This window comes from Rana temporaria, chromosome 1 (assembly GCF_905171775.1).
Source record: "Rana temporaria chromosome 1, aRanTem1.1, whole genome shotgun sequence".
In the NCBI taxonomy this organism is placed as follows: domain Eukaryota; kingdom Metazoa; phylum Chordata; class Amphibia; order Anura; family Ranidae; genus Rana; species Rana temporaria.
In genome coordinates, this window is record NC_053489.1 from 98141685 (window position 1) to 98213773 (window position 72089).

Sequence of the window (72089 nt, forward strand, 5' to 3'; positions counted from 1 at the left end):
CTTCCCCGCCCCCTAGTGTTAACCCCTTCACTGCCAGTGGCATTTTTATAGTAATCCAATGCATTTTTATAGCACTGATCGCTATAAAAATGCCAATGGTCCCAAAAATGTGTCAAAAGTGTCCGAAGTGTCCGCCATAATGTCGCAGTACCGAAAAATATCGCTGATCGCCGCCATTACTAGTAAAAAAAAATATTAATAAAAATGCCACGAAAAATATGTAGAAGAATACGTATCGGCCTAAACTGAGGGAAAAAAACTTTTTTTTTATATATTTTTGGGAGATATTTATTATAGCAAAAAGTTAAAAATATTCAATATTCATTATATTGTCGCTCTATTTTTGTTTATAGCGCAAAAACTAAAGACCGCAAATACCACCAAAAGAAAGCTCTATTTGTGGGAAAAAAAGGACGCCAATTTTGTTTGGGAGCCACGTCGTACGACCGCGCAATTGTCAGTTAAAGCGACGCAGTGCCGAATCGCAAAAAGTGCTCTGGTCTTTGACCAGCAATATGGTCGGGGGTTAAATGGTTAATGCATTCTCTGCATTAAGGTAAAAAAAACACCCTGCTACCTGTCTTACACTCTGTCTCTAAACATTAACCTGGCTCAATATCACCGCTTCAGTGCTGTCTGCTTTCAGAGGAGAAGCTGAGGGCAGTGGAGCGTTGGCTCCCATCAGTCAAACTTCTGTTAGAAGGGAGCAACAGTATAGCTTACCAGCAATGTGTGTTTACAGGTGCAGATAGCTCAGCTTGGGACCTGACAGGAGCATGCATGCATGGGTGCCTCCTAACACCCAGCTAGATACAGGAGGCACCAAGAGAAGGGAGGAGCCAACAGCATATCTTTGCAGGTAAGTATACAGTGTCTTGAAAAAGTATTCATACCCCTTGAAATTTTCCACATTTTGACATGTTACAACTAAAACCATAAATTTATTTTATTGGGATTTTATGTGATAGACAAACACAAAGCAGCACATATTTGTGAAATAAAGAAAATGATAAATGGTTTTCATTTTTTTTTTTTTATAAATATCTGAAAAGTGTGGCGTGTATTTGTATTCAGCCCCCCAATACTTTGTAGAACTACCTTCCACTGCAATTGCAGCTGCAAATCTTTTTGGGGATGTCTCTACCAGCTTTACACATCTAGAAAGTGACATTTTTGCCCATTCTTCTTGCAAAATAGCTCAAGCTGTGTCAGATTGGATGGAGAGCATCTGAACTGCAATTTTCAAGTCTTGCCACAGATTCTTAATTGGATTTAGGTCTGGACTTTGACTGGGCCATTCTAATGCCGCGTACACACCATCGCTTTCTGCGATGGAAAAATGCGACGCTTTATGTGCTTTAAAAAAACGTCATTTTTCAAACTTCAATTTGAACAACGACGTAGCATACACACCATCGCTTTTTCACAACGCTCTAGCACAGCGCAGTTCCGTCAATCACGCACGACGTCACTATAAAGGGTCGTTTCCATGCGGAAGACGGCCTCTTTTGCTGATATCGTGTTGCTGCGTGTTAGTAAAAGTTTGGTGAGATACGATTCGTGATTTTCAGTGACTGTGCTTTAAATTTCGTTTTCTGTCGTACAGTTTGTCTATTTGTTGTCGGATCTGTGATACAGTGCTTGTACTAAGGACGTATTTGTTTAGGCATTACGTTTGGTGTGCACGGTGCTGTTTAGCAGGTCGTTCTTCAAAGGTCATTCTTTACTTCAGGGCGTAATTTTTAGTCTGATCTGATTTGACGACCGTTTTCTAGCCATGTTGCGGGTACGAACTCGTCGCCGAGATCGTGCTGTGCTTGTTGTTAGGATGTGTGCTGCATCCCAGCGACGGTCCATGAACAGGGTGAGGAGGAGGTTGTGGACCAAGAACTGGTTGCTACGCAGGGACCAGTTCTCTCATATGCCTCTGCTGCGGGAGATCCGAGAAAATAACCCTGATGATTTCAGGAATTTTCTTAGGATGTCTGACCCCGTATTTCAGCAGCTTTTGGCTTTGGTGTCGCCATATATCACCAGGCAGGACACCGTTATGCGGGAAGCCATCACTGCTGAGCAGAGGCTAGTTGCTACGTTGCGCTACCTTGCAACAGGGAGAAGTCTGCAGGACTTGAAGTTCTCAACGGGCATCTCCCCCCAGGCTCTGGGCCTCATAATCCCGGAGACCTGTTCGGCCATCATTCAGGTCCTTCAGGAGGACTATGTTAAGGTAAGTGGTGTTCTTTCAATGGTCAAACTATGTCCCAAAAAAAAAAAAAATGTTTCTAATATGCTCAGAATGCTGACTTTGTCTCTATGTATGCTGTTCTACACAATTTGTAAAGCCCTACATGTTTATTTAATTTAGCCAACCTGTCCATCATTCTATGTTGTGGCCAAACCCACCTAGCATAGTCCCTATATCCCCGTTTATTTGTGGCCTCCATTGTAGTGCTGCATTTTGTGTGTCCCTATATCCCCGTTTATTTGTGGCCTCCATTGTCCAAACCCCCCCCCCTAGATTTTTGAACTACATAATAATATTTATTTTTATTATAATTTTTTTGTTGTTGTGGGGTTGTTTCTCATGTGAGAAACTCATCTTGGGCCCCACTCCCCCTAAATATATTTTTTGAACATCAGAGGGGGTGATTAATATGCTTAGTGTTCACATGTTATTTTTTAATACTAACCTTTTTTGTGGAATTGTTGGTGGGATCCCTTGTAATTTTAGCTATATTCTGTTGAAAATCTTTGTTTGAATGTATTTTTTATTTTCTTTCTATCCAGTTCCCCACCACGCCACAGGAATGGCAGACTGTGGCAGCGGACTTCTCCCAGCGTTGGAACTTTCCGAACTGCGGAGGAGCCATTGATGGCAAGCACATCCGCATTGTGCCCCCACCCCATAGTGGATCCCATTTCTTCAATTACAAGGGGTTCCACAGCGTTGTTTTGATGGCGGTGGTCTCTGCCAATTACGAGTTCTTGTACGTGGATGTTGGGAAAAATGGCCGGATGTCGGACGGCGGTGTCTTTGCGGAGACGGAGTTCGCCCAACGGCTTCAGTCGGAGGACCTAGGATTGCCACCTGCGGAGGAGAACGAAGAGGGTCTGCCCTTCGTGTTTGTTGCAGATGAGGCTTTTGGTTTGGGTCCCCACCTCATGAGGCCATTTCCCGTACGCACCCTCACCCATGAGAGGAGGGTTTTTAATTATCGGCTGGCCAGAGCAAGACGTGTGGTAGAGAATGCCTTTGGAATCATGGCCAGCCGATTCCGATTGTTTTTAACAGCAATAAACCTTGCGGAATACAAATGGAATTACATCATCCTATGTTGTTGCATTTTACACAATTTTTTAAAACGAAATTCACAAACTTATCTGACGGTATTGCCTGATGAGGCTGATGTTGTGGCTCCGGAGCCGGGACATCAGGCTAGCCATAGAGGCTTGGCCCCCCAAACCGCACGTGCAGTGCGTCAATCATATGTGGACTATTTTATGGGGAGGGGGGCCATTGAAATGCCTGATCTTGACTAAAGAATAAAATTTACTTTTTGTTTGATTAAACAGTGTTTATTTTTTCAATTTTCTTTATTTTTAAGTTTTGGGGGGTAATGTTTCTTTTTCCTAGGTTCTCATCCAGCCATGTGTTTGGGATGTCATAAATTCACATGAGTGTTAAATCTTAATAACTCTACAAATATGCCTGAGTAATTGAATGAGTCTGCATTGATACCAATAACTACACACAAATTGTTTGGAGTCCAAAATGTTATTTATTTTTTACTTTTTTATTTTTGATTAGTACAAAATATAATCATTTTTTATATTTTTTTTTTCTTTTTTGATTATTACAAAATATAATTTTTTTATATTTTTTTGTCTTTTTTTTGATTATTACAAAATATAATTTTTTTATATTTTTTGTGTCTTTTTTGATTATTACAAAATATAATTTTTTTATATTTTTTTTGTCTTTTTTGATTATTACAAAATATAATTTTTTTATATTTTTTTTGTCTTTTTTTTGATTAGTACAAAAAAATTTTTTTTTCTTTTTTGGTGTTTTTAAAATTCAAGGTAAATAAAAATTACACAAACAATTAAACCCTCCCCAAAACATTAATAAAATTTTTAAGCTGCCGTTCCAGCGTCTTTGCTTTGTGGCGTATTTCACGGCAGGCCAGACGTATGTCCTCGACTTGGGCCCTGCAGGTGAGAACCTCGCCGATGAGGAGCTGGGCACTATACGTGTCCAGTCCCTGACCAGCCCGATTTCCTCCTGAAATGTGGAACCAAAACATGTGTTAAAAGATTGTATGCCTATATCTATATTCACAGAAAATGTGGTAGATGTAACTTTACCGGATGTTGAGGCAGGTTCCTCTTCCTCTACATCCCTCGGGGGTGTGGCTTGATTGGCTTGTGCCTCCTGCCTTTCTGCTTCATTGTGCCCTACAAGATTGAAGAAAGGGAAAACATGAGGTTCAAACATTACGAGCGGCCTGAAATGACCCCAAAATATTCCTAAATTATAAACAAAAGGGCAATATTGTTGATTTTTAAACAATTATCCAGAAAATAGACCAGTATTTAATACATTCACAAAGTAATGTCAAATCTGTTGACCACATTTTTATTTTTAGATATGTAAGCTAACCAAGTCTCCCCTGGATCTGCTCACCCCTGTGTGTGACCCAACATAGGTTGTGATTGTGACAAACAATTGTGCTACTGAGTACACATGTTCAATAAAAAAAGGAGTAGCAAACGCTCCTTTTTGGGAATCTCAAGGTATTTACGTTTCTTATAAAATAAGCTGAAACACATTTACATCAATACCAGAATTGAATACACCTTTTTTTTAAGCCCCAAAAATGTCACAACTTTCATATTTGTGTCGACTAATTGGTCATAGGAGTCGTCGTTCATTCGCCCACAATTCCTAAATTTACGATTTTAGTTCAGATACAGTGCTTCAACTCCCCTTTGCACATGCAAACTAGGCATGATGCCATTTCTCATTAATATGGTATTGGATTATTGAAAGTCAGCGAATGAACGACGACTACGACGACTGCATTATGCGTCCACATTCATAATATTCATTTTATGGTCAACCTGCAAAAAAAAAAAAAATGGCACAAAGAACACACCCAAATAATTAATACACATGGAAAAAACTTACTTCTTCTTCGAATCACCCTATTAATTTTGTAACGTTGGTGGGGTTCCCTTTTTTTTAAATCCGACCACCTTTTGCGCAGGTGCTCTCTGCTCCTGGTTTTCCCAAACTTCCGCTGGAGCCTACGGATGACCTTCTCCATAATTTGGGCTTTGACTTTATTGGGATGCATGTAGGGGCCATGCTTGGCATCATAGTCCTCCCTCCTCAATATGGTGACCATCTCCACCATTTCCTGAAAACTCATATTGGAGGCTCTGCACCGGAATCTGCGGCGTGGTTGGGCCTGGCCTGCCTCCTGGCTTGAGCTAGAATACACCTCCATGTTGTCCATCTTTTCTCCCTCACCAAACGACAGAGAAGGGGCGTGGAAAGGACGATACCGAACGTCAGGGGCGGGGTGTCGTGTGGAGCGTCACGCGTGCGTAGTGTAAAAGGGATGGGACGTGTTTGTAAACGGCGTGCATAGTCTGTGGAAGAAGGCGTAAATCACGATCTTTCATAACGACGAGACGTAAGTTTTTTATTCCGACTTTATTATAGTGAATAGGGAATGAGTTTGTGGGCTAGTTAGGGGAAGTAAGCTAGTGGCTTTAATTACATTATGTTTTGGCTTCTGTTTCATGTGCAGAAAGAATGGATCCCTTCAAGGATGGTGATTTCCTGACAGAATTCATACAAAAATGGAAGGAACATCCTGTTCTGTGGCAAACCAAAAGCACAATAAATAAAAACAAAGATGCCAGGGAAAAAGCTAGACAGAGCATGCTTGTTTTTCTGAAAACAAGGGTCCCCAACGCCACAACAGACACTGTGAAAAGCAAACTAAATTCCATCAGGGGCACCTACAGGGCCCAACGGGTCCAAGTCCTGGCCTCAATGAGGTCTGGGGCTGCAGCTGACTCCATATACAAACCAACCCTGTGGTACTATAGTCAGCTGCAGTTCCTGGACGACCACATTGAGACCAGGGCATCCATGTCTACCCTTCCCCCAAGAGGTAGCTCCCAGCTTCCCAGCAGCCAATCCTCCAGTGTTCCCTGCAGACAAGAGCAGGCAAGCTCGGAGGAAGAGGAAGAGTTCCTGGAGGACCCCAATTGTGAGCCATGGAGAATGGTATGTGTTTTTTGTATGAATTTAGTTAGTATATGACAAGTATAGTAATAATGTTAAATGTATGTTACTATTGTTCTAAATTCTATGTGAATCTCGTAAGTTTAGGGATAGGATCAATAGTCAGTAGTGGGAAAACATGATGGGGTCAAAATGGGCAAATTAATAATGTTTATGAAGGAGTGGGTGGCATTTTCAGATAGGCCAGTAGGGGGGAGTAACGCAATACACCTGCAAGGGGTCCCAGATGGAAGACACCCTTTTTGAGTACTATCTAGTTGACACTAAATTGAATAAAATATTTTTTGGGGAAAAGGCCACTTATTTGCTAAATTAGGCATGCAACAACCCACATAATTCCAGGGGGACCATGTCTGAAGGTGTTTAAGGGGCCACATAATTAGGGATGGCGACCCTGTGTGTAATATATATTGACATTCAATTTGCATCACTCATGATTGTAAAAATGTGTGTGATTAATGACAAACACAAATAACATATGTTCCTTTTTTTGATACACAGGCAGACCCAAGCCAGGAAGAGCCAGGGCCCACAGGGAGCCAGGAAGAGCCAGGGCCCACAGGGAGCCAGGAAGAGACAGGGCCCACAGGGAGCCAGGAGGAGCCAGGGCCAACTGCAAGGCAGGAGGTGGCAGAGCCCACTGGGAGCCAGGAGGTGGCAGGCCCCAGTGGGACCCAGGAGGCACGCCGGCGGGATACCATCTCCCGGATCCCTCCATTCCGCAATCCCAATAAACGGCTCAGGAGTATGCGACAAATGGAGGAGGAGACCCAGGGCCTGCTTCGCCAAGCTACTGCAGCCATCCGAGAGCCACCCAGTGAAGTTGAGGGGTTCGCAGCGCTCATTGCAGCCAAGCTGTACAATCTGGAGCAGAGCCAGCGTGTGCGCTGCGAACTCCTCATCTTCCAAGCCATAACCATGGCATCCCTGGGGCAGCTCGATGACGACACCCACATTGTGCGGATTGCTCCTCCTGTCCTTGCTGCTCCTCCTGCTCCTGCTCCTGCTCCTGCTCCTGCTCCTGCACCTGCTCCTGCTCCTCCACTTCATGAGGCTGCTCTGGCTCCTGCCACCTCATCTCCTCCAGGAACCCAGCCCCCAAGGACTCGGGCTACAGGGAAGGCTGCAGGGAAGACTGCAGGAAAGGCTGCTGGGAAGAAAAAGCCCAAGAAATAATACGGTGACCCTGATGGAATTTTAATGTGGACTCACAGGCTGTATTTGTGGCTTCGGGGATCCTTGTTTTCAGAAAAAATCAAGCATGCTCTAATGTGCTGCCTACCTTGGCATCTTTGTTTTTATTATGTTGTGTTTTTGGGTTGCCACCTTTTTTTTTGCAAATTTTTAGGAAGACTAAAATAAATGTTTATTTTTCTGCCAAATTTCACCATGTTTCTTTATTGTAGATTTTAGAGATCATTATTGAGTGGGCAGACCCATTACAAAATAAATAATGCAAACATTAACAAGGTAAAAAAACATGCTTGTGGGTGAGTTAACTAAAAAATTAGGTTGTTGCAGACACTTCACACACTCCTAAATAAACACAAAATAGAGATTACAAATCAAATTGGTGACAAAAAAAAAACAAAAAAAAACAAAGGTGGACCAATATATATATTTAAAATGTTTAAGATGGAAGATACAACTAAATAACAGAACACAAACATAAACATTATCAAACAAGAAAGAAACTAATTAAAAGCTTGTCATAACTATGTAACAAGATCAGCCGCAACAAACGTCCATTTCTGGGTAGCAGTTAAAAGCAGGGGTTAAAGAAGCGCTTTCTTTTCTTGTCTATAAGCTGAAAAAGACCTTAACGAATGTGCTTATTCCATTCTGAACAGTCGTTTTACATGAATGAGCGCTGCCGTCTCCTAACTTGCTTCTGAGCATGCGCGGGCTTAAATCGACGTTTTTACGTACACACGGTCAATGTTTAGAACACATAAAACGACGTCGGCCAAAAACGACACATAAAATTGAAGCATGCTTCAATTTTTTTCTGTCGTTTTTTACAAGACATAAAACGACGTTTTTGCCCACACACAGTCAATTAAATTGACGTTTTTGAAAATGACGTTTTTTTCCATCGCAGAAAGCGATGGTGTGTACGCGGCATAACACATGAATATGCTTTGATATACATCATTCCATTGTAGCTCTGGCTGTATGTTTAGGGTCTTTGTCCTGTGGAAGGTGAACCTCCACCCCAGTCACAAGTCTAACAGATTTTCTTCTAAGATTGTCCTGTATTTGGCTCCAACCATCTTCCTATATACTCTGCCGAGCTTCCCTGTCCCTGCCGAAGAAAAGCATCCCCACAACATGATGCTACCACCACCATTTCACGGTGGGGATGATGTGTTCAGGGTGATGTGCAGTGTTAGTTTTCCGCCACAGATAGCGCTTTGCGTTTAGGCCAAAAAGTTACATTTTGGTCTCATCTGACCAGAGCACCTTCTTCCACACGTTTGCTGTGTTCCCCACATGGCTTCTCACAAACTGCAAACGGGACTTCTTATGGCTTTTTTCCAACAATGGCTTTCTTCTTGCCCCTCCTCTATAAAGGCCAGATTTGTGAAGGGCACGACTAATAGTTGTTCTGTGGACAGATTCTCCCACCTGATCTGTGGATCTTTGCAGCTCCTCCAGAGTTACAATGGGCCTCTTGGCTGCTTCTCTGATTAGTGTTCTCCCTGCCTAGCTTGTCAGTTTAGTTGGACAGCCATGTCTTGGTGGGTTTTCCCGTTGTGCCATGCTCTTTCCATTTTGGGATGATAGATTAAACAATGCTCCGTGAGATGTTCAAAGCTTGGGATTTTTTTTATAACACCTAACCCTGCTTTAAACTTCTTGATAACTTTATCCCTGGCCTGTCTGATGTGTTCATTGGCCTTCATGATGCTGTTTGCTCACTAAGGTTCTCTAACTAGCATCTGAGAGCTTCACAGAACACCTGTTTTTATACTGACATTAAATTACACACTTGTGGGCTCCAGTGGTGGCTGGTGCCCCATTTTTGGGGGGGGGGGGGTGGCAAACAAACCACATGCCATTTAGCTAGTCCGTCCATCAGTCAAAATCCCCCATCAACCCTCCCTGGCGCTCGGTCGATTGGAAAACCATCCCCAACCACCCGTTGCCCCGTTTTGGGCAGCTTCAGCGGGTTCCCCCTATGTCTCCTCCTTGGCAAATCCCCCTGCGTCTCCTCCTTAGTGGCCAATACGGTCGCTTCTCCTCTTGGCCAAGACCTGCTTCCTGATTGGCCAGTAGGAGAAACAGGAGGACAATAGTGAATATTAGTTTTCTATTGTTACACAACTGAGAGGGCTCAGGGTGCAGTGCTCTGCGCCCTGAGCCCACCCTTTTTTAAGCCAATTAGAGCCTCAGGCTCTAATCATGTGCTTCATAAAAAAAAACATTGAAATCCATGCATCCGGCGTCCAGCATGTAGATTAGGGGCTGGGAGCATGGACTAGGGGGGCGGCGCCCCTGCCCCTAATGGAGCGGCCGCCAATGGTTGACCATATTTACTAATTAGGTGACTTCTGAAGGTTATTGGTTCCACTAAATTTTAGTTAGGGGTATCAGAGTAAAGGGGGCTGACTACAAATGCAGGCCACATTTTTCAGATAATTATTTGTAAAAATAAAATTGAAACCCATTTATCATTTTCCTTTGACTTCACAATTATGCGCCACTTTGTGTTGGTCTATCACATAAAATCCCAATAAAATAGATTTATATTTTTGGTTGTAACATGACAAGATGTGGAAAATCTTAAAGGGTTCTTTTTTTAAGGCACTGTAACTGCTTTTTTTTTTTTTAATGCCTTTAGTATCACTTTAAGCAGAGAGAACTCCTTTAGGTACTGCAGCCTGCAGTTTGTGGATTGGCTGTAAAATGCAGGCAATAGAATTGAGTAATGTTGTGGAATATAATAAAGAATTGATATGTTATAAATCGGCCCATTTGTTTTTGTTTTTTTACTAGGATCATACTCGAATAAAAAACCCTATTTCCTGGCAGTAATTTCTAATTAGCTGTCAGAGAAAGTGAAAATATTTCCTGGCTTCATTTGCTTTTTTTTTCAAAGGATTTTTTTATTTGATTAATCAAAGGAAAACTCCCCCCTAAACAGATTGCACAACGTCTCATTTTATCACCAACACCTCCATCCTAGTCTTGGAAATGTGAACCACAAAGCTCTATCGTTCTTGTGAGATAATGATGCAGTGTTGGCAGTCATTCTGATGGACTCAGAAGAAGCATCAATAGCAGATTTTAATACCGCCAGACCTTAAAATCTGCTTTCTAGTATTGACTTTCTTAAAGCGGAGGTTCACCCGCACATGACACTATTTCCCCCTAGATGGATGCTCGTTTTGTCTAGGGGAATCGGCTAGTTGTTTTAAAATATGATCCGTACTTACCGTTTACGAGATGCATCTTCTCCGCCGCTTCCGGGTATGGGCTGCGGGACTGGGCGTTCCTATTTTGATTGACAGTCTTCCGAGAGGCTTCCGACGGTCGCATCCATCGCGTCACGATTTTCCGAAAGAAGCCGAACGTCGGTGCACAGGCGCAGTATAGAGCCGCACCGACGTTCGGCTTCTTTCGGCTACTAGTGACGCGATGGATGCGACCGCCGGAAGCCTCTCGGAAGACTGTCAATCAAGAAGGAACGCCCGCTCCCGAAGACCCATACCCGGAAGCGACGGAGAAGATGCATCTCGAAAACGGGTAAGTACAGCTCATATTTTAAAACAACTAGCCGATTCCCCTAGACAAAACGAGCAGGAATCTAAGGGGAAAAGGTAAAAAATAAAATAAATGGGTGAACTCCCGCTTTAATAAGATTTTAATGAGCCTAAACCAAATACACACAGATTTGCCACACAAGTGTCTCCTAACCATGACAATGCATTTGCCAGCATCAAAGGGGGGGGGGGGAGAATTGCCCATCAGTTTTGATAAACCATCAAGACATGGGCACTTAGCCAGGTTGCTAACATGCTTACCATCAAAGGGATATTTGTATTTAATGTTTTTTTTTATTAGAACCAACCCCGTTTTTTTTATCTGGAAAACTAGAAGTTTCAGACAGCAATTCAGAGAAATCTCATCCTGAATGGTGTTTTGAGGTTTACTTGCTATCAGATCAATAACGCCTCCAATGTATCAGACCAATAGTGCCTCCAATGATTTTTTTTGGGACTGTCAACTGAAAGATAAAATCGTATCTTCTTTTCAGAGGGTTTGGTTGTGTCAGCCTGTGCATCTCGTTGGTGTGTGCAGAGTCTGGGGGTAGTAAATATTAGGCAAGATTCACTAATGATCTTTAAAGGCTTTTGTCACCTCTACTTGAAAGCTAGAGCTCAATTTTAAAGCCCACCTCAGTTTTTTTTTTTTTTTTACACGGATTTATATTTGATCTAAAAAAACATTTCTATTTTCCTGTAGAGCGTTAATTTAAAACTATATATAGGCAACTATATGGAAACCTGGCTATTACCCCAACACCATATACATGTTCAGCATACTGTTTGTTACAACTAATGTGCTCAGTATGGGCACTGTTTTTTTTTTAGGTCCTGTGCACACTGGGCGTTTATCTTTGGTGCACAAGGCTTTGGCGTTTAAGTGCAGATGAAAGACACAGGTGCTCCATCCAGTCCCACTGCCGACAGCCTGGTGACCTCTATAAAAGGCTGAAAGCTGTTGACAAAGTCTTGACCAAGGCGAGTGGTATTTGCACCCGAAGATCTTCTTGCAAATCTGTCAAAGGTGGGGAATGTCAGATGTGTATCTATTGGCATCTCATCTCTAGGTTTGTGGCCAGGATGAAGAATCCCTGGATAGATACCCTAGTGGCACCCTGAGATGGGTAAAATCTCATATATGCATATCCTCCCTATCTTCTGTTGGATAGAAGCTGAGAGAAATCTAGTCATTCTTGTGGCTCCAGACTAGACATGTGCAGACTGGAATATTTAGTTTCGTTTTTTTCGTTTTCGTTTGGAAAATACATTTATTTAGTTACTCCCGAAAATCGTTTTGATTTATTTCGTTTTTCGTTGGGGAATAGCTTTCGTCCGAAAATCCAATAATACTTGGTTTCTGTCGAATGGTCAAAAGAATATTCGCCGGAACGTCGAATCTTTGTTGGTTTCTGTCTAATGGGCAAAAATATTCGACGGAACGTCTAATCTTTACGCCGAATCGTACATTTCCGTTCGAATATTCTGCCTACAAGAATTCTAATGTTGTATGACTAGTAATAATGTCGAATCTATTCTCTATGTCGAATCTATTTTCTCATAAATCGAAATCTATTCTCTGTAATGTCGAATCTATTATTTCTATAGTGTCGAATCTTTTCTCTATGATGTCGAATCTTTTCCCTATAATGTCGAATCTCTCTATATCGAATTTTTACCGCAACGAAAATGAAAATAAATAATTTTTTATGTCGGATCTTTCGGTTTTCGTTTCTTGCACTTTCGTTATCGTTTGTTAAAACGATAACGAAAAACCCAGATTTTCGGACGAAAATGCATTCTAACGAAAACGAATGCACATGTCTACTCCAGACTGAACTCCTAGTCCCTGGTTTGAGGACAGGGACAATGTGTCTGTTCATGGATGCTCCCTGGCATCTTCCTCTTTGTTCAGGCTTGCTTTTTCAGGGTCCTAACATATGACCATCCATCCTGCTTTACGGTTGCTTGCTTTAATTACTTGACTATTAAAATCTAGGTAAAGAACAGGGATCATTTAAAAAAAAACACTTAAAGCGGTAGTATAGTCCGCTTGGTGATTTTTACCTACAGGTAAGCCTATAATAAGGCTTACCTGTAAGTAAGATGAATTTCTCCCAAATGTTCGCCATTTAGGAGATATTCACCCTGGATGCAGCCAGTTACGTCACTGACTCATGTGCTCTGAAGGTCTGGCATACCTTGCTGGACCTTCAGAGCTTCCTGCCGGAACTGAGGGATTCCGAGCGCATGCATGAGAGTTACATCATCGTGGCTTTGGCAAATCACATAGCCGGAGCATGCGAACCCAGAAGAAAGACTGGGGGGAAGATGCCAGCCTCTCAGCGGTGACATCGCTCCACTGGAAGGCTTTGTTCCAAGGTAAGTATTTCATAATGTGCTAGTATGCGATGCATACTAGCACATTATGCGATTGCCTTACAGGTGTTTTGTTTTTTGGGTTATTTGCGCAGCCGCGGTTTACTACCGCTTTAAGGCCTGTTAATCTACATTACATTAACATGAATTAAAGCAGTAGTAAACCCACACATATAGTGGCGTTAGTCCCTTTGAGCTAATTCATGTTCTTAGTGACACCAATTTTGGCCTTACTTCAACCAATTATGGATCAACTGCTTGTCTTGAATACTATCAAAAGTCAGATTTCAGTTCTGACGGTCATCTTTCAATGCCCTCTGCCTGTAAATTCATTTGTGCGCACCTTTAGCCAAGATGTTGGCTCCACTTAGAGGTGTATTTAGGTTTTGTGCTGCCCTAGGCCTGATTAAACTTGCGCACCCCCTAATTTAAATATGACCCACCCCTTCCTGTCAAAGCCACATCCCTTCTTCTTTAAGACCCACCCTGTCATCTTCATGGGAAGAGGACAGAGGGATGCCATGGGTGAAGGACAGAGGGATGTCCTGGGAGAAGGACAGAGGGTTGCCGTGGGTGACGGACAGAGGGATGCCGTGGGAAGAGGACAGAGGGACGCTGTGGGAAGAGGACAGAGAGACGTTGTGGGAAAAGGATGCCGTGGGAAGAGGACAGAGGGACACCGTGGGAAGAGGACAGAGGGACACCGTGGGAAGAGGACAGAGGGATGCCGTGGGAAGAGGACAGAGGGAGGAGGACAGAGGGACGCCGTGGGAAAAGGATGTCGTGGGAAGAGGACAGAGGGACGCCGTGGAAAGAGGACAGAGGGACGCCGTGGGAAGAGGACAGTGGGACGCCGTGGGAAGAGGACAGAGGGACGGCGTGGGAAGTGGACAGAGAGGGATGTTGTGGCGGTCAATAAGGCCTAGAGAATAGCAGGCTAGGCACTTCCTAATGGCTCAGTCCCTGGGAACAGTAATGGATAATGGCCAACAGGCCCTCTTACCAGACCCAGTGAAATCGCAACAGTGATCCCTCTGGCTGGACGATCGTTCGCTCTGGGTTGCCCGGGGTGACTCTAGTCAGTAGTGTAGCATGTCTCTATCCTGGCAGTGGCTCTGTCTTTCTCCCTCGCTGGTGGTGCGGGTACTACGTGGCTCTCGCTCTGGTGGTGCGTGTACAGTGTGGCTCCATCTCTGGTGGTGCGGGAACAGCGTGGCTCCCTCTTTGGTGGTGTGGGTACAGCGTGGCTCTCTGATTGCGTTGGAACAGCGTGGCTCTCTGGTGGTGCGGAGTACAGCGTGGCTCTCTGGTGGCACAGGGGACAGTGTGTCTCTCTCTGGTTTCCCAAGCACAGTTTTGCTCCTCTTCTAACACCCCCTCCCTCCAGCAGAATGCTTGCATGCTGGGGGCTGAAGCTTAGTGTCTATGGACACACTGTGGCCAGAGACTTCATTTCCCATGATGCCCCCAGAGTCTTGTGATTGGCCCTCTGCTGTGGCCAATCATGGGGAGGTAAACAGCGGGCAGAAAGCTGGGCGGCGGCGCGGCGAATCCAATTAGAACCGCTATCTCTCTTTCTCCCTTCGGCTTACAGAAAGGGGAGGGGGCGGCTGGGGAGATACAGACATCCCGCAGCTCTCCTCTCCTTGTCACAGCGCTGCTGCTCTATTTGCCAGAGAGCTCGGCAGCGGCGCTGTGACAGGGAGAGGAGAGCTGCGGGATGTCTGTATCTCCCCCGCCGCCCCCCTCCCCTTTCTGTAAGCCGAAGGGAGAAAGAGAGTGTGCGGCTCTAATTGGATTCGCTGCGCCGCTGCCCAGCTTTCTGCCCGCTGTTTACCTCCCCATGATTGGCCACAGCAGGATCACGGCATTTTGGGGGTGACGGGGACGGCTCCTGTTTAAACTGCTTCTGGCCCCTTCCGCAAACCGTAGCACTCCATGAGTACTCTGACAGTGGCCCTGCGTGCAGGAGTCAGGAGGAGGGCGTGGGTACCATTTTGCGCCCCCCGCAAAGTGCCGCCTTGGCCTGGGCCTTGTCGGCCTAGGCCAGAATACAGCCCTGGCTCCACTGGTCAGAATTCCCCTGACGCTGTATGACCTGGACCTAATGCTTTATGTACTGCAAAAACCAGCCTTTGAGAATATTCAGGACATTTCTTTATTGACTCATTCACCAAAAGTGGAGTAGCCATTACCTCTGCATGTAGGGTTTTGGAGTTGGCGTCCTTGTCTTGTAACAAATCCTTTTTAATTTTACACAAGGATAAGGTGGTTTTTCATACACAGTTTTCCTTTTCATTCTAAAGGACATTTTCTTCCCATCTTTCTGCCTTCGGCTGACTCACCCTAAGGAGGTTTTCAGAGCTGGCTGCCTTGTCTTGCAAGACATCCTTTTTGTTTTTACACAAGAATTATTCCTTTTTCACCTTAATGACGACATTGTCCTCCCATCTTTCTGCCCTTAGCAGATTATACATAAAGTGGTAGCAGGGGAAGAGCTGGTTAGGTGTTGAAGATTAGAAAGGGAGGGATTAAAAAGGTATGGGGATGGAGTGTCCCCTCCTGCTCCTGAATTGTCCCAGGAAGCTCAGTCTTCATCATGCAGCCGATTCATTTTTCTTGAAGTAGTGCTTGATGTTCTGGTGTATTAAACCAGTAAGGCCACGATTCCCTGAAACATTATCATTGGATCTGAAGGGAGTGAGTTGTCTCTATTTCATTTACTTTCGCTATCCATAAGGCAAGTTTGTCGGTTGGGTTTGCTTAAATTTTATAATGGTGTTAAGCAGTGCCGATCCTGACCTCCCTGGGGCCCTAAGCAAAATTACATGTCACATTAAAGTTGAGAAGGGGGGGCTGCCGAAAATAACATGCCACATTAAAGTTGAGAAGTGTGGGGGGGGCTGCGGTCAGTGACATGTCACATTAAAAATTAAAGTTGAGAAGCGGGGGAGGGGGTGTTCTGCTGTCGGAAATTACATCTTACATTAAAGTGAGAAGCGGGGGGTGCTGACTTCTTACCTCTTCTCCCATGCAGCCAGGCGGGGCCTCAAGTAATTTGGGGGGCTTTGAGGGGCCCTAAGCAGCTTGCATAGTGAGCCTATAGGGCGGATCGACCCTGGTGTTAAGGGGATAACTGGTTCTTTCCATTTCATTGGCTTGGTCAGAAAATACTGGTGCTGAAAAGCTTACCAGAATTCAATCAGGGGAAGGAAGTGAGGTTATTGGCTACATTTCTAAATTGGAAAGTGTTAATAGAACTTTGTCTATTTTTCTATCTTTTTCCAACCCATAGACTGTGAAGGATATGCTTCAGTTTAAATTCTCCCTGCTAGTTATGCTGTGTGTGTGTGTGTTAGAGGTAAAAAGGATTAATGTGTTACAGGCTGTTGAAATGTTAATGTCCCTCCCCCAGCCAGCCCTATTTTAAAGGGTAATTGATCTATTGTGTTGTGTGAAGAAGCCCTGTGTTTACGGTTTACTGTGATTAGATAAGTGGCTCATGTTAATTATTCTGATTGCTTCATTATGCGGGGCCAAGCTGTCTAGATAACGTATTCTGTTACAACTAGTAATTACCTTCACTGATGTCATTATCTAAAGAAATGTGTCTTCAGAGTCGGCGCCGAAGTGTCTGCCTATAATCTGTATGAGAGCCCCCACTGTGTGTGGAAAGGGGGTGGAGATTTCATTGTTCTTTGATTGAGGATTTAGCTTGTAAACTGCATATATACCAGCAGCATGCTGCCATTAAAAAGTGTCTTGTTCCAGCAGTAAGCTCTGACTCATGTGTGGCTTATTGGGCGATCCCAGGAATATTCCATTCCTCCTCGTGGAATATTGGGGTGATTTGCTTTTATGGGAAGAAGGGAATGCTTGACGGGGATATTCTAATTCCGTCACATAGACATTTCAGAACTCTACAAAATAATTAATAAGAATTGTTTAGCACTGCGTATCAGGTATAAGACCTATGGGGCATTTTCATTTTTGTTGTTTCTTGTATACCATAAGAAGTACTTCTTGCTCCATCTCTGAAGATGTTTGAGTGTGGTGGTGAAGAACAGAGGGAAATTGGCATTAAACATTTGGGAGAGAATCAGGATTATTTGCACTTCCAAGTATGTAAAAGTCATTATTGCCTATACATGCTCTTCATGTAGGATCATGGGACAGAAATGTTCATGGCTTGGAACTTTAAATATTTACTTTAAAACTGGAAAATTCATAATGCTTTTCTATTCAGCGTTCAAGTTGGGAAATATATGTCTTGGTAAAGATTGGCATAGGAGGCAATTTAATACAGGTTTTGGGGGTGGAATGGAGTGTTATTGGGGGGTAGCCGATTGTTCAAATTCACCCAAAAGCAACACAAGGTTTCTAGGGTTAGGATAAAAATTAAGGGAAAAGGCGCAGCCCTTTTGATAACTGTTTTGTAGAGTTAAAAAGTTCAATTGAAGTTTTATTGACTCTCACGGAAGAGGTTGGGTGGGAGTAAATCGCTGTGATCCTAGGATATGTTATATGTTGGAACATCGCTTTAGAAAATTGCCAGTTCACTTCTTCAGTGTCAGTGGAAATCGGTATTATGGGAACTTTGCAGGACATAGTACCATAGAAAAAGTTTAGGGTAGATAGCGTTAGGTTGGCTTCTCTGACAAAGTTAAGACCCATTTGTCTGTTTTTTCAGAAATTTCAGCTATAAATAAAAATAAAACTATAGGTTAAAATTAACCCACAGTTGAAGGGCTTAAAGTGGCTATAAACCCTCAGGTATACCCAATGAAGTGACTGGGCTCAGATGATAGACAGAGATGAAACAAATCCTCCTGCAAAAGTTGTACCTTTTTATCTGCTGTCAGAAAGCAGGGGGCTTAGAGCTGAAGTTACACTCTGCAGTGCTCAGCAAGGAGAACTCTAAAAGCTGATTGGAGAGAAAGCGCGCACACACACCTTCCTTCACGCAGCACACAGGGACAGAGCTGAGGCTGCCAATTTCAGGTTGTGTGCTTCACCTCCCTGCCCTGTCACATTTTCTTTTCCTCTTGGCGTCAGGAAAACTTGTCAAAAGTCACTCATGCTGACACCAGAGGAACGAGGCAGTGGAAAGACATGACATTTTGTGCTTTAGATTGAGACGAGTACACACTATATAAGGATGTGCTTCGTTCATATTTTACATCTGAGGTTTGCAAATGCTTGTTTTGTCCAATGGGATTAAAATATTCAGTAAGAAGGTACCAGTAACCAGAGGAGGGACAAAGCTGTTTTAGTGGATTAACCATTCAGCTGGGAGGAATCCTGCAGAAGCAAGACATAATGTAAGGGTTACTGCTCATTCCTATAGACCGAGACATAAATGAGCATTTAACAATCATCCCATACAGTACCTCTAAATAGGATTAATACGTTTTGCGCTGCCACCAATTCACTTTAATTACGTCAAACCAGGCACTTTGAGAATTGTCCCCAAGACAACACTACCAAGGCAACAGCATATCCAATTTAGGCTTTCAATATTTACAGAGGTAAATAAAACAGCGAAACAAGAGCCTTTGTCAAAACTGAAAAAAAGTTATGCAAGACTAAAAGCAAACAATGCTCTTAATCCCTACTATAACATACATGCAAGAGCCTTACCCATTATATATCTGACTATTTTCAGATGACTCTTGTGCTGAGGCACGTCTGGTTTTGGGAATGACCATGTTCAGGGGTAAACAGCCTAGAACAAATGTACAGGTCAGGAGTTCCAACTTCACTTGCTCCATACTTGTCCTGGGTATGTGACTTAAAAGTGGTTGTAAAGGTTTTTACCTTAATCCATTCTCTGCGTTTATCCAAAAAAACAAAAACAAAAAAAAAAAGATTTTGCCTTTAGTTATAATTAGAGTAGAGTGAAAATAGAATGCTTGTCAGTTCTTTCAGGGGAGAAATGACTGATCATGTGTTCATACAAAGTATGGACAGGAATCTGTAATTTTTCCCTAGTAAGTCCCACCCCCCTACAGTTTAGAACACAGAGTGGGAACACAATTAACCCCTTGATCAGCCCCTAGTGTTAACCCCTTCCCTGCCAGTTACATTTTTATCGTAATCAATGCATTTTTATAGCACCGATCGCTGAAAAATTATCAATGACCCCAAAAATGTGTCAAAAGTGTCCGATCTGTCCACCATTATGTCCCGGAAAAAAAAAAAAAAAAAATTGCATATCGCTACCATTAGTAGTAAAAAAAAAAAAAAAAAAAAAAGTATATATATATATAGATATATATATATATATATATATATATATATATATATATATATATATATATATATATATATATATATATATATATATATATATATATATATATATATATTTTTTTTTTTTATTCCCTATTGTGTACCCTAACTTTTGTGCAAACCAAGCAATATACGCTTATTTTTTTTTAACCAAAAATATGTAGAATACACTGAGGGGGGGGGGGGGAATAAAAAAAATAAGGGGGGGGGGAAGAATTGGGATATTAGTGTTGTCCCGATACCACTTTTTAAAACCGAGTACAAGTACCGATACTTTTTTTTTTCAATATCATGTGACAGTTTGACAGGAGACTGATAGGTGGCACTTATGGGCACTGACTGGTGGGTGGCACTGATAGGCAGCACTTATGGGCACTGAAATGCTGCAAAAAACGACACGAGGACAGTATTTATTAAAAAAAATTAAAAACTATGCTGCGATGCCCATCTTTGTACACCCTGCTGCAGTAAGCCGCAGCAGACATCTTGTTACACTCAGCCCGAACTATAAGGGCTGGGTGTAACAAGATGTCTGCTGCGGGTTACTGCAGCCGAGTGCAGGGTGTACCAAGATGGGTGTAGGGATGTTCAGCCGCTGACCGAATGTGACAGCACCAGTCACCGATCTTGATGCGGCTGCGCCCTGCCAGCTTACCAAGTTCCACTCCAGGTGAGGACTCGCTCACCGGCTCTGCCCGCCGACCAGGTATCAGGTAAGGCATCAGAAGCATTTATGCGAGTACAAGTACTCGCGCAAATGCTCGGTATCGGGACAACCCTATTTATTACAGCCAGAAAAAAAAAAAAAAAAAAAAATTCTTCAAAATTGCAGCCGTTTTTATAGTGCAAAAATTTAAAACCTCAGGAGGTGATCAAATACCACAAAAAGAAAGCTCCATTTGTGGGAAGAAAATAAAATAAATTAAAAAATAAATAAAATAAAAATAAATAAAGGGGGGGGGGTGATGCAAATTTTGTTTGGGTACAACCAACGTCGCACGACCGTGCAATTGTCAGTTAAAACGACGCAGTGACAAATCGTAAAAAAGTGCTCTTGGTCAGGAAGGGGGGGTAAAATCTTCCGGGGCTGAAGCGGTTAAATAAACCGCATAATTCAAATCTTTGTGCCTATAAAATATTATAAATCAACTGCCTAGCCTTTTAATTATAACCACTTCTGAAAAGAACCTGGAGCAGCATTTTCTATAGGAAAGGCAAGTACTGAAGTCTATTACCGTACTCCCTTCTTATCCAAGGTTAAATCAGAATACATGATCACTTTAATGGTTAACGGCAATGCAAGTCATAAAAGCCTTTCAAAGTACAAAGGCTCTTCCTTAGTCTGATTACAAAGCTTAGGAAAGCAGAAAAGCCATTTAGAGTATGTAGTAATTCAGCCACAAGTGGCATTATCCTCAGTTTCTATTGCCGTTTTGACTGGTTTTAAAATTCATTCCAAGGCTACCATCATACCCCCAAGAAACTGATAACATATGGATACCACTACTACAGCTGGGACATGAATAGAGCAAGACAGCAAAGTTCATGACGAGTTAATACAATTATATACTACACACTCCCAATACGCAACATATATTTATCAAACTACGTTGTTTTGACTATGTTCATAGGTATTCTAAAAAAAAAGTGACAATTCTGGAAAAAAAAAAAAAAACACACCCTACTATCAAACAAGTATTCCTAACTCAAAGTTCCTTCACTTGCTCTCAGCCTCCTCCAAATTCCTTTATTTTTTTTTTACTTTGAACATGTTCATACTGCATGTTTAAGACTATGGGATTTGTAGTGTGCATAGAGCAGTCCACGTGACCACAACTATTCCACACTGCTTATTCCAGTGGGACCACAGTAAGAAACGATTTAACATTTATTTATTTTTTAAATACATTACAGGGCCATAAAGTAGAGGATGTGTATGGATACATTTTCTTGGTCACCGATTTAAAATGAGTACTAAGACCAGAAAAGTTGCATACTTGTTCCAGGTCTGCGATTCAAAGCGCCAAAGCATGGAGGTCATTACAGCCAAATGGAATTTTCTGAAGGTCAAAAAGTAGTAGCCTCCATGTTTCTGCTAAAACAGGTTTTTTTTTCATAAAAAGGAACAGAATACTGGTTTTGAAGTGATCTGTCCTATTTTTACACTATTCGTGTTTTTCACATAGACATTTATGTATTTATTTGGACATTTTCACAGATTTGTAATCTGTAGTTTTATGCCAACCTAACTTAATTAGCGCTACACTTTGTTTTCACATTTTCTAGTGCATAAGATATGTAAATGACCTGTCATTCACAGCAAGGGGGGGGGGGGGTGGAAACAGACAAAAGTTCTCCTGTTTGCCCGTTTATCTCACTGGAAAAAAAAAAAAGAAGATTGCTCAGAGCTGGATTAACTCTTTGTGGCAAGGCTGGGCACAGATGATAGGAACTCTTATACTCTATTTCTTTTATTTTTGCTGTCACAATATAATTTGGATTTACATCCACTAAGTATCTTGAATGCTGTTCTGTAATTATTTTTTCCCACTTTCATAAAGCATTCAGCACAACAGCTGTGTGTACCTGCTCCACCTTCCTTAAGCAAACTATTAACTTCCTTTAAGAGAATGAGAGCCAATCTGCTAAGGCTGTGTGAAGGCCTGCTCATACCATATTACAAGTGTGCAGGTGCAAAGCACATTTTCATCTGTATAGGTGAACTACATTAGGCAATGCATTCAAAAAGGGAGGGATCATGAATCAAAGCACATGTATCTGCATGCTGGGGTGCAATGGAAGCTTGCAACACAATGCACATCTACACTGTGTTGCTCCCCAACATGCACTAGTCTTGGTGTGAATGACTATCCTCTGGGTTCTCTGGTTTCCTCTCACACTCAAAAAACATGCCAATAGGTTAATTGGGTCCTGTTTAAATTTGGCCCTAGTACGAGTACATGTGTATGTAAGCATGTGAGGGCCTCAGATTGTATAGATTAGATTGAGGAACCTTAAGACTGCAAGTTACTTGAGGGCACAGACTAATGTGAATGTACAGTATGTAAAAATAGTTGACACTATAAAAATACCTATGAAAATGGAGCCCCATGTGTAATGCACTCAGGAGATCCAACAGTCTAAGGGTATCTCAATTCCTTCCATTCCCCCAGGAGCGCTACAAAAGGATGGCACAGGCTGTCCCTATGCATTTGTTTAGATCCACTAGAAATGACAAGAAAAGTGTTATCTTAAAGGGTCACTAAAGGAAAAAAATGTTTTAGCTGAAATGACTGTTTACAGGGTATAGAGACATAGTTAACTGATTCCTTTTAAAAAGGATTAAAAATAGATAAAAACCAAAATCATATAATGTACCTACAGTTTAGTTTAGTTTTTGCTGTTGTTTCCTGGTTCTCTGATATACAGAGCCAGAGAGCCAATAGAGGGCAGTGATGCTTTGTAAAACGAAACTGGATTGGGGCTGAGGGGTTTTAGACACACAGTAATCACACCTCCTTGATTAGTGACCAGAGTGAGAAATCTCCCAGTACTGTGGTGATCAGGAAACAGACAACCAGGAAGTGTCCAGAACAGAGAGGAATTACAGCAACATCAAAGCAAAAACGAACAATGAGGACATGAAACCAGGACTGCAGTAAGGTAAAGGAAGCTATTTAGTTAAAAAAAAAAATAAAAAAAAAATTCCTTTAGTGACCCTTTGTTTTTTTACCTCTCACTCACAAACTATTTAGAAATGTTAATGCATACTTCTAGCAAGCTGCATATTTTCAGGGGCTGGCAATATAGGCCCCTTTGTAAATTCGCCCCGGTGCACGTCAGTTTTCTTTCACAACAAAGCAATTCAATTTTAAAAATAAAACTTTTTTTAATGTTCAATTATCAAAGAAAACCCTGAACCTTAACAAGGGGTCTTATGTACGTTTTTTTTTTCTAGTTTTGGTTAATTTCTGAAGTATTAGAACCCGTTACTGCTATCTGGGGGTACTTTTAGTGAGATTTCCCCTCACTGCCTGTCCTACCGACAACAGCTTCCCAAGACAGAAAGGAAAGAAGTGCAACACCCATTAAAAGTTTTACTCCCTCTGGAGCAAAAGTGTGTACCTACCATATAACTAGCAATAACATTTTTATTTCTGTGTTGCTTTTGCAGTAACTTCCTTTCTGGAAAAATGTCAGTAGAACAGCAAGCAAGGGTATCTTTGCAAATGGAGCAACAGATCGCAGTGAAAACCGACATGGGTTCAAACCCATCCCTCACTAAAGAAGAACAAAAATACGTTTCTGGACATTCTTTGTAAGTGCTATATTTGCTAGGATTAATACAAATGAACAGCAATAATCACTGAAAAACAAACTTCCTGTAGAATAGAATATTTTTATGATCAAATGCATGCAAAATACAAAAATATATATAAAAAAACAAAAAAAAAAACAGTGCTCAAAATATTACTGCTCAACATGTAAAGAAAATACATATCTAAAAATTCACATCAATTACTAGAAAGGTGTGCAATTCATCTCACTGACCTGTACATTGCGAAGTCAATTCTAACAAACTGAAAAAAAAAAAAACATTTGTCTCCATCTCTGCCGATAAATCAGAAATAAAATAAATTGCCTATTGCTGAACATGGGTGGAAAAGTGGTGGTTCACCAACGTTGAAGTAAATTTTTCCAAGGGAAAAATAAGGGGCGCTATTGCTGACCTCCTTAAAAAAGACTGGTTGCTGTTTTAATACTCTAGCTGCCAAGCCATTTACCTGGAACATGTGTGTTAATCATGAAAGTCTCAGAAATGTCTGATCTGCATACTTGTTCCAGGTCAGTGACTTAAAGTTGTCAAGAAAGAGGGCCAGGGTGACAGGCAGGCAATTGGCATTTGCTGGAGGGATCAGCATCGATAGCCTACATATTTATTGCAGTTTCCTTTTAACTATAGATTCTTCCAGGGCCCAAACGTTTTTTTTTAAATGCTCAAATTCCTGTGTGCATGCATGGCCATTATTCTCACTAGAAGAGATCTCCAGTTCAGATGGGATTACTCAATCTTCTAGTAACACAAGGAAATCCCTACCAATATGTCTGTAAAGAACACAATTGACATTAACAGGCAGACTTTATTATGCCGCTGCTGCACATGGGTCTCTGTTAAAAACAAAGCATACAGTTGCAGCTCACACATACTTTTAATATACTACAGAACTGTCACTCATTGTTCCTATACTACTTTGTGATGGACATGGGTTGAGCACAAGTATATATCATGAATTCCTATGCTCAGTCCAGACTACAGATTTATCAATACCTAAAAGAGGGTGACCAGCCTGGAGCTTTGACCTTCAGGGCTTAGCTATACTTGTCCGTTTTAATGCAGTAAAAAACTTAAACGTTGCTGCATGAAAATGCATGTCAGTTTGAATTCCCTGTCTTTCCAATGTGGCTGGTTCTCACCCCTGTGTTGCTGCTTCGTGTAAAAAGACAGGGAAACTATAGGCCCATTCACACCTACACATGTGCATTACCATGCTCATTGCAAGCACACAAACAGTGAAAATGTTGCCTAAAGCTGCATACACACAGAATTTTCTGCAGACTTTAGGTTTTGGGAAATCTTAACACTTTCCAATTTGTATGCAATCAGGCAGGCCCTTGCACTACATGGTTTTGGTAAATCTAAAGAAAAGCAGACAAAAGTTCTATAGTGTGTATGGGGTCTTATAAAAACGTCATTGCTGACTTATTTCTACCACGACTGGTTCCTTTTAACTGAGAAGCAGATGGGGGGGCCTTCAAAACTTATCTTAAAATGCATGCCACTTCCTTACATTTCCTTTCCATGGCCATTAGTGAAATGAATGCTTCAAATGGAGGTTTGCCCAATATATTACTTTTCCTGCTCAGCTTAAAATTGTACATTTTAAAATTTCAGGGAACAATCCCCCCCCCCCCCCCCCCCAAGGTAAATCCAAGGAGCTCTTCATTGGCAGTAGAAAAGGCAACGCTAAGCAGTGAAGCACAGGTCAGAATTCTTTGAAGTGCTCCCATGGCCCTGTAACATAAAATTAAACCTTTATTCCCCCGTTTCAGAATAAATGCCACTAGGCATTTCAGAAGGGACTGAAAAAGTTTGTCTGTACTACATATGACAGAGAGACTTCTATCCTACAGTATCACAGCTAATGCTTCAGTAGGGCAAGCAGGGGCAGAGACGCTGAAAAGACTAGAAATGAATGACATTACTGCAAAGGAACATAAAGTGTCTTTACAAATATTCACAGAACACAGTTCCCAACACTTCCTACATTAGAAGTGAAAAAGTTATCGAAATGTGGATTTATCCTTTTTTCACAAATGTCCACATTTTCTGTGCTGGAAGAGCCAGCATCCTCACACAGCAAATAAATGGCATACATTTCCATAGGCTTCTAGACACAAGTCTTAGGTCCATTGACTCTTCGTTGTTATAAGAACATCACCTAGCAGGTACTGGTTTTTGTGTTGCTGGAGCTGGAGGTGTAGGTGTTCTTTCTGGAATACTTCATAGAGCTAAATGAGATCTGCATCCTTTCCACAGTCCTGACGCTTCTGCAGAGGAAAGTGTTCTTAACATTGTCTCTGAAGTCTTTGGACACAAAGTAGTAGACAAAGGGGTCGATACAGCTGTTCAGTGAGGAAAAGCACAGGGCCACAATATAGAAGGCGTAGGTGTCACCAACATGGTTCTCCTTAATAGTGGCAAAGTTCACCAGCAACAGAATGTTACTGGGCAAGAAACACACAAGACACATAATGAGCACAAGAATGATGAGCACAATGGCTTTCTTCCTCTTTTTACCAATGTTTTCATCTGTAATGGAAGCATTTAACGTTCTGATAATCACAACATAGGCCACAGTGATTAAGACTGCTGGGAAGAAGAAAAGCCCGATGGCAAGAGAGAGGAAGTAGTTGAACATGTCTGAGGCTAGAACACTGAGTGGCAGGACATCATGACATGTTGTGATATTAACATTGCTGACGTATACAGTTTGTTCAGCCAGATACAATGGAATGGTGCTGAGAAGAATGACCACCCATATTGTGGCCGAAACAATAAAGGCAAGTTTAGTCTTTTTCCGGGTGTGAGAAATGGGATTTACAATGACCCAGTACCGCTGAACGCTCAAACAGGTGATGAATAGGATTGAACAGTACATGTTCCCATAGAAAAATCCCACAAGGACTTTGCATAGGCCTTCCCCATAAATCCAGTTGTTGCCATTCAGGTGATAGGAAATCTTGAGTGGAATCCAGATGACAAACATCAAATCGGCCACTGCCAAGTTGGCCATATAGATCACAGCTGGGTGTTTCTTTTTGGTGCGGAAAAGAAAGACCCATAATGCAATGGCATTGCTGGGCAAACCAACTGCAAACACAATGATATACACCAAAGGAAGGAAGACTCTCGTTAAGCCACCCGTTAAAACTTTTTTGGCAAAGTCATCCACTGTATATCCATATTTGCCAGTAATATTGTCAAACGAGCCATCCTTGCCAATAAACCTTCGTCCTCCTTTGGTTGTATTTTGGCCTAAAAGATGGAGAAAAAAAAATTGAAATCATTAGGTTTAGCTCAAATCTTACACTATATAAAATGCATTTTATCAACATAACAAATTGAACGAACAACCTATAATGGGTGTACTTTCTGAATGCAGCAATGTTCATCGATGCAGATTTCTGTACATCCAGGACTGCAGTGCAAAGCTTAGACACAGCATAAAGTGTGTCAATTTATTTTTTCTTCTTTTAGTTTTGGATAGAGTTGGTACAGATTAGGACCCCAGCCAGGTTTTACTGCCATCTAGAATGCCATTAGGCCAGACTTGCCCTCACGTCCTGTCCTGCTGACAATTTCAGCAGATTGTAAATGAGGGAAACCTGCAACTTGTTGGATGTGCCACTGACATTTTTAATGGCAATCCAAATGCTTCCAACACGCACACTGTGTTTGCAAACCCAAACAGCATGGTAGAGCAGTATTTTGAGGTTTAGCATAATTACTAAAAGTCACACCTGCCGTACTTTTTTCCCCGTCCATAGGCGAGCAGGGCTCTCAGATTCCTACTGTATTAAATTGTATTGCAACAATACCATCTGCCCTCATGTTGTAAAGTGCTGCATAAACTGTTGGCGCTATATATAAATCCTGTATTAGAACAGGAACACAGACAAATAAAAATCTACTAAACATTAATTTCTGTGTAGTTGTTGTAGCCTTAGACACTCCAATCCTGCGGATAGCGTTTGACCAGATAAAAAAGCGAGGGCCCCAAATAACAGTAGAAACCTGACAGAGGTTCTAACTCTCCCCTAATCCAAAAACCAATGAGAACACACAAACACCCCAACCCGTCAACTAAATTAACAGGGTTAATCCTTTCCACAGCGGTTTCCTTTTATAGTCCCTTCTCAGTGCAAGATGTAGAACACATAACTCTAAAGCAGGCCAGACACTAAGCAATTTACAATTCAGAACCAGACAAATTGATCCATTTATGGCGAATAAGGCTTTATTCTCACCACAGTGTTCCGAAACACGGGCGGAATCTCCGTGATGCGCTTGCAATCCCCATTACTTTCAATGGCACCCCAATCGCAATTGATGCCCAAAGAATCGCGGTAAAAATTGCGCAAACAGAATCGTGTGATGCCTAAAAATTCTTTTGGATTCCGTTTGTGCAATTTTACTGCGATTCGTTGGGCAACAATCGCTGCAAAACCACAATCGCGGCCAGAATCGTACTGCAGCCGGCTCGCCCATCTTCTGTGAAAGGGACATGACTGAAAAAAGGTCTGCCAACCGACTCCTGTCAGCGCTGACAGTCCCCAGTCAGAACACAATAGAATAGCAGGAGAGAACTAGTGTGTAATAGATTTAAGCCATCAGAAGGGTTAAACTTCTTTAACTTGTTAGAAGTGACTTAAATACTGTCTATTATAAAAAAATAAAAAAAAAAAAGAAAAGAAAAGAAAAGAGCATACAATATTTCTCAATTAAAACAAAGAAAATGTCAATGCAACAAACAATTGAAACCGTCAGCTTTACCTAAAAGAAGAAAATAAAAAACAAACCAAACATTCTGTAAAGTCATTTGATGGGATTTTCAGAAGTATCCTACCGAGGAACGAACACACACACACACACACACACACACATTGTATAAATATTTCTCTAGACTATAGCAGTTGATTGTTAGTGACTCAAAGTCCTGGAATGAGAAGGGATATAGTCACGATGAAGGCTATGATGACAAGACAAGCGATGCAATGCGTGGGTGAGAACCCTCTGAACTTTCGATTACAGGAATAATCCCAAACTAGTCTGAGTCAGTATCAGTGAGAATCGTCTGACATTGGGAAATAATGTATAAAAACTTCATGTGTCTGCTGTGAAAACAATATAAACATGCCGTTTTATTTGTTGTAACACTGCTGTAAAATAATTTTTTATATAAACCAGAATATCCAGTTTATTGCAGGGAGGAGGAATCAGATTGGTCGTCCTGAAGCACCTCTATTACAGATGTTACACAAGGGCCATTGACAAGCAAAGTAAACACATGTGTGATGTATGGTGGAACATGCAAGCTATTTCTGTCTAGTTGCAGGCTTGTCACCAACCCCAATGTTTTTCTGAATCGCTAACCAGGAACAATATGCAGCATGGAAACTCAGAATAAAGGCAAAACTTTGATTTGAATACATATTCCAGTTGGATGGCTGGAAACCTTTGTATCAGCATGACAGCCAGGCAACTAGTATTTTCTAAATAGAAGAAAACCAATTCAGCAGCCTTCTTACTTTCCGAATACAGGTTATTTTGTAAAGGACTTCCTATGCTTTTAAATGCATCTTGTTTAAGTGCAATGTTATTTTGCCAGCACAAAAAAGTACAGTAGAATGTAATGGCTTTATTATGGACTTATGGGTCAAGTACCCAATACCACCATGTCTACTTCATCTACTGCACCTGCTCCTCAGCAACAGAGGAGCATACTGCAGGGGTGAGATAGGGTGGTAGGACAACAGGCTGGCAACTATCCAGGGGGTATTCCTTGTATCGGAGGAAGAGGGAGGGTAGAAGAGGTTGAGTGGTGTGCCTGTATATCAAGAATAATTTACAGGTGGGGGTAGAATGCATGTAGGTGGAACTTCATAGGGAAGCAGAAAGTGGGAAATAGTGGCCATATTTTACAGGCCCCCTAACCTAAAGCAAGAGTAGAAGTTGGCCCTCCTATCGCAGTTAGAAATGGCAGCAAGGCAGGGCAAAGTCATCAAAATGAGGGACTTCAACTATCCAGATGTTGACTGGGCAGAAGAGACAGCTCACTCATTAAAGGGCCGTCATTTCTTAAAATGTCTTACAGGACAACTTCATGTTCCAATTCCAATTGGTGGATTCCCAAACTAGAAATTATGTATTGCTAGATCTATTTATTACAAACACAGATCTGATCTCAGACGTGGAAATATGGGACAACCTGGGTTCTAGTGATCACACTATGATTACATTCAGCATAAATCATAGGAAAGGGAGGCATGAGGGTAGTACAACACCACTCAATTTCAAAACGAGCCAACTTTTCTAAACTGCGCTCAATACGAAGACATTACATGGGACCAAATCCTAGAAACATTGAACACCAAGGAAAAAAACCACACACACACACTAGTGCCTTAGCAACACAATAAATAAAGTTATCACCCAGTGCATTTCCATGGGCAATAAATACAGAAGAGCAAAGGTTAAGCCTAGGTGGCGAAACAACGTAAAAAGTCATAAGGAAAATTAATGGCGTTTAAGAAATATGAAGCCGAGGGGGTCATTGTCAGCATTCCAAACACTACAAAGAATCTAATCAAGGCAGAAAGAAAAGGAGAAAAAAAAGGGGGGGGGGGAGAGACTGAGATACATAAGCAGAGGAGAGCAAACAAAATTTCAATACATTTTTTAAATATATGAACAGTAAAAAAGCGAGGCAGAGCATATTGGCCACAAAGGATGATGAAGGAAAGTTGGCCACAGGAGGCAAGAAGGCAACTGTACTAAATGCTTTCTACGCATCAGTTTTTACACCGGAAAAGGAGGGGTATAACAACCACATCACAGGATGTAGTCCTGTGGCCAACATAAGCTCAAGTCCAGAAAAGACTGGAAAGCCTCAACACAAACAAACGACAGGATGGGTTACACCCAAGAGTCCTCAAAAAACTCAGGCTATGCCTAATCTTTATGGACAGCATACTGACAGCCGATTGGCGAAAAGCCCACGTGGTACCATTATTCAAAAAAAGGGCAGACACGTATTCCTGGAATCTACAGGACTGTCAATCTAACATCGATAATATGTAAATTGGATGGGATAATAAGGGACTATATCCAAGAATTTGCTTATAAAAACAGTATCAGTAGTAATCAGCATGGGTTTAACCCTTTCATGCCTAAGCCTATGTATGACATTTGGTGTTTACAAGTTAAAATCCATATTTTTGGCTAGAAAATTACTTAGAACCCCAGAATATTATATATATATATATATATATATATATATATATATATTTTAGCAGAGAATCTAGAGAATAAAATGGCGATTTTTGCAATATTTTATGTCATACGGTATTTGTGCGGCGGTGTTTTAAACACAACTTTTTGGGAAAAATTAACTTTCATGAATTTTAAAAAAATGAAAAAGTAAAATTAGCCCATTTTTTTTGCATAATGTGAAAGATGATGTTACGCCGAGTAAATAGATACCAAGCATGTCACGCTTTATAATTGCGACAAACTACGGTACCTAAAAATCTCCATAGGCGACACTTTAAACTTTTTTTACGGTTACCAGGTTAGAGTTACACAGTAGGTCTAGTGCTAGAATTATTGCTCTCGCTCTGACAATCGCGGCGATACCTCACGTGTGATTTGAACACCGTTTTCATATGCGGGCGCGACTTCCGTATGCGTTTTCTTTGCTGCGCAAGCTCGCGGGGACGCTTTAAAAAAAAAATTTTTTAGTTTTCTTATTTTTTTTTATAATATTAAATTGTGTTTTTTTTTTCTACATTTTGATCACCTTTTATTGCTGTCACAAGGAATGTAAACATCCCTTGTGACAGTAATAGGTGGTGACAGGTACTCTTTATGGAGGGATCAGGGGTCTAAAAGACCCCCCCGAGCCCTCCTTTGCACTTCAAAGTATTCAGATCGCCGAAAACGGCGATTCTGAATACTGTGTACTTTTTAAATCCAGGGCCATTGACAGCTGAGAAACCCGGAAGTGACGTCATGACGCCGCTTCCGTGGTTTCAATGCGGAGACTGAATCAAAGCCGTTTACGGCTTAGTGTCAGTCTCCGCCTGGACACAGAACACGGCGGATGGAGGGTCGGGTCTCCCGGTGGGACCGGAGGCCCGGTCAGAGCGGCGAGAGGCGGGGGATGTCCCCTCCCGCTCCTCCGGCATAACAACCGAGCGGCTTTTAGCTGCATCGGTTGTTATGTTTGAATAGCCGATCGCCGGCTCTAAACAACAGTACCGGGATGATGCCTGTGGCTGCAGGCATCATCCCGGTATAACCCCCGAAAGCCGAGAACGCATATATGCGTTGCGTCGGCGTGAAAGGGTTAAGAAGGGTTGTTCTTGCCAAACCAATCTGTTAACATTCTATGAGTAAGTGAGCTGCTATGTGGATAAAGGTAGGCCTGTGGATGTGGAGTATCTGGATTATCTGGATTTTGCAAAAGCATGCGATACAATTCCTAACACAATCTACAAACCAAGGTCTGTAGGCATGGATAATAGGGTTTCTTTATGGATAGAAAATTGGTTACAGGGTTGCATCAAAAGGGTGGTGATAAATAACGTGTCTTTGACAGGTATCCTTTCCCACTTATGGGAGTCCAGGCCACGAACAGTGATGCAACAGCAGGGCTCTGTCCTCCTCCGGCCGCCAGGCCAGTAGGAGAGAGGAGCAGGCTTCGCACATGTGCAGTAGGGTTTCCAGCGTGAAGCCGAAAGGCTACACTGCCGGGTTCCCTCAGCCACAATGGCGGCGGCAGAACCAGACAGCTGATGGAAACAACAGCTGCGGGTGCCGACATTGATGGACTCCAGGACAGGCAAGTGTCCATTTACTAAAAGCCAGCAGCTGCAGTATGTGTAGCTGCTGGCTTTTATTAAAAAAAAAAAAAAAAAAAAACTTTAAGGTCATCACAGAGGACAAGGGGCCACTCTTTAGGTCAATGAATTTTTTCCCCCTACTGTAGCAAATTGGATCATGCTTTGCTGGGGTCTTTCGCCTTATGGATTTTATTAGATCCCCGGCAGCTCTGCTTTTAATTCACCAGCATGCCACATGTATTTAGTGCCAAAACTGCAACTACGATGGGCTGCAGGGTGAATTCACCAAGAGATAAATGGTGCATTCATTTTTTTGGCTGAATATAACTCATACAATATTTTGGGGTTTTCATGACATTTAGCACTTAAAGCCAGTGTGACTTAACTTTTGTTACACCAGGAGAAAAAGATCGTTCATTAAAAAAAAAAAAAAAAAAAAAAAAATTCTTTTGCTTTTTTCAAACCTTAAAGTGATATTAAAGGTCTTTAAAAAAAAAAAAAAAAAAAAAAAAAATCATGTCATACTTGCCTCCACTGTGCAGTTCGTTTTGCACAGAGTGGCCCTGATCTGGGGTCCCACAGTGGCTCTACTCACATTAGATAACCCCCTCTTCTCCCGAGGGGGTTACCTTGCGGGCGTGCTTCTGTCATACACTCTGTGTCCATAGACGCCGAGTGTATGACTCGGCCCGAGTCATTGGATTAGATTAGCAGCGGGAGACCATGGCTGAGCGGCTATAAAATCTATCCAATGAATCGAAGGGAACCCGTGGAGAGAGCGACATGAGATCACGCCCATGGAAAATGCAATGTGCTTTTTCACTGAGGTTTAAGGTGAAAACACAGAGGTTCACAACCCCTTTAAAATCAGAACTTCACCGGGGGGGGGGGATTGGTGTTCTGCTTGTTTGCATTCCCCCCCCTTTCATATTTGACAGGTACCTGCTCCCACTTCTGGGTGACCTGCCAGGATGATCATAAGGCTTCACTGCCGGTATCCCTTACCCAACAGCCAGCGCCTGTACATGAAACCGACTGAAGATATGGTTCAGGTGAGGACAACGCTGGATCCCTGGACAGGCAAGTGTCCTTATATTAAAAGTCAACAGTGTTTGTATTTGCTGGCTTTTTGGGGAAGACTGGAGCTCCTCTTTAAGGCCTTGTTTACAAGCATTCTCACTACATGATTTTGACATGGTGATTTTCATGCGAATGTGTGTGTCACATTCACTTGAATGGGTTGCAGTTTTTGGACATATATAGGCTCCTGATCCTTTTGGGTAGCAAGCTTCACACGATTTGTGAAGGTGCAGTTTGTCGCGTGAGAATGACGGCAGAATCGCATTGCATTTGGGTGCCATTGAAAGATAATGGCAACAAAAACACGTGCAGCGCGCTGTACTGCGATTGCCACATGATTTGGGTTATGGGCAGAATTGCAGAGATTCTGCCTGCAATCCCAAATTGCTTGATGTGAACTGGGTCCAACTACAGAAAGAAGACACACAGACATATCAAAAATATTCTTGGTGTGCCTTCATTCACACAATGATCGCCTTCTAGTGAAATGTTTCACTTTATATTTCAGAGCGAAGGACATAAAAGTACACAATGTAGCAATGTGAAAATGTTAACTTACTGGCCAATGCAGAGTTCCCTTCTACAATGCCTGTACCATGAGATAAATAATGAATGTATATTGTGTTTAGTGAATTGCCTTGAATGATTTATCCATTTTTTCTTACAGTATTTACCTCACATTTTTTATGAATTTGTAGTATTATTACCAATTTGATATTTTACTTTGATGAGCCGACTCTTATTACTGCAGGCCATATTTCAAAAAACACACACACACACTATAATTGTTTGAGAATCACCTAAACACATTTCTTACCTTCCCTTTATTTATTTTTTACCACTGCAATTTGTTTTCCTTTACTTCCCCCATTAGGAATTGTTTATTAGGGATTTTACGGTCTGACTTCTACTGCTTATTATGACTTTATTTTCTCTTAGGGACCAATTATGTAATTTCTCATTACAGATCCTTTGTTTAAGACAATCATGCTGTGTGTCAATTTGTATCTTTTGTTCTGTTTTACAGGGGACTGCAGTGACCTCAAGGTGTTAATTACAGTGAATTCAGGTAGATAAAGATATAAACATTGCTGAAGTACAGATATTAGTAATTCGGGAATATTTCTAGTCATTTGTTACCCATATGTCCAGAGATGAAGTGCATGATCCATTAGAACAGCAAACAAGTACAATGCTGATAAGGGGTAGGAGCCGACACTGTGCCCCCCAGGGACAGGACCGGTCTGGTACAGCAAGTATCAGGAGAACCGTTTCTGACAATCTTACTAAAAAGGAGCGAGTTAGTGTCAGTTATGTCCGATTTCTAAAGAATGTGTCAAAACACAAACACAATGGAAAATAAATAAGATTTTCCAGTTTTATTTTTGAACCTTTTCAAGTTATTGGCCTAGAAATGCAGTATGCATAGCAGGAAAGTCAGAAGTCCTTAAAGCAGTTGTAAACCCTCAATGTTTTTCACCCCAATGCATTCTATGTATTAAGGTTAAAAAAAAAAAAACAAAAAAAAAAAATAATTTATATATATATATATATATATATATATATATATATATATATATATATATATATATATATATATATATATATATATATATATATATATATATATATATATATATATATATATATATATATATATATATATATATATATATATATATATATATATATATATATATATATATATATATATATATATATATATAGTGCTGCAGCTGCCCTTTTTTTCTTACCTGAACCCATCCGTTCCAGACACCGTCTCCATCCTCATTGGATAGATTTATAGCAGCAGGAGCCAGGGACACGAGAGCAGGGCCCGAGTCATGCTGTCTGCGTCAATGGATGTAGCAGCAGGTCTGGGGGGGGTGAAGTGTGCCCGCATGGGTGCCCCCAGGGAAAAATCGGCTTACCGTGGGGGCACCAGACAAGGAGGAGCCAGGAGCACCGCTGAGGCATCCCAGAATAAGAGGATCCAGGCTGCTTTGTGCAAAACCCTTGCACAAAGCAGGTAAGCAACATGTTTCTTGTTAAAAACAAAAAAAAACCCATTTACAATCACTTTAACTGCATATAATTACAAGGTACTGAGGGACTGACGGTTTGCACAACAACCAGGCAACTGGACTCAGATTATAGCGGTCAGATTAATAAAAACTAAAATATATTCTGAAAGGTTGTTGCGAATCAGTGCAGTTTGCCTATAAACCCCCCCCCCCCCTCTTCAAATTGTAGACACTTTCCTAACAAAGACACCTTTATTACCAGGTTTTACAAGGAAGCAAAAGGCTGGTTTACAATGAAAGACTTCTACCATAGCTCTCCCATGACCTATGGTAACTTTAGAGCTGTCAATGGGCCAGCTATACCAACCACAGCGCCCGATATTAATGAACACACAAGTGTAGTTATAAATGACAAGGGCCCACCGATTCCTCCTGTATTGAATTGTAACATAACTAGTGTCTGCACTCATGTATAAAACTCTGCAAGCAATCACTCTCATACACACACACACACATTTATTTATTTATTTTTATATATATATATATATATATATATATATATATATATATATATATATATATATATATATATATATATATATATATATATATATATATATATATATATATATATATATATATATATATATATATATATATATATATACACACACACACACACACACACACACACACACACTGTAAACAGGACTTGAGCTCATCAATCCATAATGTAGATGATGGTCATTTACTACTACTTTATGGTGCACAGTCTCAAGAGAAAATCAAAAGAAAATCCAAACAACCAGCACTGCAATACTTGTAATATAGAAGGGTGCATGGGCTAAAGGCCCAATAAGTATAATCCTATACATGCATACTGAAAAACGGCACATGTGTACTCTTCCATGTTCAACAGAAGCTGGTCTGTCGACCTGTTTCCGTCAAACAGTCATGTCCGAAAACCAGCATTTGATCAGCACTTCTAGCCTGTCAGAATACAATAGAGCAGCAGGAGACCCCTGCATCAATCTTGTTTGTGTTGATGTGAGGACCTGTCAGTTTTTTTCCGTTCAACTCACTGGTTTAAAAAAAAAAAAAAAAAAAAAAAAAAGTACATGTATACTCTCAGCTTAACCCCTTCCCACCGATTTAATACATGTGGCCCCATGTCGCACAGCATGCTCCCAGCACAGAAAGAGCCCCAAGACTTGCACTAAAAATCGGGACCTGGAACTCCTGGTCACTTGATCACTGTGGTAGCCTCTGATTGGCTACCACAGTAATCAGTCACTGTAAAGCCCGCCCCCTGTGTTTCCCATTGTGAATGGCGAGGAAAAAAGATACAATGTACACTAGATTACACTCTCCAAAGCTCCAAGTCCTGTGTCTTTCTGCTGCTCCGTTATCGGCATGATAACTTCTGACAAATTCTCAGACAAAGGAGATAAATGCCGCTTAAAAAAAAAATAAAAAAAAAATAAAAAAATAAAAGTGTCGGGGAGGAAATTTGGAGACAAATAAGCAGAGAGCTTGTCTATTCACAATACATCTAAGTTTCTTCCTGCCTCTGCCTATGTGGGGGGTAGGGTTGCCACCTCATCCCTTTAAAACCGAACACATATTAATTACACAGGTTCTGTGGCTAATTAAGATGGTAATTAGACTCATTTGGTGCCTTACCTGCATTAAATTAGCCTCAGAACCTGTGTAATTCATATGTGTTCTGTTTTAAAGGGATGAGGTGGCAACCCTAGTGGGGGGGGGGGGGTGTACGACTTTCCTCCAATCAGCTCTCACAGTATATGCCAAGAATCCCCTCCCACTGCTGAAAGAGTAAGTAAAAATTCTAACACAATGTGCACTTTCTAAAGAATATTCCATCTATCTATATCTCTGTATCATCTGAGGCCGTTTACTTCACTGGGCATAGGAGAAGTTTTACCATGGGGGAGCCACTTGAAAACTTTTTTTTTTTTTACCCTTAGGCATAAAAAGGGGTTACAAGGACATCGAAGGCTTCGTTTTCAGGTAAGTGGCACATAATGGGCTAGTATACACTTTTACTTTGCAGGTGAATAAAAGAGGAAGTAAAACCCACCGGAGCTTACTTCCACTTTAGTAACATTGCTTTTACAGAGTTTGGCATATAAACCAATGCCATGTGTGCAACTAATCCTTGATAACTGCTAGGGTTGTCCCGATACCACTTTTTTTACAAGTACCGATACTTTTTTTCAAGTACTCGCCGATACCGAATACCGATACTTTTTTTAAATGTGTCCCCAAATGCAGCCATGTCCCCCCACAGATGCAGCCATGTCCCCCCCCCCCCATATGCAGCCATGTCCCCCCCCCCATATCTCCCCCCCTATATCCAGCCATGTCCCCCCCCCCCCCATATGCAGCCATGTCCCCCCCCCATATCTCCCCCCCTATATCCAGCCATGTCCCCCCCCCCCATATGCAGCCATGTCCCCCCCCCATATCTCCCCCCCTATATCCAGCCATGTCTCCCCTCCCATATCCAGCATCCCGCAGCATCCCCGCTGCCGCCGACTGGTTAATACGCGCGAGGAACATTACAGCTTTCATTTGAATAGCTGTAATGATTCGCGCTGCGTATAGACACTCCCCCTTGCTCAGGATTGGACAGTTCACTCGAGCAAGTGGGAGTGTCTATACGCGGCGCGAATCATTACAGCTATTCAAATGAAAGCTGTAATGTTCCCCGCCCGTATTACCCAGTCGGCGGTAGCGGTGATGCGGCGGGATGCAGCGTAACGGCGGCGGGATGCGGCGACGGTGCAAGTATTCTATTTCGGTATCGGGGGTATTTGCGGGAGTACAAGTACTCCCGCAAATACTCCGAATCGGTCCCGATACTAGTATCGGGACAACCCTAATAACCGCTACAAGAATGACACTAAACAATATCCTTGTTTTCCCAAACAAACTATACAGACTACCCAATGGTCCTTTAATCCATTTTTCATTAACCACTTAATGACCGCCTCCTGCATATATACGTCAGCAGAATGGCACGGCTGGGCAGATGTACGTACAGGTACGTCCGTTACATCTACCCAGCTGTGGGGAGCGCGCCCGCGACCCAGTCCGAAGCTACGGGACCCGATCGTCCCCGGAGCTGAAGAACGGGGAGAGCCGCGTGTAAACACGGTTTCCCCGTGCTTCACTGTGGCGGCTGCATCGATTGTATCTTCCTATAAAGGGGATGACACGATCGATTACGTCACTCCTACAGCCACACCCCCCTACAGTTGTAAACACACACTAGGTGAAACGTAACTCCTTCAGCGCCCCCTGTGGTTAACTCCCAAACTGCAACTGTCATTTCCACAATAAACAATGCATTTCAAATGCATTTTTTGCTGTGAAAATGACAATGGTCCCAAAAATGTATCTAAATTGTCCGAAGTGTCCGCCATAATGTCGCAGTCACGGAAAAAAACAAAACGCTGATCGCCGCCATTAGTAGTAAAAAATAAATAATTAATAAAAATGCAATAAAACTATCCCCCTATTTTGTAAACACTATAAATTTTGCGCAAACCAACCGATAAACGCTTATTGCGATTTTTTTTACCAAAAATATGTAGAAGAATACGTATCGGCCTAAACTGAGGAAAAAAAAAAAGATTTTTATATATTTTTGGGGGATATTTATTATAGCAAAAAGTCAAAAATATTGCACTTTTTTCAAAATTGTCGCTCTATTTTTGTTTATAGCGCAAAAAATAAAAACCGCAGAGGTGATCAAACACCACCAAAAGACAGCTCCATTTGTGGAAAAAAAAAAAAGGACGACAATTTTGTTTGGAAGCCACGTCGCACGACCGTGCAATTGTCACTTAAAGCGTCGCAGTGCCAAATCGCAAAAAGGGGCCTGGTCCTTTACCTGCATTTTGGTCCGGATCTTAAGTGGTTAAATGGTTTCTCACTGAATGTTCCTACTTTCTTGTAACATCCTCTGTGAGCTCCCAAACTTTTCCTCTCACTTCTGTTTGGTTACAGCTAAGGTGCACTACTCATTCCAGTCAAGTACACTGCTCAATGCACACTACACATCCCATAGTACATAGCCCATCAAGAGAAGGTGGCTATGTTCTTACATACAGTGAGACTACAGAGAATGAACTAAACCACCCTCCAACAGGAAGTCAGATCACAGCAGAAAAAAAACAAAGGAATTGGGAGATGACAGAGGGCAAAGGGGTCTTTATGTTAAGAATGAGGCTCCATGCACAAGTCGCACGACTGAGTAGTGGTTGCGACTTCTTGTCCCTCCGCAAAGTCGGACCCATTGTTTCATGTAAAACATTCAGGTACGAATGCAACTTTTGAGGATTAACATTGAAGTCTATGGCCTCCAAGTTGCATGAAAGTCAGACCAAAGTAGTGCATGAAGTCGCTGCAACTTTAAGTTGCACATATATGAACAGTCACCATTGGAAAACATGGGGTACAACTTGTCATAAGACTCCAAAGTCACATGACTAGTCGCACAAGTGTGGAGAGTGTAAATGACCACTATGGGAATGAAAGCCTTTAGCCGTTCTGCCCCCCCCAACTTCGGAACACCCTGCCATCTGACATTCACAACATTGATTTCCTACCCATCTGCAAATCACATCTCAAAAATGCATCTTCTTAAACTAGCATACTCCGACTTCATAGATTTGTTTTTGTAATTTAATGGTTATGTAATGTATTTTATTTACTTAGTTTTTGTTGCTTTGTCGTTGTCTCCGTAAGATGACCTTGGGTGTTCTGAAAGGCACCTATAAACAAAAATTATTATTTTGACTTTTATTTTTTAGTTTATTATCACACTCAGGGAAAAGATCAAATGATTTTGTAAGGACACTGACTTAGGTGTTGGGAAATATAGGCAATACACTACAGACAGGAAGGTCATATGCAGGACGGTTATTTAATTTATGTAATCAAGTCACCAATTAGAAGAGCTAAGAACAGAACATCCTGCTATATTACATAAACCAACTAGGCACGTGGAACTGCATTGATTGCTTCATAGATTTTACAAGTTATGCAATGTCCAGCATCAGAAGATAAAAACCATATACAATAATAAATGACAACAAAAACCATGTGAAATTTGAAGAGTTCAATAGAAAACATGGAAATTTCAACCACGTTGACGTTTCAACATTTTCTAACTGCATATAAGCATCACAATGAGATGTAAATGATTTGACATGCTTGGTACCATGATGACATAATATAGATCCACCAGGGAAGCCAACAATCTAAAAAAGGTACAACTACACATATACAAACACTATAAGCAATTTTTTCTTTTTTTTTTTTTCTTTTAAGAGTGTTCCTATTAACGTTTTTTTAAATTTAGGGGGAAATCCGTTTATTTCGAAAATAAACTCCACACATACAGTGTAACAGCTGTACAAATACATTTGCATACTCTGGTAATAAAAGGTTGAATTTCATGCCACTACGTGCCAATAGAGAGCAGAGGTCAGAGAGCACAGCATTTCCTGAGGAGCCAGAAACTCAGCACTGACCGGAGCACAGAGTATACCTTAAAAAATAAAAAAAAGGGTATTTCTCATCCTGTGACGCATTTGGAAATAAGTAGACTCATTATGTTCTTGCTGAATGAAGACTATAATCTGGAGTAATAGCAGTTACTAACTGAGGATCATCGGTGTTTTCTGACAAAACAATGCTCTATTTTTCCACTGGATGAAGCCACACAAATATATACAGCATTCCCATAACGACGCACTACACCTCCACGTCATTTACAGTCAATGGGCACATGAAGTGGCCTGTAGTGAGAGAGTCATCTGAAAACCAGCTGACCATACATAGTCAGATCTTATTCTGAAAAAAAAACACTGAACTCCCACTTCCTACTGGACTCAACATTACTACCCCTTACCACAATAATTTGGAGAACTATGTAAAAGTGCTGGGGAACCAACAATAATACAATGGTCACCTTTTATCCATGTGATATTAATACGATCCACTATTAAGGGTCTCTCTAAAGCTGGCCATAAATGAATATCATCCGGATCAGTAAGGACTGGCCCAATTAATCTATGGCCATTCCTGCTTGAGAGAAGTCAATCTAATGACAAACTTTTCTCGAGACAACTTTTTGGAAAAATTTCCTTTGATCAACATTGCAGCGCTGATCAGCGTATTCTGACAGTGGAGGAGTCCCGATGTCAGAACACAATAGCTCAGAGGTAAAGATTCCTCCATCCACCTTGAATGTGTGAATAGGGGGGAAAAAAACCGCTCACAAGCCATCTACAGTCAGCTTAACTCAGTGGTTCTCAACCTTCTAGTGCCGTGACCCCTTGATAGGGGTCCCCACAACTTGGAAAATCTTAACAATAAAATTATTTTCGTAGCGTGGGTTGTCAGCACCCTAGGCAAGACAAGTAATTTGCACCCCCCAAACCCACGGACATTTTGCAATCCCTTCCACTCGTACAGTATTAAAACCCCTATGGTACATTTTAGGATGTACAACTCTTTCTCTTTGTTCTTCTTTCTCTTTTATCTCTCTTCATTCAATTTTTTTTTCCCCCATCCCTCTCCAGCTGTCTTTGTTATTTTTCTCCCTTTTCCTTCATCCTGCTCTTTTCCTCTATATTCCATGTATTCTCTAATTGTATTACTTCTCTTGCTCCTTGGTGGGGGGGGGGGGGGGGGGATGAGTGGCAGTGCTGGCGGGGAATTTGGATGAGTGGCAATGCTGATCAGTCAAAAAAGCTGGGAGAGAGGATTGGGCTTCAGGAACAGCCCAGGATGTGGGGACCCCTCGCAAATCCTCATTCGACCCCCAGGTTGAGAACCACTGGCTTAACTGAAAAAGTGTTGCCCAATTAGCTAGAGTTCAGACCCATTCACAGCATTAATTTGCAGCAACATCGCACTAAAAATCACATGAAAACCCATCACCATTATACCATCACCATTATAAAGTATGGAAGTGTCCTTATCACTAATCAGAGGATGGTGTTTCCAGTTTGCTGCATCTTGTGTGCTTTTCTAAATACGCATGTTACATTACAGTCAATGGAAAACAGCAGCTCCCAGCCCACTAATACTTACCTGACCCTCTTCTTGATCCAGTGATGTGCATGAGAGTAGCAGCTCGCCTGGGTCTCCCTCCTCATTGGCTCCTGCTGCGGTCAATCACAGGTAGTGAGTCAATGAGAAGAGACTAGGGGGCAGGGTCAAGCCACACTCTATGTAAATGGGTAATCCCTTCGCGACAGCAAGCCTGCTTAAGTGCCTGAATTGTAAAAGACTTGCTACTGGGGGTACTCAGTGGGGTGGGTAATGAGGAGCCAGGACTGCTGGTGGGGGGGGACCCCAAAAAAAAAAAAAAAAAAAAAAAAAAAAAAGGAAGAGGATCGGGATTGCTCTGTGCAAAACCATGACACAGAGCAGGTATAACATGTTTGTTTTTTTGTTTTTTTAAATGAGAACCTTGAGCCTAGGTTCACACTGCTGCGAATTCAAAATCGCGGTAAAATGCGCGATTTTACCGCGATTTTGCCGCGATTTCGGCCGCAATTTAATGTAAATCGCGGCCCGAAATCGCAAAAAGTAGTACAGGAACTACTTTTTGAAATCGCAGATGCGGCGTCGCACTGATTAGGACAGTGCCATTGCCGACAATTGCCGCCGATTTGAGATGCGATTTGACATGTGAAATCGCATCTCAAATCGTACCCAGTGTGAACCAGGGCTGAAAGACACTTAAATGCATTTTTTTTAATCACATCCGTATTTCCAACACATACAGACATGTACCTTGAAATGAGGACAGGTAATGACGAAAAAGAAAACGCTTGTAAAACGCAAGCAAATCCAGTGTGCATTACATTTAAATGCAGCATGGTAACACACTAAAAATGCATTAAAGCGGTTCTCCACCCTAAAGTGGAGTCCCGCTGATCGGAACCCTCCCCCCCTCCGGTGTCACATTTGACACCTTTCAGGGGGGAGGGGGGTGCAGATACCTGTCTAAAGACAGGTATTTGCACCCACTTCCGGCCCGGCATTCACGGGCAAAAGACGGGCATTCCGTCACTTCCCGTCACCCCCCCCCCAGTTGTGTGCTGGGAACACTCGGCTCCCAGCACACGGCGGGCGCGACTTGCGCATGCGCCGCAGGGAACCGGGCAGTGAAGCCGCAGCGCTTCACTGCCTGGTTCCCTCAGCGTGGATGGCGGGGGGAGCAGCAGAGAGACGAGCGATCACTCGTCCTCTCCTGCGATAGGCGCTGGACTCCAGGACAGGTAAGTGTCCTAATATTAAAAGTCAGCAGCTGCAGTATTTGTATCTGCTGGCTTTTAATATTGTTTTCCCATGGCACATCTGCTTTAAATGTTTTGAGGAAAACACATAAACGCTGTTTAATGTGATAGTGTGAATGGGTGCCAAGTTTAGGCTCACACTTGTGCGCCATATTGTGGCTACAACAGCCCATTCAAATGATACATGAGCAACGCTGGCATTTTGCCAATGAATAGATGGTGCCATTAAGATTAAAAGGCACATCTAAGGGTAGCACGCTTTGCCTGCAGGTCAGAAACATGTGCAATTACAAACACATTGCCAACCTGCACATATGTGAACCCAGCCTAGGTTTTTATTTGTTAAAGTCCATTGAGGGCACCAAGGGTGACAACGCAGCAGAAATTACCCCCGGTTACAGGAAGTGCAAAATCAACAAATCTCCTGGCAGGCTCATAGCCTAATAAAATGTAGAAATATAGACCTGTGCTGGTCTCTGAAAGCGGCACAGGCGCGGCTGACAGGAATTCAGGACACAATACTTGTGTTTTTTTTTTTAAAAACAGCTGAATTGGCAAACCAGAGTGCTCGTCTTGCAGTTGCGGTGTGGCCGCTTTCACTTGAATGGGTCAAACACGGCAGTGGCAATGCCAAACGTGACAGTGGGAATCATTTCTGAGGTGCTGTCGCGTTTGGCATTACAGCTGCCATACCGCAACTGCAAGACAAACACTACAGTGAGTCAATTCAGCGGACAAAGGGAAAAAATAAAACACACCACACATTCAGAAAGTGCTAGTACTGTGTACTGAATGCCTGTCAGCCACGCCTAAGCTGCTCTCTGAAAAAAGAGAACCGTTGTGGATCGCTATTCTACAAGACTACACATGCTAGGAAAAGAAAGAATACATTACTATACAATTCTGTCGTATGAGAATTTTTGTAACTTCTTCATTATTGATATGGAAACTAGCATGCAAAAAAAAAAACAATAGATGATCATTCGTCCGATAATCTCATTGTGTGTAGCAGGCAGGGGGGAGACTGACAACTCATGGGGCCACACAGTGTATGTATGTATGTATGTATGTATGTATGTATGTATGTATGTATGTATGTATGTATGTATATATATATATATATATATATATATATATATATATATATATATATATATATATATATATACACACACACACACACACACACACACACACACACACACACTGTAAGGCCCCTTTCACACGGGGTGGATCAGTAATGATCCGCCCCGTGAACCACCGCTTGCTCAGCGGGGATCGCTTTGTTGATCCCCGCTGAGCCTGCGGGTGACAGGGCGGTCCCTGCACACTGGGTCTTTTCTCCGCTCTCCCCTATGGGGGGGGGGGGGGATCAGATGAACACGGACCGTCTGTCCATGTTCACCCGATCCGATAGACGGATGTAAAAGTAGGTTTTTCCTCCGTCACACTTTGGCGGATCGGAGCGGGTCGGATGTCAGCGTTGGCTCCATAGAGGAGCACGGAGCGCCCGTTCAGGTCCGCCTAAAAAACTGGCAGGCGGACCTGAACGGGCCACCCGTGTGAAAGAGCCCTAAAGGTACTGGAGAGGCGGGGCAGCTGTAATCTTGGAAAAAAAAATAAAAAAAAAAAAGATTACATACTGTCCCAAATGAGGCTGGCAACACTGATGGGGCCCTCAGGCAGTGCCCGAATGGTCAGTCCACCCCTGGTAGCAGGCTTAAAGTGTCTCAGGCTTTTACCTATAGGTAGTGTAAATATCACCTAGATGTACACAGTTTAGGAGATATTTACTGTACATTCTCTGAAGGAACGGCCGCCCATGCCAATCCTTCAACGCCCTGACCGGCGGGAGTGACGTCATCAAGGCCCCGGACAGTCCGTGAACCTGGAACCAAGTCGGGTGAAGATGGAAGCAGCTCTGACATCTCGGGGACTGGGAGGGCTTTGTTTTAAGGCAAGTTTAACAGAATGTGCAATGCATACTAGCACATTACCTTGCAGGGTCTAAAAATAAAATAAAAAAAATTCCAGGAGTTTATAACCGCTTTATGAGATCATGGCCGCAGCATGTGTACAATTCCATCACACAGCTTTGTGGCTTAAGACATGTCAAATCGCATCTCAAATCGTACCAATGTGAACCAAGGGTCAAGGATGGATAGTGAGGGCTGAGTCCCACCGGAAGGAGTGCGTTCCATTTTTGACATCTCATGAACGTTAATTGGCTGCCAAATGTAGCGGAATGAGGGAAAAGGTACAAAAAAGGCACAAATTCCAAAGATCAGTCCAAACCTTTATAATACTACAGTACTGGGCCGCTCGTGGCCTCAGACTCGCTGTGTATGTTAGAAGCACCTGGGGTGCCATTAAAAATGAACATGTGTGGGACAAACACAGAGCTAATGGAAAAAATAAATAAAAAAGAAGAAAAAACAAACTAAAAACAAAACAAAACAAAAAACAAAACGTCCAGACTGGGTGGACTACTCGGTGGTTCTGTTGTCACTTTTCTAGGTTTCTAAAGACATCTGAAATGTGGATGTTAATTCACTTTCCGCGTCCTCATGTTAACTGGCCCTAAAGCCGCCTATTTTACCCCCCCAAGTGTAATCAATCCCTGGAGGCAAACAGTCCTCATTATAGGGCCCCCTACAGGGAGGTCATTGTCTGCTCATATACCTGGAACAAGCCATGACATTGTATCAATGCCCCCCTCCAGGTGTGTTCCAGGAAGTCACACTTATTTCCCCTCCCCCGCTCTCTCCTGTCCCTATGAGAGGCATGCTGAGCCTTGTGGTTCCCCAGCAGTAAAAGTCCACAGTCCAGGCAGCACTTACCAGTCACAGCTAGAACGCAGACAGACAACAGCACAGCCCCGCACAGGAGCCCCGGGCCCCTCATAGCGGACAGAACACCGACAAACTCCTCACTGATAACTCCGCCGGCGGAATGCTACTGCGAACTCACTCCGCACCGTGATACTCCGCCGCCTGACGTCACCGGCCCCGGGTACGCCCCCTCTCATAGGTTTCACTGAAACCGAGTACCTGGGGGAGGGCGGGGATTCTTCCCACCACGCCCTCCCGTAGTTGATTGCTTGTGGCTGACGTCATGAGTCAGGTATGTCGGGTCTGTGAGGTGAATGATAGGTGAGTGGAGGGGAGGTGTAGAGGTGTATTGTGTGCTGGGATACAACTGGGCTCTTCAGTCCAGCAGGTCACAGCTCAGTTCTCCGCTGAGATGAATGGAAAGGAATGTTAATGCACGGAGCACCTTCCGTCCTCCTCATACGCACATAAACGCAGCATGACGCGACTGACGCACTTTCATGATGGCATCCAATACAATGCAACTCACACTGAGTTCCTATATAGTATATACAGCTGGGGGTTTTGTGAACGTGCTAAAGCACACATGTATGAAACGTGTGAGGATGTGTATTGTGCTTGTGATGTCATTCATTAAAAGTGGAGTCCCACCCAGAAATGGAACTTTCACTTTTTAGAACCCTCCCCCCCTCTGGTGTCACATTTGGCACTTTTCAGGGGGAGGAGGGAGCAGATACCTGTGTAATACAGGTATTTGCTCCTACTTCAGGGCATAGATCACTGCGGTGACCTACGCCACTTCCTGCGCCTACTCTGTCCTCCCCCGCTGTCTTCTGGGAAACGCACGGGTCCCAGAAGACAGCAGGGACCAGTGAGGATGCGCAGTACAGAACCAGGAAGTGAAGCCACAAGGCATCACTTCCTGATTCCCCTACTGAGGATAGCAGCTGAGAACCGAGCAACAGATCGACTGCCGACATCGCGGGTGCCCAGGACAGGTAAGTGTCCATATATTAAAAGTCAGCAGCTGCAGTATTTTTTTTTTAGGCGGACCTCCGCTTTAAGGACCGGAAAGGATTTGCCCCCTTAATGACCAGTCCATTTTTTGCGATTCGGCACTGCTTCGCTTTAACTGACAATTGCGCGGTCGTGCGACGCTGTACCCAAACAAAATGTATGTTTTTTTTCCCCCTCACAAACAGAGCTTTCTTTTGGTGGTATTTGATCACCTCTGCGATTTTTATTTTTTGCGCTATAAGATGACAAAGTGGTGTTCCGGCCTCCCCCTCCAAAAATTAAAAGTCAACAGCTACAAATACTGCAGTTGCTGACTTTTAACATTAGGACACTTACCTGTCCTGGAATCCAGTGATGTCGGCAGCACAGCCAATGTTTACATCAGCGGTCTGGGTGCTGCCGACACCATTGCCGGTAAGGGAACCCGGCAGTGTAGCGTTTGCGGCTTTGCGGCCGGGTCCCTACTGCGTAAAGCACGCTATTCTCTTTTACTGGCCTGGCAGCAGGGGAAGGAGGAGGAGGGGCCATACTTCTGACAGCAAAGTCTGACAGAAGTGGGGGCAGGGTACCTGTCAAAAAAAGCTGCCCCCCCCCCCCCCCAAAGGTGCCAAATGCAGGAGAGACAGACAAGCGCAATATTCCACTTTTGGGTGGAACTCCACTTTGAGGCATCCATTTCAAACATTCAAAATGCCACAAAGTGCCCCCGCCCCCTGCCAATATAAGTCGTTGCACACCACGCACACAGCATTACAAAGAGAGCGCCGAGTCAACATCGGAAGAAGACAACAGAGAAGACCGGGCAAGAGCTAGCAAAAGAGCAGGAAGGCGGAGGAGACCCGGCAGAAGACACCGTACAGCGGGAGAAGAACCGGAGAGGGGAGAAGGCAAAAGAAATCACTGGAGATGCCTAATAAATTACTCTAAAAACCTGTGTAGTGTGTTTTATTGTTGACACTTTTTTTTCAGGTGAATGAGTAGGGGTACAATGTACCCCACACTCATACACATAGCGTGGGGGGCTGGGGGCCCCCTTATTAACCACTTAAGACCCGGACCATTATGCAGGTTAAGGACCTTGGCCCTTTTTGCGATTCGGCACTGCATTGTTTTAACTAACAATCACGCGGTCGTGCGACGTGGCTCCCTTACAAAATTGGCGTCCTTTTTTTCCCACAAATAGAGTTTTCTTTTGGTGGTATTTGATCACCTCTGCGGTTTTTATTTTTTGCGATGTAAACGAAAATAGAGCGACAATTTAAAAAAAACAAAACAATATTTTTTACTTTTTGCTATAATAAATATCCCACAAAAAAGATATAACATTTTTATTCCCTCAGTTTAGGCCGATACGTATTCTTCTACATATTTTTGGTAAAAAAAATCGCGATAAGCGTTTATTGATTGGTTTGCGCAAAAGTTATAGCGTTTACAAAATAAGGGGAAAGTTTTATGGCATTTTTATTAATATTTTTTTTTTTTACTAGTAATGGCGGCGATCAGCGATTTTTTTTTTTTCATGACTGCGACATTATGGCGGACACATCGGACACTTTTGACACATTTTTGGGACCATTGTCATTTTCACAGCGAAAAGTGCTATAAAAATGCACTGTACTGTGAAAATGACACTGGCAGTGAAGGGGTTAACCACTAGGGGGCGCTGTAGGGGTTAAGTGTGACCTAATGTGTGTTTCTTACTGTAGGGGGGCGGGGCTGGATGTGTGACGTCACTGATCGTCGTTCCCTATATCAGGGAACAGATGATCACTGACACTGCCACAGAGAAGAACGGGGAAGGTTTGTTTACACACACCTCTCCCCGTTCTTCAGCTCCTGTGACCCGATCGCGGGACACCCGCAGCGATCGGGTCCGTGGGTTTTGCGCCTGTGGTCATGGAGCTTCGGACCAGGTCGTGAGCGCACCGCCGGTGGCACGCTCGCAACCCATGGCTGGGCTCTTAAAGAGGACGTATATATACGTCCATGTGCCCAGCCGTGCCATTCTGTCAACGTATATAGTCGTGCGGCGGTCCTTAAGTGGTTAAAGGGGGCTCCAAGATTCCGATAAGCCCCCTGCCCACAGACCCCGACAACCAATGGCCAGGGTTGTCGGGAAGAGGCTCTTGTCCTCATCAACATGCAGGCAAGGTGCTTTGGGGTGTGGAGGCACAGGGCCTTCCTGCCCCAAAGCACCCACCCCCCATGTTGAGGGCATGTGGCCTGGTACGGTTCAGGGGGGGGGGCTCGTTCATCCCCACCCCCTTTCCTGGGCTGCGTGCTCGGATAAGGGTGTGGTATGGATTTTGGGGGGACCCCACGCCGTTTTTTCGATACCAGACGACTGAAGGGTCTAGTATGCTCTTGGAGGGTAAACCCATGCTATTTTTTTTATAAAAAAAAAAAAATGGCGTGGAGTTCCCCTTCATGCACAAGTCGCATGCCAAAGTCGGATCCGTTAATACGGGGATCCGACTTCAGAAAAAAAGTCGTATTTGTGTGAAAGGGGCCTAAAGCTAATTCTTCTTACAATGTAAGTGTAGTAAATGTATCTGTTTGGAGTGTTTAACCACTTGCCGCCCGCCAATGACAGATTGACGTCGGCAAAGTGGTTGTAGAATCCTGACCGGACGTCATATGACGTCCTCAGGATTCTCAGCCGCTGCGCGCCCCCCGGGGGCGCGCATCGCGGCGATCGTTGTTGCGGGGTGTCAGTCTGACACCCCGCAACACCGATCTCGGTAAAGAGTCTCTCACGGAGACTCTTTACCACGTGACCAGCCGTGTCCAACCACGGCTGATCACGATGTAAACAGGAAGATCCGTTGACGGCTCTTCCTCACTCGCGTCTGACAGACACGAGTAGAGGAGAGCCGATCGGCGGCTCTCCTGACAGGGGGGGTTCGCGCTGATTGTTTATCAGCGCAGCCCCCCCTCGGATCGCCACATGGACCACCAGGGATGCCCACCAGGGAAGGGCAAAACAAAAAAAAATGAAAAAAAAAAAAATGGGAAAAAAAAAGATGCAAAAAAAAAAGATGCCAATCAGTGCCCACAAATGGGCACTGACTGGCAACAAGTAAATCAGTGCCGCCCCACAGTGTCCATCAGTGACACCCCACAGTGTCCATCAGTGCCACCCCACAGTGCCCATCAGTGCCACCCCACAGTGCCCATCTGTGCCGCCCATGAGTGCCCATCTGTGCTGCCCATGAGTGCCCATCTGTGCCGCCCATGAGTGCCCATCTGTGCCGCCCATGAGTGCCCATCTGTGCCGCCTATGAGTGCCCAGTGCCGCCCATGAGTGCCCATCAGTGCCGCCCATGAGTGCCCATCAGTGCCGCCTATGTGTGCCCATGAGTGCCGCCTATGTGTGCCCATCAGTGCCGCATACCAGCGCCGCCAATCAGTGCCACCTCATCTGTGCCCGTCAGTACTACCTTGTCGATGTCCATCAGTGCAATCTCATCTGTGCCCATCAGTGCCACCATATCAGTGCCGGTAATTGAAAGAGAAAACGTACTTATTTACAAATAAAATTACAGAAAAAAATAAAAACGTAATCTTTTTCAAAATTTTCGGTCTTTTTTTAGTTGTTGCGCAAAAAAAAAAAATTGCAGAGATAATCAAATACCACCAAAAGAAAGCTCTATTTGTGGGTAAAAAAGGACGCCAATTTTGTTTGGGTACAGTGTAGCATGACCGCGCAATTGCCATTCAAATTGCGACAGTGCTGAAAGCTGAAAATTGGCTTGGGCGGGAAGGTGTATATGTGCCCTGTATGGAAGTGGTTAAAGAAACTATTTACTACTGACTGGGGTGCTTACAATGATCAGCTTTTATTTATTCAACCTTTATCCCAAAAGGAAAAACCTGTTTGCCCTAACTGATTATAAAGAGTGAGCTGGGGTTTGGCTTCAATTGTTAGTATATCAAAATCTCCCTCCCCAAGATTAACCATTCTGCTGTCCAAAGGTGTCTCTGTTGCTCTTTCATCCAAATTGGACACATTCTAATACAGGAGGTGTGTTACTGGTCAGATCACCAGGGTAAAACTGAAGGGGGGGGGGGGGCCTAAAAAGGAAAAACGAATGCAGCCGCCACATCTAATGATTGGTAAGCTGCAATGTATTAGTTTGGGCTTTAATACGACTTTAATATGATTTTGTAAAAACAGGAAAGTCATAAATACGACTCTAATGCAAATGCTGAAATAGGAACTCATTGGAGATACAGTATGCTTCCCTTTGTCAATTCGGTGATAAGAAATGGACAAACGCTTTGTTCTGGTCTTCTCAGCTCGTTAAATCAACATAGAATTATAGCACCGACCTTTACCCGCACTTTGCACCATCAGGTAACCAAGCTGGTGTTTCAACATTTTTCAGCGGCTTGACTCCAAACAGATCTGAAAGAATAAACCATTTAATACAATAATTCAATTATTTTTACATAACTAATTAACACAAATACCTGAATCTGTATTTATAAAGACGGGCAACACTAAGGGCCAATTTCGGTTTTGCTTCATCCACAGGAAGAAAGATCAGCTAGAGTAGACTGCACATAGGAGGGGTGACACAATAGTATTTTCCTGACGCCAACATGGCAGCATACTAGTGATAGAGCTCCGCCTCTTGACCACTCCCTTAGGATCAGTGAATAGCATAAAAAAGTCATAATAAAATAATATTATACAATTATAATTATTTATAATAAAATAAAAACTAGTTAGCCGCCCCCCAATTCTTCTTTGTTCCCCTCATACCTCCATGCACCAGTGAAGAGTAAGCAGTTCTATGTCCCCACCTCTGACTCAGTACAGTAGCCATTTGGGTTTAGCCTCTCCCAGTACGAAGTCCCAGCGATCGGGCTGCTAAATGCGTTAATAGCCTGGGAGCCCCTTCTGTGGGTCTTGATGGGGCCCCTGCAGTGTTTCCTCATTGGGAACAAAATCTGCCATCATGTCTGTGGGCTGAGGCTTGGGGGGGGGGGGGGGCAGCTAGTTTATTCCTTTTCCCTTTTTTTGGTTCCTTGCACCATACAGGGCTGCCTATCCCTTTTTGGGCCCCTTTCACAAACGCGTTTTTTTATGAAGGCATATTTATTTGTTCTCCTCCCTTTCATGTCAAAAGTCCTTCTCTCTCTAGTGCTATTTTCCTTTGTGGTTATCCTGAATTCAGCTGGCCATCCTATTTGTCCTCAAGCCATGAGTCAGTGACCGCTTATGCAAAAAGACCCTCAAATTCAAAGGTACGGGATAGAGCTGCACGGTTTTGGCTAAAATGAGAATCACAATTTTTTTTGCTTAGAATAAAGATCATGATTCTCCTGGTGTATTGCCGCGTACACGCGATCATTTTTCGGGTTGTAAAAAACTACGTTTTTTAAAAATGTCATTTAAATTGATTGTGTGTGGGCTTCAGAGCATTTTTCGCGTTCTGAAAAACGGCCACATTTTTTTTTTAACATGCTCTATTTTTTCACGACGTTTTAAACAATGGCGTTTTTCGGGTTGTAAAAAATGGTAGTGTGTGGGCTTTAACAATGTGAAAAACCTGCGCATGCTCAGAAGAAAGTTATGAGACGGGAGCACTCGTTCTGGTAAAACTAGCATTCATAATGGTGTAAGCACATTCATCACGCCGTAACAGACAGAAAAGCGCGAATCATCTTTTACTAACAGGAAATCAGCTAAAGCAGCCCAAAGGGTGGTGTCATCCGAATGGAACTTCCCCTTTACAGTGCCGTCGTACGTGTTGTACATCACCGCGCTTTGCTAGAACATTTTTTTTTACGCTTTAATTAGGGTTTTCCCGATACTAGTATCGGTATCTGGACCGATACCGAGTATTTGCGGGAGTACTCGTACTCCCGCAAATACCCCCGATACCGAAATAGAATACTCCCGCCGCCGCCGTTACGTCGCATCCGCGCTCCCGCCGACTGTTTAATACGCGCGGGGAACATTACAGCATTCATTTGAATAGCTGTAATGATCGGCACCGCACTGCGTATAGACACTCCCCCTTACTCTGGTAAACTGTCCAATCCCGAGCAAGGGGGAGTGTCTGTATGCAGCGCGGCACAAATCATTACAGCTGTAATGTTCCCCGCGCGTAGTAAACAGTTGGCGGCAGCGCGGATGCAGGTAAGGGGGATATGGGGGGAGACAATGGCTGGATATGGGATGCAATGGCTGGATATGGGAGACAATGGCTGGATATGGGATGCAATGGCTGGATATGGGATGCAATGGCTGGATATGGGATGCAATGGCTGGATATGGGAGACAATGGCTGGATATGGGATGCAATGGCTGGATATGGGATGCAATGGCTGGATATGGGATGCAATGGCTGAATATGGGAGACAATGGCTGGATATGGGATGCAATGGCTGGATATGGGAGACAATGGCTGGATATGGGAGACAATGGCTGGATATGGGAGACAATGGCTGGATATGGGATGCAATGGCTGGATATGGGAGACAATGGCTGGATATGGGATGCAATGGCTGGATATGGGAGACAATGGCTGGATATGGGAGACAATGGCTGGATATGGGAGGCAATGGCTGGATATGGGAGACAATGGCTGGATATGGGATGCAATGGCTGGATATGGGAGACAATGGCTGGATATGGGATGCAATGGCTGGATATGGGAGACAATGGCTGGATATGGGAGGCAATGGCTGGATATGGGAGACAATGGCTGGATATGGGAGACAATGGCTGCATATGGGATGCAATGGCTGGGTATGGGATGCAATGGCTGGATATGGGAGACAATGGCTGGATATGGGATGCAATGGCTGGATATGGGAGACAATGGCTGGGTATGGGAGACAATGGCTGGATATGGGAGACAATGGCTGGATATGGGATGCAATGGCTGGATATGGGGGACAATGGCTGGATATGGGAGGCAATGGCTGGATATGGGAGACAATGGCTGGATATGGGAGACAATGGCTGCATATGGGATGCAATGGCTGGGTATGGGATGCAATGGCTGGATATGGGAGACAATGGCTGGATATGGGATGCAATGGCTGGATATGGGAGACAATGGCTGGGTATGGGAGACAATGGCTGGATATGGGAGACAATGGCTGGATATGGGATGCAATGACTGGATATGGGAGACAATGGCTGGATATGGGATGCAATGGCTGGATATGGGGGGAGACAATGGCTGGATATGGGGGGAGACAATGGCTGGATATGGGGGGAGACAATGGCTGCATATGGGGGGGAGACAATGGCTGGATATGGGGGGAGACATGGCTGCATCTGTGGGGGGACATGGCTGGATATGGGGACACATTTAAAAAAAAGTATCGGTATTCGGTATCGGCGACTACTTAAAAAAAAGTATCGGTACTTGTACTCAGTCCTAAAAAAGTGGTATCGGGACAACCCTAGTTTTAATAATGAAGTTGAAAAAAACGTAGTTTTTTCTAGAGCCTGAAAAACGTCTTTTTTTACAACCCGAAAAATGATCGTGTGTATGCGGCATAACATCTTCTTTCACATTATACTGTTTCATTTTTTTTTATTCATTAAAGAGTATTTTAAAAAAAAAATTCGGTGTGACATAAAATATTGCAACAACCACCATTTTATTCTCTAGAGTCTCTGCAAAAAAAATATATATATATATATATATATATATCAATCATGTTTGGGTGTTCTAAGTAATTTTCTAGCAGAAAATAATGATTTTTACTTGTAAGCAACAAATGTCAGAAAAGGTTTGGTCTTTAAATGGTTAAACTTCCTTCATCTACATGCAGAGTTCTTTCCTTTGATAAAATAACAAAAAGATACTTTGTTTCTCCTTCTGTTGTAATAAAACGTGGCAGGCTGCCTGGGTTTTGTTTTTCCAGCTGTGAGAACTCTCTGCACTTGTTAGAAATATTGTGACATGCTGTACAGTATTAAAGATCGGGAGAGGGAAAAAGATTGCGATTTTGATTCATAACGATTAATCGTGCAGCTCTAGTACGGGACCACCGTGTTGGTAAGTTTGCAGGAAAAGAGTGCCTCCTTATGCGGATTGCTCTGATTTTTTTTCAGCCCTGCTTGCTTATGCTTTCAAAGAACAAGAGTCAGGGAAAGAAAGAGAAAACCGCCGCTCCAGAAGAGTACACGTCAGTGGTAGATGGATGGCTCAAAACCTGGTGGGTGCAGGCAATGCACAGAGCATAAATGGAGGAAGAGGAATTATGGACAGCCGCACTCCAATAAGATGTAAAAAAGTTGTGCCTTTTATTCTAGTAAAAAGCACTACAAAAGCAAAAAAACAGCAAACAGTGGGGTAATAGAGCTGACGCGTTTCACATTGATGAACAATGCTTAGTCATAGCTACGCGTTTCACATTGATGAACAATGCTTAGTCATAGCTATGACTAAGCATTGTTCATCAATGTGAAACGCGTCAGCTCTATTACCCCACTGTTTGCTGTTTTTTTGCTTTTGTAGTGTTTTTTACTAGAATAAAAGGCACAACTTTTTTACATCTTATTGGAGTGCGGCTGTCCATAATTTCTCAAGAGCCAGGAAAAGGCGGACGGTCTTCAGAAAAGCGCATGTCCTAGATGCCGCACCCACTCAAGGGAAAAAGTTCCAAGGAATATGTCTTATTGCCTTTTCCCCAGAGCAACGCCAGCTCCCCAACAAGAGTCCTGCAGGGACTGTGGCGCAGCGCCTGTACCCAATAGGTTGGTGAGGAAAGACTGCCCAGAGGAGTTTGCAGTTAACAGGTAACACCAAATGTCTTTATAATTTATGGTGCGAGATTCTATTTTGAACTTGCTTCAATTATCCCAGCCGGGCAGCCTGGCACCTTGGCATGTGGCGTTCAATCTCTCAGTTCTGGCGAGTGGGCAACCTGCAAATAATAGTAGCTCCTCTTTATCAGAGGAAGACCCGGAGCTGCTTGGATTTCGTTTTTTTCTTTTCTTCGGGGAGCAGTGTATCCAGGTGGCTATGTGGGCCATTATATGGATAAAAAGACAAACTCGTATTTAACCTTTCTTCAACATGGCAATCCCTTCTCTGTTTTATGGAAGAAATTTAATCAGAGGAATGGCAAAATCCTGAAAGAGTTTCTCGTTTTGATTGTTTTGACCGCCTAATTGGAGAGCTGCCTCTGACTCTGTGACAGTGCCAGCCATGATAAAGTGCCTGCTGCCTGTGTATTATCATAATGCTAATGATCTTAACATACCCATTGTTGTAGTTTGTTATCAAGGCTTCCTTCATATGGGGCAGAATCACCTTGTTCATCAGGTGATCTGTCCACTCAGCTTATGCAGAGCGAACACAGATATGGCCCTCTCTGCTCTAAGGATGTCTCAAGGCGGGGTCTGGAGAGGGGCCAGGGTCGGGCTCAAGGGGGGACATGCTTTCTATCGGAAGCCCAAGACACAGCACACAGGAACAGAGCTGAAGCTGTCAATCACAGGTTGTGTGCTGGAGCTCCCTCCCCTGTCACTTTTTTTTCTCTTGGTTTAAGGAAAACTTGTCAGAAGTGACAGAAAAGTGTGTAGGCCCCAAGGGGCAGTGAGTAGAGTTTTTTAAGATGCAGAAAATCAAATAATTATACAAAAAATACTAAATTTATTGAAACATAAGCAGAATAAAACTACTTATACAATTAGGGCTATAGATAGTCCAATGGTCATATTACTAAATTATGGCTGCCTCTACATGTTTCACCACAAACCTGGCTTCTTCTAGAGCTTTTGTAGGACCTTTATTTTAAAACATTAACACCCCGTTGAATGGTCACGATGCTGGATACTCCCCAAGACCCACCAAGAGGTCCAGTAGGGGATGTCTGTGCCACAAGAGTGAAAGGAAAACAGTTGCCCTATAGTTACACCTTTTATTTCAAGAAGTTTTGGCAAATCGATCGATCAATATTTAATCTTTCCCCATAAACGGACTTCATCCATTACCAGCATACTTCTAGATTCTTGTACCCTCCGAGCGTTTCCTTTATTTCACTTTGCCACCATTGCTTGACTCAGTGTCTGAGAATGACACCATATGCCCAGGGAGGATCAAAGAAATTACATCTGTCCCAAGGGATTAGACCTTTTTGGGAAATGAGTATTGAGCCTCACCAACAGCAGGCTAAGTGGCCACAGCCAATGTCAGAAGTCACTCATGTTGATAGCAGACATAAATGACAATTAAGAACACTAAAAAGAACACTAAAAAAAAGTGCACACTATAGAGCAGGCGTCACTAAATGGCGGACCACGGTCCAGTTCCAGGCCCAGTAACCATCCTGCCCGTGGTGCAGCCTTGCCCAAATAGTTGCCTGTGTGTCCTCTCCCCTCCACAGGCTCGTCTGCCTGCCGCTATGTTCACAGCATGGCAGGTCTGTCCCTTCCATAATATTGCTACACTCCCCCTCTCCCCACACTGCCTGTCTTATTTACACAAGGCGTGAAGCTCGGCCGCTCTGGACAAACGGCGGGACTTTTCAAGTTAAGCGGTTGATTGGTTGCTAGGCAGCGGGACGGTCGCAACAATCAATCACCCACCTTAAACGTGAAAAGGGCTGCCGTGCTTTCCATCTTGTGTGAATAAGGTAGGGCTCTGTGGGGAGGGAGGCGTGTTGCGATGTTATAAAAAGCACAGGAGTCTAATATCAAGAAAGGAATGTGATGGGGGTTCTGTGATTTAGGGGGGTCTGTCTGTGATTGGGTGGGTTCTGTGATGGGTCAGTCTGTGAAGGGGTCTTTGATGGGCCAGTCTGTCATGAGGGGAATGTTCTGTGATGGGTCAGTTTGAAGGGGTGGCTCTGTGATGGGTCAGTCTGTAATGGGGGGGGGGGGGGGGGGGTGTTCTGTGATGGGTCAGTCTAAAGGGTGGTTCTGTGATGGGGCAATCTCAAGGGGGGTCTTGTGATGGGTAAGTATCAAGGGGGGTTCTGTGATGAGTTGGTCTGTGATGGGAGGGGAGGGTTCTGTAATGAGTCAGTCTGTCATGGGGGGTTCTATGATGGGTCAGTCTGTGATGTGGGGTTCTGTGATGGGGGGGTTCTGTGATTGGAGAAGGGGGGTCTGTGATGAGGCAGTCTGATGTAGGGTAGGAATGAGGACACTGATGTTAAAAGGGGGTCTGTTATTTCTTCACTAGCAAAACACAGGTCTCTGCAAGGACAATAGAAAACAATTATTTTCTATGTGTCCTGTTCACACTGCAACAGTGCCCCTGAGTAAAAATAAATGAAATGCAATGTTGAAAGAAAAAAAATAAAGTGTGTGTGTGTCGACCCTAAGGGCCCTTTCACACGGGCGGATCAGTAATGATCCGCTCCGTGTGTCCGCAAAAGATCAGCGGGGATACTCTGTAAAATCCCCGCTGAGCTGGCAGCTGACAGGGCGGTCCCCGCACACTGTGCAGGGACCGCCCTGTCTTTCCTCCGCTCTCCCCTATGGGGGATCGAATGAACACGGACCGTATGTCCGTGTTCATCCAATCCGGCAGACGGAAGAAAAATAGGATTTCCTTCCGTCCGCAAAAATTGCGGATCTTTGCGGAGGCGGACAATTACGGGTGTCAGCGGATGGTCATCCGCTGACACCCGTAATCACATAAGGACCAATGTATGTCCCGTTTTCATCCGCAACGGACGGATAAAAATGCGGACATACGGTCTGTACTTGTGAAAGGGCCCTAAAGGTTGAAGGGGGGGGGGGCTGTGATGTGAAAGGGCCCTAAAGGTTGAAGGGGGGGGGAGCTGTGATGTGGAAGGTATCATGTGGAGTCGTTAGCGCCAGTATGACACTCGGACCTCCGCTGGGAAAAAAAAATTCTGCCTGGACCCCCGTGAATTTTAATTCCATACCCCTGCTATAGCGGTATATGCTTTGTTTATATTTAATGTTTGAGGTCTACAACCACTTTAAGTCAAATTACATGCTTAGGAGTCTACTTGTTCTGAGTGAATCTGGCAAAAGGGGAGTTCCACCTGGAAAAAAAAAATTTAAGTCAGCAGCTACAAATACTGTAGCTGCTGACTTTTAACTCTTAAAAAAATAAAAACCTGCATAGCATACTAGCTCATTATGTATTACTTACCTTAGATCAGTGTTTCTCAATTCAGTCCTCAAGCCCCCCCAACAGGTCAGGTTTTCAGGATTTCCATTATTTTGCACAGGTGATTTGATCAGTTTCACTGCCTTAGTAATCACCACAGCCTTTTCATCTGAGGGAAATCCTGAAAACCTGACCTGTTGGGGGGGCCTGAGGACTGGAATTGAGAAACACTGCCTTAGATCGAAGCCCCCGCAGCCATCCTCGCCCCCCCCCCCCCTCCGGCCGCGGACATCTCTCCCGGAGCTTACTTCTGGGTATTGCGGCTCCGGAGCTGTGATTGGCCGGAGCCACTGTGATTGACGGGAGCCGCCGGTAAAGGCACAGCTAACTGAAGCAGCGGCACGATGTGCCATCGCTTTAGTGTGCATGTGCTAATCACTTTGGCACATGCAGACACAGAAGGATATCTCCCAAACCATGCAGGTTTAGGAGATATGCAGGGTAGCTACAGGTAAGCCTTAATATAGGCTTACCTGTAACATAAAGTTAGAAAAATGGGTTTACAACCACTTTAAGGACCGAGCCTCTTTCTGAGATTTGTTGTTTACAAGTTCAAATCCATAATTTTTTATTTATTTTTTTGCTAGAAAATTACTTAGAACCCCCAAACATTATATACATTTTTTCTAACACCCTAGAGATTAAAATGGCGGTCGTTGCAATACTTTCTGTCACACCGTATTTGCGCAGCGGTCTTACAAACTCACTTTTTTTAATAGAAAAATAAGACAACAGTAATGTTAGCCCAGGTTTTTTGTTTACATTGTGAAAGAGGATGTTACGCTGAGTAAATTGATACCCATCATCTCGCGCTTCAAAATTGCGCCCTCTTGTGGAATGGCGACAAACTTTTACCATCTCCATAGGCAATGTTTAAAAAATTATACAGGTTGCATGTTTTGAGTTACAGAGGAGGTCTAGGGCTATAATTATTGCTCTCGCTCTAACTATTGCGGCGATACCTCACATGTGTGGTTTGAACATCGTTTTCACATGCGGGCGCTACTTGCGTATGCGTTCGCTTCTGCACATGAGCTCGGTTGGATGGGGCGCGTTAAATATTTTTTTTTTGCACTGTTTAATTTTTTTTTATTGTTGTCACTTTTATTCCTATCACTAGGAATGTAAGCATAACAGGACCTCTTAAATATGAGATCTGGGGCCAAAAAGACCTCAGATCTCATATTTATACAAAAATGCAATAAAAAAAAAATGTACAGTAATTTGAAAAAAAAAAAGTCTCTTTAAGAGCTATGGGCGGAAGTGACGTTTTGACGTTGCTTCTGCCCTGCAATGGTATGGAGCTGGTGGGGGCCATCTTCCCCTCACTCAACTTCATGTCAAACATGAAGAAGGATCTGATCACCACTGATAAAACTGATCTTGTGGCAAATCCATTGCAGAGATCACTTTTATCTTAAACCGGACCGCTTACTAAAAAATAACGGGGTTATGGTAGCTATCTGCTGCCATAACAACGATATTCCTCTTCAAAGTGCCAACATATACCGGCATGAGCCGGTCCGGAAGTGGTTAATATATGGACACATACCTGTCCAGGGAGCCTGCGATGTCAGCACCCGAAGCTGCCACCATTCCTGGTAAGGGAACCAGGCAGTGAAAACTTTAGGCTTCACTCCTGGTTCCCTACTGTGCATGCGCGAGTCACGCTGCGTGTTCTGTTTGGTCCCTGCTGTCTTCTGGGACCTGTGTGTCTCCCAGAAGACAACGGGGGGAAGGAGGAGGGGCCGGACATAGTGTAGTTCGCCACACAATGTGCAGTGCTCTTTCGCCAGAAGTGGGAGCAAATACCTAAAAGGTGCCAAATGTGACATCGAAGGGGGGGGGAAGAAATCCGATCAGCGGAAGTTCCATTTCTGGGTGGAACTCCACTTTAAGGCCATTTTCTCTTCTGAGTGAATGTTGTTCTTTTTTTATGGGATAGTAAAATACCACATTACAGCCACCAGATGGATCCGATGGGCCTAGCAAATACATTTATCTTTGTAGCAAGAGATGCAATGTAACTATTCTAGAGAACGCTAGAGGGAATTTGCAAATAAATGTAACCCAGGGTTTGACAAAATTGCTTGGAATCTAGGAGCCAGCTAAAAAAGTTAGGAGACAGAAACGCACCCCGTCCCACGGAGCTCGCGTGCAGAAGCCAACGCATACGTGAGTAGCGCCCCGCATATGGACACGGTGTTCAAACCACACATGTGAGGTACTGCCACGATTGGGAGAGTGAGAGCAATAATTATAGCCCTAGACCTCCTCTGTAACTCAAAACATGCAACCTGTAGAATTTTTAAACGTTGCCTATGGAGGTTTTAAAGGGTAAAAATTTGGCGCCATTCCACGAGCACATGTTTGGTATCAATTTACTCTGCGTAACTGTCACGTACCTGATAGTGGAGCCCAACGTGCAGGGAGCGGCCTCTCGTAAGCCTCTGACTCAGGAGCCCCTGGTAGAGTAGACAGGGGATCAAGAGTTCAGAGGGGCACAAGAGCCTGGTAGTAAGCTGAGTAGCAGCCGGATGCGGCAGCAGGAAGGTGCACCAAGGCCCTGGCAGGATACTAGCGGCAAGCTGGAGTAAAGGTGCGGCACTTGTGGGTTAGGAATCAAGCAGGTGAGGCAGGCTGGGTCAAACACAGGCGGGCAGGTCAGAAGCCAGAGCAAAGTCCAAAAGGGTAGTCAAAGTTCAGGCCGGGTCGGTATAACAGGCAGGCAGAGAACAGAGCCAGGGGCAGAGCAGGTGCGGTGGTCAGAGGCAGGTTGCAGGCAGGAGAGGTCAGAGGAAGCCGGGTCGGGTAATCAGGATACAAACAGGTATACAGGTGAAAGATTCTCCAGGGATACGCTGTAGACTGGACAGCAAGTTGGTGAAGGATAAGGCTGTTTAAGTAGGGAGCTTTGGCGCCAAACGCCGTCACCGCGCGCACTACCCACGCGTGCACACGTGCGCCAACGCGCACCACCGCGCACGCACCGGGATTGGATTCTCCTGCCATTGTCACTGATGCTGGAACGCCTTCCATGACAGTAACATTATCTTTCACAATATAAAAAAAAAATCGGGCTAACTTTACTGTTGTCTTATTTTTTAATAAAAAAAAAATGTATTTTTTCCCAAAAAAGTGCACTTGTAAGACCGCTGCACAAATACGGTGTGACAGGAAGTCTTGCAATGACCACCTTTTTTTTCTCTAGGGTGTTAGATTTAAAAATATATATAATATTTGGGGGTTCTAATTAGAGAGAAGGAGATGGCAGTGAAAACACAGGGGAAGCTCCATTAGCATTGCTAGTTGTCTTGTCATGCCAACGGCCACCACAAGATGGCGCCAGATCACAGAAGGAAGCATAGGCCTGCAGAAGGCTGCAAAGCCACAGCCCCGGTGGGGGAGGTCGGGGCACACGGAGACACAGGATAGGGTATCCTGTGTCCCCGAGCACCCCACCTCCCCCGCCGTGCCAGCCGGTAATTGAGGCCACAGCTTTGCAGCCTTCTGCAGGCCTATGCTTCCTTCCCCAGGTGCCAGGTCGCTAATTCTAATCGCAATTGCGACCTGGTGCCCGGATTTTGTCTAACCCTGATCTAAACGCATGAAAAATACACCACAGTGCATCAAAACCCATCAAAAATACACCAGAGAGCATCTAAACGCATTACAAATACACCACAGTGCATCTAAACGCATCAAAAATATACCAGAGAGCATCTAAACGAAATAAAAAAAATGCACCAGGCGGCATCTACCAATAATTACAATTCTTTGCTGATGTAACAATGTTATATTTTTTTTGCATAATTTCTTTCTGTGTATAGTTTGGAATATTCAGGGGCTGCCATATTTGTTCATTACAGATGCAGACTGTGCTTCCTGCTTGGTTATACTGCCCAAAAAATGTATTAGGTTTTAATTTAAAGCTTGTAAATATTTATATATTTTAACTGCTTGCCGACCAGCCGCCGCAGTTATACGGCAGCAGGTCGGCTCTGCTGGGTGAGAGCACGTAGCTATACGTCACCTCGCCAAGCAGCCAATAGGGGCACGCTCGCTCCGCCGGGCAACCGCGATCGCTCATTACAGAGCGAGAACCCGTAGCTTTGTATGTAAACACACAGCTCCCGGTACTGTCAGGGGAGAAATGCCTGGCCGTCTGTTCATACAATGTATGAACAGCGATCAGTCATTTCCCCAAGTCAGTCCACCCCCCTACAGTTAGAACACACCCAGGGAACATACTTAACCCCTTCCTCGCCCCCTAGTGTTAACCCCTTCCTTGCCAGTGGGATTTTTATAGTAATCCAATGCATTTTTATAGCACTGATCGCTATAAAAATGCCAATGGTCCCAAAAATGTGTCAAAAGTGTCCGAAGTGTCCGCCATAATGTCGCAGTACCGAAAAAAAATTGCTGATCGCCGCTATTACTAGTAAAAAAAAATATTAATAAAAATGCCATAAAATGACCCCCTATTTTGTAAACGCTATAACTTCTGCGCAAATCAATCAATAAACGCATATTGCGATTTTTTTTTTTACGAAAAATATGTAGAAGAATGCGTATCGGCCTAAACTGAGGAATTTTTTTTTTTTTATATATTTTTGGGGGATATTTATTATAGCAAAAAGTAAAAACAGTCCGCAGAGGTGATCAAATAACACCAAAAGAAAGCTCTATTTGTGGGGAAAAAAAAGGACGCCAATTTTGTTTGGGAGCCACGTCGCACGACCGCGCAATTGTCAGTTAAAGCGACGCAGTGCTGAATCGCAAAAAGTGCTCTGGTCTTTGACCAGCAATATGGTCCGTGTTCATTACAAAAGCAGACTGTGTTTCCTGTCTGGTAATGCTGTCTAATAATTGTGATTAGAGCTATTCATAAACTTCAGACAACATTTAAACATACCCTCGTGGAAAGTCCCCAGCTAACAGACATGTCTACACAAGCTTTGACTTGGCCAGTGATTTCTATATATTCCAACAGAGCCTTTCTCATCCTGTATATACCAACGGAGGAATTGGGAGGTCAGCGCAAAGATGCTTCAGGCACTTCTGGTCCAACCTACATCAGGGAAGACACTAGTGGCCCGTCCACACCAGCCGAACATCTATAACATGTGACCAATGTTGTGTGCTATAAAGGATCCGTGAAATGTGATGTAATGACACAAATATTTTTGTAAATTTATTAAAATTACACTGAATGACATTTCATTCATCTTTAAAGAGGAAGTGAACTTCCTCTGCTGACATATACCTAAGTGTGTGTGTATGTATATATATATATATATATATATATATATATATATACACACAGTACAGACCAAAAGTTTGGACACACCTTCTCAATCAAAGAGTTTTCTTTATTTCCATGACTATGAAAATTGTAGATTCACACTGAAGGCATCAAAACTATGAATTAACACATGTGGAATTCTACATAACAAAAAAGTGTGAAACAACTGAAAATATATTTCATATTCTATGTTCTTCAAAGTAGCCACCTTTTGCAGCAGACACATCTCTAGAACTGGTAAGAGGAGACTGTGTGAATCAGGCCTTCATGGTAGAATATCTGCTAGGAAACCACTGCTAAAGAAAGGCAACAAGTAGAAGAGACTTGTTTGGGCTAAAGAACACAAGGAATGGACATTAGACCAGTGGAAATCTGTGCTTTGGTCTGATAAATCCAAACTTAAGATCTTTGGTTCCAACCCCCGTGGTGTCTTTGTGCGATGGTGAACGATGGTGAACGGATGGACTCTACATGCCTGGTTCCCACCGTGAAGCATGGAGGAGGAGGTGTGATGGTGTGGGGGTGCTTTGCTGGTGACACTGTTAGGGATTTAATCAAAATTGAAGGCATACTGAACCAGCATAGCTACCACAGCATCTTGCAGCGGCATGCTATTCCATCCGGTTTGCGTTTAGTTGGACCATCATTTATTTTTCAACAGGACAATGACCCCAAACACACCTCCAGGCTGTTTAAGGGCTATTTGACCAAGAAGGAGAGTGATGGGGTGCTGCGCCAGGTGACTACCTCTTGAAGCTCATCAAGAGAATGCCAAGAGTGTGCCAAGCAGTAATCAAAGCAAAAGGTGGCTACTTTGAAGAACCTAGAATATGAAATATATTTTATTTATTTTTATATTTAGTTTTGATTAGGGATGAGCCGAACACCCCCCTGTTCGGTTCTCACCAGAACTTGCGAACACACCAAACGTTCGTGTGAACTTTAGAACCCTATTAAAGTCTATGGGACGCGAACGTTTGAAATCGAAAGTGCTATTTTTAAAGGCTAATATGCAAGTTATTGTCCTAAAAAGTGTTTGGGGACCTGGGTTTTAAAAACAGCTGTTTTTTCGGGAGCAGTGAACTTAATAATACTAAAAGTGAAACAATAAAAGTTAAATATTCCTTTAAATTTCGTACCTGGGGGGGGGGGGGGAAGTTAGCATGTGAAATATTGCATGTTTCCCGTACTTAGAACTGTCTCTGCACAAAGTGTCATTTCTGAAAGAAAAAAAGGCATTTAAAACTGACTTGCGGCTATAACGAATTGTCGGCTCTGGCAATTCAGAGCGAATTCATTCATAAAATAAAAATAGCGTGGGGGTCCCCCCAAATTCAATTACCAGGCCCTTCAGGTCTGGAATGGATATTAGGGGAACCCCGCCGTCAATTTAAAAAAAAATTACGTGAGGTTCCCCCCAAATATCCATTCCAGACCCTTCAGGTCTGGTGTGGATTTTAAGGGGAACTCACCCCAATTTTTTAAAAAAAATGGCATGGAGTTCCCCCAAAAATCCACACCAGACCCCTTATCCGAGCATGTTAACCTGGCCGGCCGCAGAAAAGAGGGGGGGACAGAGTGCGGAATTGCCAGAGCCGACAATTCATTATAGCCGCAAGTCAGTTTTAAATGTCTTTTTTTCTTTCAGAAATGACACCTTGTGCAGAGACAGTTCTAATGCCGCATACACACCATCACTTTATGTGATGAAAAAAAACGACATTTTCTGTGAAGTAAAAAACTACGTTTTTGAAACTTAAAGGAGTTCTCTGACCTAAAACTTTTAACCCCCGCTGTGCCCGGGCTGTAAAAAAATAGAAAATAAACTGTCACTTACCTGCCTACGATCCCCCGTTGTTCCGATATCGCCGTCCCGTTCTCCGGTCCCGGTCTCTTCCGCTTCCTGTGTGTCGGTGACTCATAGTGCGCTCAGCCTATCAGTGGCCGCGACGGGACATTGCTGCGGCCGCTGATAGGCTGAGCGCACTATGAGTCACCGACACACAGGAAGCGAAAGGGGCCCGGGACCGGAGAACGGGACGGCGATATCGGAACAACGGGGGATCGTAGGCAGGTAAGTGACAGTTTATTTTCTATTTTTTTACAGCCCGGGCACAGCGGGGGTTAAAAGTTTTAGGTCAGAGAACTCCTTTAAATTTTCAAAGACGAAGTTGCCTACACACCATCGTTTTTCTCACAATGTTCTAGCAAAGCGAGGTTACGTTCTCACCACTTTTTCCATTGAAGCTCGCTTCTGGGCATGCGCGGGTGTAAAAACGTCTTTTTAAACGACGTTTTTTGCTACACACGGTCAATTTCTGTGAAGTAAAAAACAACGTTTTGAAAAACGACATAAAATTGAAGCATGCTTCAATTTTTTTTGGTCGTTTTTTACAAAACATAAAACGACGTTTTCCCCCACACACAGTCAATTAAACGTCGTTTTTTTTCATCACATAAAGTGATGGTGTGTACGGGGCATAAGTACGGGAAACATGCGCTATTTCACATGCTAACTTTACACCCCCCCAGGTACGAAATTTAAAGGAATTTTTCACTTTTATTGTTTTACTTTTAGCATTATTAAAATCACTGCTCCCGAAAAAACAGCTGTTTTTAAAACTTTTTTTTGCATTGATACATGTCCCCTGGGACAGGACCCAGGTCCCCAAACACTTTTTAGGACAATAACTTGCATATTAGCCTTTAAAATTAGCACTTTAGATTTATCCCATAGACTTTAACAGGGTATTCCTCGGCTTTTCGAATTTTCCACGAACACCCCAAATTGTTAGTTGTTCGCCGAACAGGCAATGTTCGAGTCGAGCATGAGTTTGACTCGAACTCGAAGCTCATCCCTAGTTTTGATGCCTTCAGTGTGAATCTACAATTTTCATAGTCACGAAAATAAAGAAAACTCTTTGAATGAGAAGGAGTGTCCAAACTTTTGGTCTGTACTGTGTGTATATATATATATATATATATATATATATATATATATATATATATATATATACACAGCGCTTTTTTTCTCAGAGAATAGGTGCAGTAACTTCGACCATCAACCTTTATTTCAGCTCCCTACCCACACCTAAGCACTGTTCCTTGTTTCCACCTCCTACTGACCTCCCAGTGCTCCCCATTTGAGAGAATACAGAATAAAGTATAATTTTTTCTACAAAGTAATTTGCATGGAATTTGTTAATAACAAAGAAAGACAGTAAAATAGATCCCTTACAGTGAGCAACACTCGACCCTACCCCAGCAACAGTAGACCCTCTCCCCAGCAAAAATAGAGCTCCCATACAACAATAGAAGACAACTGCAACAAAATACCACCCCAGCAACAATAGACCCCCGGCAGCAACAACAGATGTTCCAGCAGAGTGCATCAATAGATCCTCCAGGAGGCAATGAGACAGCAACAATAGACCTCTCCCTCAGCAGTAGACTCCCTCAGAAACAAAAGAACCCCCCACAAGCAACAATAGATCTACCGAGCAACAATAGACCTCCATGCAAAAAATATATCCCCACCAGTGACAATAGATCCCTCAGCAGCAAGTATCAATAGACCCTCCAGCACACCCTAGCACTCCATGCCATTACATACATTCATTGCTGGAGGTGCCGGAACTGCGTTCCCCCGCATTCCTGCTGAAAAAAAGCCCTGTGTGTATATATATATATATATATAAAAAGGCCCGGATTCACAAAGACTTACGCCAACGTATCTACTGATACGCCGTAGTAAGTCCAAATGAGCGCCGTCGTATCTATGCGCTGATTCTTAAAATGAGATATGCCTGAATTTTGCCAAGTTAATGACTGACGTAAGTCTCCTACGCCGTCGTATCTTGGGTGCATATTTACGCTGGGCGCTAGGGGCGCTTCCGTTGATTTCCGTGTTGAATATGTAAATGAGCAAGATACGCCGATTCACGAACGTACTTGCGCCCGTCGCTGTAATCTATGTCGTTTACGTAAGTCGTTTTTCCGGCGTAAAGTTAAACCACCAAAAAGCTGGTCGTTTAGGGTATGGACGTCGGAACTGCCGTCTGATTTTACGTTGTTTACATAAGTCGTACGTGAATAGGGCTGGGCGTAGGTTACGTTCACGTCGAAAGCATTGAGCCGACGTATTTTAGGGAGTATTTGCGACGTGATTCTGAGCATGCGCGCACATGCGCCGTTCGTTTGGCCATGCATTTACATGGGGTCACGCTTCATTATAATACTACACGCCCACTGCCTTGCTACTTTGAATTAGGCGGGCTTACGCCGGCCATTTTACGTTACGTCGGCGCAAGAAAGGGAGCAAGTGCTTTGTGAATACAGTACGAGCCTCTCTATGTTACGTCGGCGTAGTGCATATCAGATAAGATACGCCGATCTCTCTGAATCTGGCCCAAAGTATATAATAAGACCTACCTATAGGTAGTGAAAATATCTTCTAAACGTGTACCGTTTAGGATATATTTACAATACATGCAGCCAGTGACATCACTGACGCAGGTGCTCCGAAGGAACGGCCATGGTTGCCGTTCCTTCTGTGCCACGTGCCACGAGCAGTGATGTCATCATAGCTCCGGTCAATCACAGTGGCAGAGACCAGGCAAACCCGGAAAATATCAGCCATTTCAGTGGTGTGCGGAAGCAGGCTCCCTCCCCGCATCGAGTTGGTGAATCGCTCTCCTTGGTGGACACCCGTGTGGGCGCGCTCCAGAGTCCCACATCTGTGTCCATTCACACAGAATGCAGGGCCCCGGCGCTGCGTCATTGGATTTGATTGACAGCAGCGGGAGCCAATGGCTGTGCTGCTATCAATCTATCCAATCAGGACATGCAACACCAGCTAAAGATGGTGTGCTCATTCCTGGACCGAGGTTTACAGCGTCCAGGTAAGTAAAACGGGGGGCTGCAGCACTAAAAAAAGTTTTTTCACCTTAATGCCTAGAATGTATTAAAGCGGAGCTCCACCCTCAAATTAAACTTTGCATCATCACGTTAAAAAAAAAATCATTAGTGGAGTAAAAAAAAAAAAAAATTTTTTACATACCTTAAAACGGTTGTTGCTAGGCAGACTTCCTAATCTGCCTTCTTCCTGATCCGCGGTCGTTTTCCTCTGCCTACACCGCACAGACTCCTGGCATTGTTTAGTCACCTCCCCTCCTAATCAAGCTGTAACACCCCCCTCCCCTCTGATACTCAATAATTGTTTTAATAAATGACACTAGCTCCTCCAGCCCCCCCCCCCCCTGCTCAAGATTTTTTTCAGTAAATGTCACTCACGGCTCCTGCGCCCCTCCCCCCTCCCCTTCTCAAGATTTTTTTTCATTAAATGTCATACACGGTTTCCGGCCCCCCCCCCCTTCTCAAGAATTTTTTTTAATAAATGTCATACACGGTTACACTCGCGGCTCCCGCGAGGGGGGGGGGGTGCTGCAGTCCACGGGAGCCGCGAGTATCAGTTTTTGATTAAAAATCGTGAGAAGCGGGGGGGCAGTCCGCGGGAGCCGCGAGTGTCTTTTTTTGATTAAAAATCTTGAGAAGCGGGAGGGGGGGGGTTGCAGTCCGCAGGAGCTGTGAGTGTCATTCTTGAGAAGCGGGGGAGGGGGTGGGCGAACCGCGGGAGCCGCGAGTGTCATTTTTTTTTTTAAAAAATCTTGAGAAGGGGGGGGGGGTGGTGGCAGTCCGCGGGAGCCGGAAGTGGGGGAGCCGCGAGTGTCAGTTTTTGATTAAAAATCGTGAGAAGCGGGGGGGAAGTCCGCGGGAACCGCGAGTGTCTTTTTTTGATTCAAAATCTTGAGAAGCGGGGGGGGGTTGCAGTCCGCGGGAGCTGTGAGTGTCATTCTTGAGAAGCGGGGGGGGTGGGCGAACCGCGGGAGCCGCGAGTGTCATTTTTTTTAAATAAAAATCTTGAGAAGGGGGGGGGGCAGTCCGCGGGAGCCGCAAGTGGGGTGGGGGGCCGTCCACTGGAGCCGCGAGTGTCATTTTTTGATTAAAAATCTTGAGAAGGGGGAGGTCATACACATTTCTCGTGTAGAAAATGCCTGTCAGGCATAGGTGAACCAGCTGCGGTGGAGCAAGGCGAAGTCGGTCGGGAGGTGTATGCTGTCGGCCTGGAAGAAGGTGAAGTATCGTCACCGCGCGAGCCGCCCCCCCTCGATGTGCTCTCTCTTCCTTCCCGCAGGTCTCAACGGAATCGTCCGCCGGAGCGTCCTTCAACTTCAATGGCAGCTAGCGTGACGCCGGGATTCCGCTCGGAGGAGGAGGTCGGGAGTGACGTCAGAGCTGGCGAAAATGCACGGAAGGCATCTAAAAAGCGTAAGAATGTCTCACCGTCCCCAGGGCGGGGGAGAGGAGGAAGGAACAAACCCCAAACATCCCCACCTAGGGGAAAGAATGTGTCCTTA

At 43.6% G+C, this 72089-nt stretch overlaps 1 protein-coding gene and 1 long non-coding RNA gene across 3 annotated transcripts; one reads left to right on the plus strand and one right to left on the minus strand.

The window, feature by feature from the left end:
• Nucleotides 1–26029: 26029 nt before the first annotated feature.
• Nucleotides 26030–47413, minus strand: F2RL1 (F2R like trypsin receptor 1). 2 transcript variants are annotated; one of them, XM_040341066.1, is made up of 3 exons: nt 47233–47413; nt 40790–40849; nt 26030–27355 (listed from the first exon to the last, which is right to left on the minus strand). In XM_040341066.1, exons 1-3 carry the CDS (start codon nt 47294–47296, stop codon nt 26259–26261), a joined length of 1221 nt encoding a protein of 406 aa, XP_040197000.1. In that variant the 5' UTR covers nt 47297–47413; the 3' UTR covers nt 26030–26258. The 2 variants fall into 2 exon arrangements, with proteins under 2 accessions (XP_040197000.1, XP_040197008.1); XM_040341074.1 differs by lacking the exon at nt 40790–40849.
• Nucleotides 33844–39835, plus strand: LOC120929530. The gene is made up of 4 exons (XR_005747402.1): nt 33844–33995; nt 35051–35070; nt 38036–38078; nt 39798–39835. It is a non-coding gene; the product is annotated as an uncharacterized LOC120929530 (long non-coding RNA).
• Nucleotides 47414–72089: the final 24676 nt, after the last annotated feature.

What these genes read in the sequence shown, in the direction of transcription:
- F2RL1 (XM_040341066.1), bottom strand. Translation starts at nt 47,296, where the DNA reads ATGAGGGGCCCGGGGCTCCTGTGCGGGGCTGTGCTGTTGTCTGTCTGC. An exon ending in CTGCGTTCTAGCTGTGACTG is followed by an intron (nt 40,850 to 47,232) that starts GTAAGTGCTGCC and finishes TTTTGTTTATAG; the next exon opens with GTGCCTTTCAGAACACCCAA. An exon ending in GACAAAGCAACAAAAACTAA is followed by an intron (nt 27,356 to 40,789) that starts GTAAATAAAATA and finishes TCCATCTTTTAG; the next exon opens with GCCAAAATACAACCAAAGGA.